This window comes from Pan troglodytes, chromosome 4 (assembly GCF_028858775.2).
Source record: "Pan troglodytes isolate AG18354 chromosome 4, NHGRI_mPanTro3-v2.0_pri, whole genome shotgun sequence".
Lineage (NCBI taxonomy): Eukaryota > Metazoa > Chordata > Mammalia > Primates > Hominidae > Pan > Pan troglodytes.
The window spans coordinates 87,351,340-87,423,428 of NC_072402.2; the positions used below are offsets into that span (position 1 = coordinate 87,351,340).

Consider the following 72,089-nt stretch of genomic DNA (forward strand, 5'->3'; position numbering starts at 1 on the left):
CTGTGTCTTTTGCTGTCTTTCTGCAAAACGGTTTCCTTTGCGTGCCTCCTTGAAAAGGAAAGGTGACATCTTAAACTATGAGACTGAGGCTACAGAAAGAAGAGCACAGATGAAAGGACCTAGCACCCTGGCATCTAACAACAGGAACTCGCCACTAGCCCTATACTGCCTCCACCAAATTCACCTGTGAGAGGAAGGGGAACAAATATATACATTGTCCACATCGTCTACATGTATAAATGCCATTTACATGTATAAATGCCATTTTTACGTTTGTCTATCATTTTTATATAACCTTGATATTTATCAATACAACATTTCTTTCCTGAAAGTAGAATCCTGCCAATGCTAATGCTTAAACAGTGGCATTGACTTAGGAGGTGGTAAGAAGACGGATTTTTCAGTTGGAAAGCTATGATGTACTTATCCCTTTAATGCAGTGATAACATACCCAGTGAGACTGTCATCTGTAATACCACACAAATCAGCCTATATTGCAACTGAGGCCCAAGCATTAGGAAAACCTATAGAGACAAGTGGAGGATGGTTGTGTATTAACAATTTCTTCTTAGAAAGCATATATGAAAGAGAGGAGTTGAAAGTAGAGCCTCCATCTATGAATAGAGACATAATATTCACTCACTGGGTTCACTCCACTTTGGAGCTTTGGAGAGTAGAAAAGCAAAATGTTTTTTTCCCTCAAATTTAACCAATTATAACACCGTCCTCGTACAAGTTGTAAATCTGTTTTCAGATATAAGGAGCAGCACCAGCTGACATCTAGCAAAGAATAAAGAATTCCATGACCCCAAGGGAATAGACTCCTCCAACAACTTTAATGAGCTTAGGCGCAGATTCATCCCAGGGTCTCATGAAAAGATTCTAGCAAACCAACTCCTCGATGTCTAATATGTGAAACTCGAAATAGAACATTCAACAGAGACAACCCATATTTACGACTTCTAGAACTGTGAGATAATAAATGTGTGTTGTTTCAAGCCAATAATTTTGTGGTGATTTGTTACAACAGCAATAGAAAACTAATACAGATTACTCCAAGGTGGCTAGCTTTATATGATGTCAAGAGCTCAAAATGAGAGAAGCACAGAAATGAGTCAGTAAAAGATCAGAAATTCAGACTAAACCACTATATCTATAAATACCTATTTTCAAGGCAGCATAACCAGACCAGTCTAGTTCTGACCAAAGAACTCAAGTTCTAGGGTAGAGGTTTCATAATTGTTATTAGTAACTGTTTCTGCATTAATTCCCCACTCTACTCCCTTCTCCAAGTGTGACTTTTACAGTATTCATCATGTTTCTACTGCAGTACACATATTGAATTTTGGATGTTTGGTCCAGGATTATATGATTTTTTATAAAAGCTTCTTTTGTTTTAAAGTACTTGAAATAAACATTTAATATGTTTAGGCATCAAATTTAATAATTAATTTATTTAGTAAACATCAATTCAGCAACTACTGTATTTCAGGTATTTTGTCGGGTAAGAGATATTCAGATTAATAAGATGCTGCTCTCTGACAATGTATAGTTTAGTAGAAGATCTTGTAGATATCTTATGTGTAAGAGAAATTCAGACATTTTGACCAATAGGGTGATGGCTACTCATGGAGTAAGTGTGACACCGAGAGAAGAAAGAGTAGGAATTTAAAACTTGATTCTAAATGATAATTCTGTATTAGCTAGATGTGAGTTCCTCAGAAAATTATTTCATTTCTCTATGCCTCAGTTTTTAGTCTTTAAAATGAGAATATGACATCTCTCTGAGTTAATGAAATATTTGCTTTAATAAAGATAAAGAGCACACTGCTGACTGCATTGTGATGAATTTGTAAAGAATATCTCTACCAGAATGATTTAGTAATAGTAATAACAGATATTTTGCATCTTTAGTTTTTAGGTTACATGGCCATGAGATGCCACATTCAGAACTTTGAACCGTATTGGAAATCACTCAGAGGTCCTGGATTTGGGGTGGATTCATGAGCTGAATGAACTTTTCCAGTTTTCTCCCTTGGAGGATGGTGGCAAGAGCCCTGTGCTTGTGAATGGAAAGGTAAACACATTAGATGGCTAAAGAGAAAGACTTTTGCAGACCACTGGCTGTATCCTAATTATAATGGTTTAGTTAGGCATATGACTGCCCAAAATAAAGTCTACCTTTCCATCTTAATACCTAGAAAATAGGTGATAGTACCTATCTTCTGTGTGTATGATATTGAGGTCATACTTATCGAGGACACTACATTAAAAACTGCATCCCTAATACATGGAACATCTTATCACATACTGCACTTCCCCAGCTAGATTTTAATTTTAAAGAACAACAAAGTTTTATTTTGTTGAAACCATTATCATTCTAGGATAACTGTCATAGGATAACATACCTTTATATATGTTATTTAGGGATTTATTTCAGATTGTTTAGATTAGAATCAAAAACAGCAGCAGTAATAAGTGATTCCCTACATGAAACAAAACCAGGTAAGAAGAAAATTGCCACAAGAGGTTTGTTTTTCATTTAAATATCTTCAATAAAAATGTGATGACTAATTTTTTTGTGTGTATATAATTAGCTATGTGTTTATATATACAATTTAGTATTAAAATTAACAAAATAAAAAACATGCTAGAAAAAAAGAAGTAGGAATAATTAGGGCTTACACATACTGGAGATCATATCTTAATAGTGTTATTTAGGGAGTTTTTCAGTTTCTTTAGATTAGAATAAAAAAGAGAAACAGTTATAAGTGATTCCCTCTGTGAAACAAAAACAAGTCAGAGAAAAATTGCAACAAGAGGCTTGTTTTTCATTTTAAGATCTTCAGTAAAAATGTGATGCCTAAAAATTTACATATATGTGTGTGTGTATGTGTGTGTATAATTAGCTACATGTTTGTCTGTATCTACAATTTAGTATTAAAATTAACAAAATTAAGAATATGCTAGAAAAAAGAAATAGGAATAATTAGGGCTCACACATACTGGAGATTACTGATATCTGGAGAACAATAGAAGGAAAAAAGGGCTACAGTAGTTAAGTAGAAGCATTTTTTTTCCTAAAGTTTAATGTAGAGGTGTAGATGTGGATGTAGAGCAGCCAATAAAAGGGCCACGTAATGGACATTTTATATTTTGGCTCACCCAGCATCATGAATTCCTTCCCACTTGGGGTGATATTCTCATGGTGCATTGATTGCTGTACAATAGGCCCCCACCTGTGTCTATGGAAAACTGTAGGGGAGACATAGACATTTGCTTTCCTTTTCTTCCTGGCAACTATATTATGACAGGATCAAGTTGAGCATTCAGACTTGTTTCTTTGAGCTTTGAAAGAGTGATGTGAGAAGGCAGAGTCCAGGTAGTGGTGACGCAGATGTAGAGACAATGAAGCCAGTTGTGACCTCCTTCTCAGGCTGATGAAGTAGCACATTAATGGCTGTGTTGGAAGCTGTAGCCTGAATTTTTCTTGTCAATTCTCTGAAATTCCAATATCCTTCCATTACATTCACTGTCTGCATAATTTAGTCAGAGACAATTTCTGCTTTTGTATCATAAATTTTGTGTGGTACTCTACCTCTCTAATTAAATTTCACAGTGCTCCCTCCTTCTTCACTAACATTCAGCATCACAGGCCTATTTTCTGATTCTTGAACACAGCACGCTTCTTTCAGTCACAGAATCCTGGAGAATGCTTTTATTCTGCCAAAGTATCTCTTCCCACAGAGCTTTGCATGATCGCTTATATCCAGATCTCCTCTCAAAGGCAAAAATTCCCCGCCCTCTTTTATAGTGCTTGAAATCATATGAAAATTATTTTAGTATATATTTAGGCAAGTATTTGTATTTGAAATTATTTATTAGTTGTCATTTTAAATTTGTTTCTTCTCCCTCCCATTAAAATATACTCTAAGAGCTGGGACCTAGCATGTCTTAACCACAGCTCTATTCCATCAAACCTAGAATCACTCTTAGATTTTTTTTAATATTAAAATTGTAAGTAAAACAAAGAAGTAAAGTTTTTGAATAAAAAGTTATACCAGAAAAATCTGTATAACTGCTGAAAATTAATAACGTATTCAACTCTGAGTTTTTTGCATATTGCTTATCTTAACAGATTGCTTTTGTTATGTATTTTATTTTTTGCCCTATTTCTGTATATGTATTGCCATTTTATAAACTGGTTTAATGAATAGCTTCATTCTATAAAGATTTATTTGAGGCAATATGGAAAGAGATGCTGGGATGAGACTAGATTAGATCAAAGGAACTTGAGAGTGAGAGCTAAGAGGGAGTCAAAAAGATCTAGTTAAAAGACAAGGTTCATAATAACCCAAAACCTTGAATCTGTTCTGAGAGTAGCTGAAAAAAATTAGAGTGCTCTAAGCATGGAAAGAAAGGCTGATTGAAGCTTGAACTGAAACTGTAAGTGGGAAAATTGGTTCCCTTATAACATGCTGTTAAAATATTTTCCTTCTCTTCAGTCACTGGGCTAAACTTTAACACTTGTAGTCAACCAGAGGAGGTGTTGAGCAATTTACTAGGACAGTATTCACCCCAACTTTATGAAGTCATTTCTTCAATTCAAACTATGACACTGACACCTTTAATGACACTGTCCAATTTCTGTTCAGAAGGTTTACCTGGAAAGATCCTACGTGGATCAGAATAGTTCATTTGGAAATCAAACTCAAGGATAGTCTGTATCGAAGGCTGAATTTTCACACCTTATTCTACTCCCTTTTCTAAATTATGCTTAACCACTATGTTGAAAATAATGCATGGGCTTCTTCTATGAGAATAAATAATAGCATTAAAATAAAATTTGGAAGTGCCCCAAAATCTCAAAAATACTCCCTCTTGAAATTTAAAGTTCAAAGATATTAAAGTTTAGATAAGTTCAATTTTTTAAAGTTGGTTTTTTTTTTTTTGAATACTAGAAGTTTAATTTGTAAAATTCCGAAGTTGAATGAAAGCACAAATAACAAACATCAAAATGCCATTCTGTGAGTTTGTGGACAAGAGTAGATCAAAGCATAGCCCTTCCAGGCCTCCTTCCCCAGTCTTGAATATAGAATAGAACATAGAACGGTGGGTTAATGCTGCCTATTTAATGTGGCACTGATCATGTAAAGGTAGAAACTCTCCAATATTTTGTATCTCATGGGAATTCAGTTTAAAGGCATCACATGCTTTTTTTGGCAAACTATGCAATGCTTAAAAGCCTTAGAAAGATTATTTCCCCCATATCCAAGTTTGCCTCTGAACCTACTAGTCCTGCAGTTTGTAGCTGTGAGACTTCCTGTGGTACCTGCTACCCTCTCTCTTTAATTCTTGCCTTAGCTGAAAATGCTCATTAGGCCTCTAGCCCATGAATTCTCAGACATTTGTGCTCTTTCTCTGACGCCTGTCAGAGACACTGTACTTCCACCCTGCGCTACCTGTACAGAAACTGCCACATGTCTGGAGTCTCCACCATATGTTTGATACCCAATAAAATGTTCGCCTCTTCCTCACCAGGATTCTGAAGAATTTAAGAAATAAAATAAGGGCAAGTCTATTGATGAACCAAAATACCCCCTTTTTTTGTTTTGAGACGGGGTCTCCTTCTGTCACCCAGGCTGGAGTGCAGTGGCTCTATATCTGCTCACTGCAACCTCCGCTTCTCAGGTTCAAGCAATTCTCCTGCCTCAGCCTCCTGAGTAGCCGGGATTACAGGCACGCCCACCACGCCCGGCTAATTGTTTTTGTTTTTAGTAGAGACGGGGTTTCAGCATGTTGGTCAGGCTGGTCTTGAACTCCTGACCTCGTGATCCGCCTGCCTCGGCCTCCCAAAGTGCTGGGATTACAGGCATGAGCCACCGCGCCCGGCCCCCAAATCACTCTTATTGCTGAGAAAGAGAAGTAGAGTTGCTGGTAGCAAGCCCTAACCCTGTCAAAAGCCTTAAAGAAACTGTCCATAAACAGGATTTCTGCAGCAATGTGACATGCTCGTGATGGCGATCACGCACACTGCTAGAAGTTGTTGGTTTACTGAAGCAGGGCTAGGAAAACCTGGTCCGCCTGGAGCGGAAAACTACTCAAACTACAAACAGTAGCAGGAGCAGCCTGTGCCCTAACAACATGCTTTTGCTGCAGAAAATCAGCCAGGGCCTGTTTCTCTGCTCCTTGCTAAGAATGCTTTGTTTCCCATAAGGAATGCTTTTAGCTAATCTATAACTATAGAAACTATGCTTATCACTGGCTTTCTGTCAATAAATGTGTGGGTCAGACTGTTCGTGGCTCTCAGCTCTGAAGGCTGTCAGCCACCTGATTCCCCCTTTATACTCTATTCCTGTGTCTTTGTCTTAATTCCTCTAGGGCTGCTGGATTAGGGTCTCCACGACCAAGCTGGGCTCGGCAGGAGTATTATCCCAGAATTAGAAATGCTATCCTTGCACACTTCATGCTCAAACAGCGCTGCTTCAAATAGGCCTCCTTGCATAGGAAAAGCCTAGAGTTGAAAGCAGTTAAGGTTTAAGAAGAGCAAAAGCAAACAGAGTTGAACATGCCCAGTGACTCAATCCCAAATTTGCAAAACAACTGTCACTTTACTTCTCCATGCATATTTAAAGTAAGGAAACAGAGAGGAACTGAAGCATGCCTAGGGAAACAGTTTTAGCATGTAAACTGGGAAATGGGGAGAGTTTTCCTTTTTAAAAATACATGCTGTTCCAATTAAGTGCTGGGTGCTGAGGAACCCTCTCTAATACCCCTAGATGGCTTTGCCACAAGCTCCAAATCACAATATATAAAAAATGTTTAAAAATATAAGGTAGCATTCACCTGGAGTTCAATGAAGAATGGCATATAAACATACATATGATTTATTTATCACGTTAACATTAGCTATGCCAAGTGTTTCCAAAAACATACATAAATCTCAGGAATGAATTTAAATATGCAAAATGTAAATATGTTGAGTAGTACAGTATATATTCAAAATGTTATTAAATATATATACACAGAAAGATATACACAAATGTGTACACATAAGTACATAAATATATATGTATAATATCTTAATGTGTACTGTGTATTAATATACATCTTTATTGTGTTTCATTCCCTTCCTGTGAATTATCTATTACATCCACCTTAAAAAAAAGTTTCACAAAAAAGCTCTAACTGTAAACTGATCAATAGAATCGGATCATTTCTATTTTCTTTTTTCCATTTTATTGTTTTTAATTATGATGTTAAATTTATGAGCCTTGATAGCTTGCATGCATTGCTGAAAGTCTCTGGTGAATAAGAATATATACATAGAAAACCTCAATACGAATATAGATAGACAAGTGCTATCTTAAAATTAACATGTAAATTTTAAGTGGAAATTCTTTTTTTGATATTTCAGCTTCTTTGCCTTTTTTAATTTTTAAAAAACCTAAATATGTATACTATTCAAGCAATAATGGTTTCATATTAAAATTTTACTTCCTCCACTCAGTAATTACTGATATTCTTCATAATGTTGATACAAAGTAAACATCTATGTTTTAATGTATAATTTAGTTTTAAATTGAAACGTAAGTGGCTTACCACAACATCAATACATATGTAGTAAGATCTTCATCACTTATTCTTATGGTATTCCTTTCAATGTGCACCAAAAATGCAAGTCTTATTGTCTAGAGAAAAAACCTTGTGTTGATGATAGTGGCTAAACAAAATATTATTATAGAAGAACATTAGTTGCTATTTTATTTACACAAATGAAGTTTTAAAATTAGAGTTAATTATATTTTGCTTATTGTTAAAATAATTTCTTAATTTTGCCTGATACTTCTTTTATTTTATAAATAGCTAGAAATATAAGGTTAAAAACAAAATAAGGAATAAAATAGCATATGAGTCTAATTCTCAACAAGTATCCCCTAATAAAATTGGATGTTATCTATAGATAACAAATAAATTACTGTAAAAAAACTCTATTAAAATTATTTGATAGAGAGCATAACATTCTGCTCTCTTGAGAATTGAGAGATGTAAAAGTGAAAACAAAATTTAGATTAAAAAATAAATAACCAAAAAATGTGATTTGTTTATTACCATGAATATAATTTTTAACAGTTTGACAAGTGCAATTGTGATAAATACATAGAGAAGGATTGAAAATATTTGGCATAGATCCTCTACAGAAATTGCACTAGTGAGCATATATTTTTTGTTTGAGATAGCTTAATTTAAGAAGACAGGCTTGTTTCTTTGAATTTAAAAGCTATCCTTTTACAAATGGACTGATGGTTCAAGTTAATTTATAATCTTTTTTTAAATGATGTTATCGCAGTGATATCTAAACTACAAAGTAAGTTCTCTGAAATTGAATCTGTACTGAAAGGATTGATAGAAATGATTTAAGTTTTCAATTTCTACATTTAAGTGAATGTGGTTGCACAGAAAATCTATATTGATCTTCAGCCTTTCATTATTTCTCTAAACCTCAGTTTCATCATTTGTCAAAAGGGTTTATAATTGATTGAACTAATGCCTTTTAATGTAATAATTGCCAAGTTATTTTAAAATATACTTAAAAATACACAAAAGTTAATTATGGTTTACAAAAATAACTGAGCAAGGTAATGTCAGGCCTCTGAGCCCAAGCTAAGCCATCATATCCCCTGTGACCTGCATGTACACATCCAGATGGCCGGTTCCTGCCTTAACTGATGACATTCCACCACAAAAGAAGTGAAAATGGCCTGTTCCTGCCTTAACTGATGACATTGTCTTGTGAAATTCCTTCTCCTGGCTCATCCTGGCTCAAAAGCTCCCCCACTGAGTACCTTGTGACCCCCACTCCTGCCCGCCAGAGAACAACCCCCCTTTTTCCTTTACCTACCCAAATCCTATAAAACAGCCCCACCCCTATCTCCCTTCGCTGACTCTCTTTTCGGACTCAGCCCGCCTGCACCCAGGTGATTAAAAGCTTTATTGCTCACACAAAGCCTGTTTGGTGGTCTCTTCACATGGACGCGCATGAAAGGTAATGTTTTTCATATATTTTAAAAAATACACAAAAGTTAATTGTGGTTTACAAAAATAACTAAGTAAGGTAACGTTTTTCATTCTACATATTCTAAACTGTTCATACTGTATTGAATGTATTAGCCCTGGGGTCTACTCACGGTCTCCTTTGAAAAAACTGAAACATGCCTTTACAGTGAGGTATGGCAGTGTTCAGGGGAATGAAGGAATGGAGGGTCAAAAGGAAGTAAGGCGAGTCCCACATACAATTTTCCATGATCTCAAAAAGAGCAGAAATCTCTTGCCAGGGTGGGTGGAAGATGATTGAACAGCTGGATATAAGAATAATTGGCTTTAGAGAGAAGCTACAGAAGAAGTGATTCAGGAGAAGATTCAAGTAAATATTTCTGTCTACAAAAATAGTAAATTCTGGGAGATGATGTTAGAATGGTAGGTAGCTCCTTGCTTTAGTTACCCAAAAATGACTAAGGCAGAAAACGGAGGAAATCTTTGTTTTTCTTGAATGAAGCCATTCATATACAACTTTTTTGAACAACAAAATGTTTTTATGATGAGTTACAATTGATATCAAATTGGACTTAGATTGTATATCAGTTTTAGAAGTGTACATTGTTTTGATAGAATTTAAAAAAATAGTTTAACAAATGTATTTTGTTTGACCAAGGTACTGGATTGTTTTAATTGTTCTAAGTTTATCTTTAGACTCGTGTTAGGTACACATGTTCCCTTTTTTCTTATGATAGCACATTTCAAATATATGGCCAAATACAACACTAAAATATTTTCTAAAATTCCACTTGCTCACAACAAAACCGCCACTGAAGGAAAGGAGTGAATTCTAGAATGGAGAGATTTAGTCAGGGAGAATCTAAACTTTGCTATGAATACTGCTTACGTCGCCGGCTGATTCCAGCATGTATTCTAAGAGGCCAAATTTCAACTACTAAATTTCAAGAACTAAATTCATATTTCAGTGCTACACACTATAGGGGAGGCAGAATTTAATTTCTGAAATGTTAGCTACCTATTAAAAAACCATTACTCTTTGGATGAATGTAGCAGAATCTAGAGTGCTTCTAACACATCACTCACAATATGTAGAATGTAATAAAATTTACTCGTTAGAGGAAAAGAAAATTACCTGTTCTCAAGAGAAAATGCAACCAATATGATCTTTAGAATCAGTGGGCAATGATTTTAAAATGTCCATTATGACTATGCTTAAAGAGGTAAAATAAATTGTGGAGGTAGTAAAAAAAATACAGGAAATCTCAGCATAAAAGTAGAATTAATAAAAAATAACTAAAAAGGAAATTTTAGAAACAGAAAAATAAAATAGCTGAAATGGAAAAATAAATACTCTATGAGATTAACTACAGAAAGAAGATGAAATAAGAATCAGTAAGCTATAGAAAATCAAAAGAAGTTATGCATTTCAAAGAGAGTAAAAAACAGATACAAAACAAAATTAAACAGAGTCATGGGATAATCTTAGATGGTCCAACATGCTTGAAATTCAAGTTGCAGAAGGAGAAGAGAGAAAAATGAAATAAAAATATTGAAAAAATAATACTTGACCTTTTATTCAATTTGGTTAAATGCATTAATTCATGGGTTTAAAAGCTAGAACACCCTGGATAAACACACACACACACACACACACACACACACCCCGAATATCATTTTCATATTTCAATTACATATTTAAAATCTAAAAATAACATCCAAAATATATAGGGAGAGGTAAAAACCATTATGTATAGAGTGACAACAATTTCTAAAACACTATTGACTTGTCAGAAATTATACATCCAGACACAACATCTTAAAGTGCTAAATGTAAAGAAAGGCAAAATGTCAATCAAGAGTTCTACATGAGTGAACATATTTTTCAAAACTGAAGGGGAAATGAAAACATTCTCAATTAAAACATTATATATTTTTTATCAGAAGACCTTCACTATAAGGACAGTTACAGCATGATTTTCAATCTGAAGGAAAATGAAACCAGACTGAAACTCAGCTACATAAGATGGTTTTACACACACACAAACACACACAACTTTTCTGAATTTCATAATCTTGTATATAACTGTTTATATCAAAAATTTTATGAAATTTCATTGAATTTATACACATACACATTTTAGTAAAATTAAATTAATGAATATATGTTTTGTGTTGTGTTACAACCTTAACAATCATAAAAGTTTTATAAATAAGAATATACATGTAATGCCTGAAATTACCATTTAACTTAACTTGGTTGTAACTTAAACACCCATCTCCCCAAAACATACACACACACACATACATATAGATTTCATTAAAATTATTTTAAAAATAAATTAATACCAAAGAAGGCAGAAAAGGAGGATCACAGAAAGAGAAATAGAAAACAAATAATAAAACTCTAGACCTGCTATATATTATATGTTAATATTACTAAGTTGAGGAAACTTTCTCTATTCCTAACTTCATAAGATTTAAAAAATCATAAATGGGTGCTGAATTTTATCAAATTCTTATTTTGGTATAATTTGATGTAAGTATGTGATTTTTCTATTTTAGCATGTTTGGTCTCAAAGCCCTTAGCTGTCTGTTTTCTTCTTTCTATTCTTCAGAATTTTGTTATGTTTGTTTACATATAATGTCCAAAGGTTTTTATCTAACCTCAGTGGGAAAAATAGGAAAAATGAATCTACTCCAACTTCTTAGAAGTATTGTGCTTTTCAAAACATGGATCTTTCCCAATTGTGGAGTATTAGATCAACTTTGTTAATTGTGTTATTGAAATCGTACATATTTGATAATTTCCTGTTTTATTTATAGTTACTCAGAGGTATGGTAAGATTTAAGATGTAAATTTTTTCCTAGTAATGCTGTGATTTGTGACTTTTTTGCTTTTTACATATTTTAGACTAAGTTATTAAGCGTATACATTAGTAGTCATATAATTTTCTTTTTATTTTATTATTATTATACTTTAAGTTTTAGGGTACATGTGCACAACGTGCAGGTTAGTTACATATGTATACATATAATTTTCTAGTGAATTGTACCATACCTTATTTATAAAATAGTAACCTTATACCAGGATCTTCTTTATTCCCTAATAAAACATTTTTATTTATAGTATGTTATTGTAACAAAATGATAGTCTAAAGCAGTCTTCTTTTAGTATTCCTTTGGTATATTTCTTGTCTTTAGAATTATATTCCTTTGCAATTATGAAAGATGTCACATAAGATCATGTTGCTAAATTATAAATTTATGTCATAATGCAATCTAGCTATCCCTATTGTTTAATCTACTAGTTAGGCACATTTGCATTTTTTTGCCATTTTGTTAATTGTTTTCTGTGTGATTTGTACTTCCTTTTTTCCTGTCTTGCTGTCTTCCTTTGTGATTTGTTGATTGTTTTTGTAGTGGTATTTGATTTATTCCTCATTATATTTTATAAATTTACTACAGTTTTTTTTTAGGGTTACCATGAAAACATGTTATAATTGTAACAGTCTATTTTAAGTTTAAGCTTATAAAAACTTCAATTGCATCCAAAATATCTGCCCTTTTACTTAATCTCAAACCCCCATTTTATATTATTGATGTCACACTTTACATCTTTTGTCTTAAACAAAAGACATTTCTTTTTGATGCTACTGGAGCTTCCTAGTGAAGGCCCTTTTCCTAGTGTGAAGATGGCTGCCTTCTCACCGTGTCTTCACATAGCCTTTCCTTGCTGCAAGAGCATGGACGGAGAAAGAGGGAGAGAAATCCCTTTTCCTTTTTCTCTTGTAAAGCCACTAATGCCATCGTGAGGGCTCCATCCTCATTATCTAATCTCACCTTAAAAGAAATCCCTTTTCCTTTTTCTCTTGTAAAGCCACTAATGCCATCGTGAGGGCTCCATCCTCATTATCTAATTTCACCTTAAGTACCTCCCAGAGGCCCTATGTCCAAATACCAACACATTGAGGGTGAGGGCTTCGGCATGAGACTTTTGATGGAACACAAACGTACAGTCCACGACACCTTGTCTTTTCCATGCTTCTTTATTTTCTCTGTGTGTCTTCTATTTAAATGAAGATAAAATATATTCACTATCTCTATACTCCTTTTTCTAAATAAAAGCCATAAAAGTAGGTCTGGATTAGCTGGAATATCAACTTTTGTCACAAATGAAAAATCTTTAATCCTCCACTTGGGAGATACCACTTCTCCAATTCCTCTCCCACCTTCAAACTCAGAGTCAACTATTTAAAAATCTTAAGACTTTTAAACAGTTTACCACCTTATTCTATATTAATATATAAGACATGACAAAAGTTAACATCTGAAATTTATTATTCGCAAGATGTCTTGCATCTCTGAGTCTTTGATGATCTCATATAGAGTAGGAGCAATTGAAAAATGAAACCCTTGGATGACAGAAAAACCTCCTATCACTGAATAAAGGACTGAAATCATAGAACGTTAAGGTTGCATAAATCTGACAGATTTCACAGTTGTATGCCTACTTGGACCCCAGTCCCTAATGAGACCAAAGAAAGGGCTGGTGAAACTCATCACCTCATTCTTAATGATAAGGGGATGGACAGACTATGGGCAACTTTTCTCCATGAAGCAGAGGTAATTTAAAACTCTCAACTACAAAAATTCTAAGTATCATAGTCCTAAATCTCTTATCAAAATGATGAGGTTCAATTTTGCTAAGTCCCTGTTCACAACCCAAAGTTATGATGAGGAATAAAGAAACGAGATCACTTCTATTCTTTCTTTCTCTAGACATTTTATCTATAAATGCTGTTCCATGGCTCTTACATGCTGTTGAGTCTTTTACGTTTATTTACTCAACAATGCAAAATTAAAGCACATTGTGAATAGTCATAAGAAATAGGGTATTTTATTCTGCCATGTATCAAGTTCTACTGAAAGCTGTAAAAATAACTTCGTAGCATAAAAGCAGATCAAACACAACAGTTGAAATTATGCAGAATTAGACACACAAATAAATACCCTTCATAAGGAAAAGGGTATTTTATTCTGGCATATATCAAGTTCTACTGAAAGCTGTAAAAATAACTTTGAAGCATAAAAGAAGATCAAACACAGCAGATGAAATGATGCAGAATTAAACACACAAATAAATAGTGATAAAGCGTCTGAGAAAGGAAACTTTCTAAATCAATGGCAAAATACAGACTTCTCAGTAAATTAGGCTGAGATAATTGGAGCAATTTAGAAAAAAATATTAACTAAGATAATTACTATATTGCACTACAACAAATAAATCATAAAATACATATGTAATATTGAAAATGCATAAAATATATGTTTATTATCTTGAGATAAGAAATGGCAATTCATTCATTATTTTTTAAAAGCCACAAGAAAATATTGACAATCTTATGGGACTCAGAATCAGTTTTCTATGATATCCTACAGATACTTTAAAAAATTATGTAGTTTTCAGTGTCCTAACATGGAAATATTTTGAGAACACATATTTAATAAGCAAATTAAATGGTAATTGAATATAACATTTAATAAAATTCTCAAGTAACATTTCTTATTTTATATATAAATATTTATATATGCAAACACCTCCAACATGATCTGCAAATAGATATATGAATATGAAAATAATTATCTTTAGAGAACAAACTGGTTTGGCTGTAGTATAACTTAACTATGTTAAATTTGTATATAATAATTAAAAATTTAAATATCAACAATATATGTTTGTATTATTGTTGTGAACACAATTAACACACATTTAAATTTATAGTTATAGCAATTTCTAAATTACTCAAAGCCTGATGTAAATAGCATATGATATAGTATTCTGCTGGAAAATGGAGGCTTGCCCTTTTCTCAGCAACAAAAGAAAACTTATCATGACATTCAAAAAAAAATTGTTAAATATAGTAAATAATTAGCTGTTATAGATATATTTGAAATTTAATTTAAGGAGATGGCAAACATAATTAGAATAAACTACTAAATAAATCTACAATATTATAAAATAATTACTGTATTTAATCAATAACATAAAATTTCACTTTTTAAAAAATAAAAATGTAAAATATATGTTTGTGCATGGAATATGCAATTATTTTATATGTATAGATATGTATTTTATTCCTTTCTTTGCTGTTGCTTTCCTATATTTGTTGTAGCCATAGCTTTCATGCTAGAATCCATTGAATTACAATTGAACTTGCTATGCCCTTCCTCTGGTGAACATGAAATATGAAGGAACTTCCAGTAAAATAAATGTCTACAAAACCATGGCCTGGCCTATTATGTCAAGATAATGCCACGTAAAATAGCTACTCTGACTATTTAATATGGCTATAGTCATTTAATGAATGGCTGTCAATGGATGTTTAATATCCAAGTTAAATAATGCAATGTATTTGTTAGCATATATTATTGCATCTGTTTCTGGGCGAGGAAGGAGATAACCACTTCTCAGGCAGAGCGAATAAAGACATGCCCAATTGCTTTGTGGGGAAACATTCCCAGTATTCATGGGATCTCTGGAAAATCAAGAAATACATTTATAGACTATAGAGAATTGAGATGTTTTAAATTGTCGGTTCACAACCAGGGTAGGTTTCCAATGTCTCCAAAAACACTCAGTCATTGCAGCTGGGTGTAGGGTGTAACCAGCATCTATCTGGTAGATGACAACAGTGAGGCCAGTCATCCTCCCACACACAGGGCAGCTTCCCACAACAAAGAAAGATTGGACCCGCAATGTTAAAAGAGCTGAGGTTGAAGAACCCTGATTATTTTCAACAAATAATGCTTTTTTCATAAACATTATTCTAACAATATAAGAATGCTTCAGATGTACATTGTGTTGATAAATTTCTTAACAATAGAAAAAAATTAAATAAGGCAAGCTTATATTTCCAATTAAAAATCTCTTGTATAACTCTGTTAGTCTTCTTAATATGCCCACAGAAATATAGGAGAGGATAAAAAATGTCCAACATCATTAAAACCAGGAGGAATGAGGCTATCATAGGAATCTAAGTGGAATGTGTGTTTTACAAAGCTGAGAGAAATGGCCTAAAAGAATAAGAACTCTGAACCAGCATTATGCAGAGAATGACATATATAGCCTTTTCAATAAAATGTAGGTGGAAAAACAATTTAGCACTTTTTCACTGTTTGCCATTTTTCATATATGCAAATCATGAGTTGGAGCAGTATTTGCATATTTAAAGTTTAATAAAACTAAAGGAATATTTCTTATATTATCTCCCATGAAGTTTTATCATTTTAGAACTAATGGGAGGCTGGGCATGGTGGCTCACGCCTGTAATCTCAGTACTTTGGGAGGTAGAGGTGGGTGGATCACCGGAGGTCAGGAGTTCGATACCAGCCTGATCAACATGGTGAAACCTCATCTCTACTAAAGATACAAAAATTAGCTAGGCATGGTTGTGCACACCTGTAATCCCAGCTACTCAGGAGGCTGAAGCAGGAGAGCCGCTTGAACCTGGGAGGCGGAGTTTCCAGTGAGCCGAGACCGCACCATTGTACTCCAGCCTAGGCAACAAGCAACAAGAGTGAAACTCTGTCTCTCAAAAAAAACCAAAAACAAACAAACAAAGAAACAAAAACTATTAAGAGCATCTCTCTTGAATACATGAACACAGTAAGATTGAAAGTTGTGGACAGAGTTAAGAGCAGAGTGTTCAACTAGACTAACAATATTGCCTCGTGGCTTTGAAAGAATGTGGTCCAGAATCATTAACCTCTGTTGACAGGAACACAGGTTAGAGGAGTTCAAAGTCATGAATATCCAAAACTATCGTAGTAGGGCTGGGAAAATACATAATCTCTACCACTAAAATTATACTAGATGATATTCTGCAAGAGAGTTAGTCTGCAGACATCAACAGTTGGCCATTATAGATCATTATAGATAGCTGATGAGTGCTTATGTGGAAGAGATTGCCAACTCACGAGTTCTAAGGTTGGGATAAAGTGAGATATAGAGATGGAGAGAGAGTATGTGTTTAAAAATCTAAATTTTAAAATATCCATTTGAGTCATAAATGTTAAACTGGGCATAGTATAAATATCTATATGTCTATGGGAAATTTATAGAGTAAGTTGAAAATCCTAGTATTATGTAATATGTTCCTTTATCTTGAGGTTTATGAAATGTTCTATGAATTAATCTAGTAGCCAATAACTTGAGATACAGATTAATAATTCATAAAAATTGAATGGTTAATACACTGACACAGCCTACTACATATTAGAATAAAACTATTTCTGCCTGGTTAATGAGATTTAATGTATTTATAAAGGTTAAGAGTAGTATTTGGCATTATAGTATGTCGTTCGCCCTACTGTGGAGGAAAGAGATTCCAGTTTTACAGTTTCATCAAATGCGAGGTCACTATACTACATCTCTAAGGTAAATCACATATATGGTTGTTCAGAAAAGATATACAAAAATAGGCTCCCAATAGATTTAGAAAGAGGAAACAGAAAGCTGAATACTCCTGGGAATCTGCTCTAAAATTTATTAAAATATAGTCAGAGAGAAACTCACATTATCGCTAATTATAAAATAACGTGATATGTGGTCTCTTATTTTGGATAAAAGCAACATAATTCAGCATAGTTACCATTCTTTACTCATCTTTCTGTTATTATTATTGTATTATACATTTATATCTACTGAGTTTTACATTTTAAAATAGTATTCATCAAGCAATAGATTATGATAAGAGTCCTGGTAGAATCAAGAGAGTCCTAAACTGGAGAATGCAAGAACAGGAAAAATAAGAATTTTGATTACTTGCTAGAAATTTCAATCAATATATTTTTTCAAGGTTCATATTTATGCCAGGAGAGAGGTTAAAAAGAAACCCTAAAGTTACCACTTCAAGTGTCCTAGCAAGTGATATTTTTTATCTGAGAGAAAAAATGAAAGGATAATTGCGCAATGTAGTTAATAAATAGGGTATTATTATACTGTATATGACATTGTTTTTATTACTTTTGTGCACTATATTGGCTAATAAGTTATTTTCAACTGGACCATATTTTAAAATTTATTTTGATGATCTTTTTTGAGAGCAGTCTTAGGTTTACAGCAAAATTAACAGAAGACACAGAGATTTCCCATATATCCCCTGCCCTCACACACACACAACCTCCCTTATTATCAACATCCGGAAGACACAGAGATTTCCCATATATCCCCTGCCCTCACACACACACAACCTCCCTTATTATCAACATCCCCCACCAGAGTGTTACATTTTTTACAACTGATGAACCTACATTGACACACCATAATCACCCAAAGGCCATAGTTTGCATAAGGGTACACTCTTGCTGTTGTACATTCTACAGTTTTGAAAACATGTATAATGAAATAGGTGGTAAATACAGTATTATACAGTGTGTTCTCACTGCCTTAAAATTCCTATGTGCTCTGCCTATATATATCCTCATCTCATCTTCTGGCAACCATTATTTTTTTCTTTTTTTTACAGTCTCTATAGTTTGGCTTCTTCCAGAATTTTTTTATGGGTGAAATCATACATATACATAGGTTATCACTGGCTTCTTTCACTTCATAATATGCATTTAAGTTTCCCCCATGCCTTTTGATGATTTGATTACTCATTTCTTTTTAGTGCTGAATAATTTTCCCTTATTTGGATATATTAAAGAGTGTTTATCCACTCACCTGCTGCTTCCCAGTTTTGAAAATTATCAACAAAGCTGCTGTTGACATCTGTGTACAGGTTTTTATGTGGACATAAATTTTCAACATCTTTAGGTAAAGACCAAATAATGTGATTACCGGACTGTATGGCAAGAGTACGTTTAGTTTCATAAGGACTGCCAAGCTATTAAACAAAGTGCACTCCCCCCACCAGCTATGAATGAGAGTTTCTGTTTTTTCCCATCCTCACCAGCAGTTGTTGTCAGTTATCGGAATTTTGGCCATTCTAATTGGTGTATTGTGTCATTTTGTTGTTTTTGTTTTTTCTTAACTTGCATTTCCCCCCATTCTATACATTGTGGAGCATCTTATCACATGCTTTCTATCATTTGTATGTCTTCTTTGGTGCGGTGTCTGTTAAGATCTTTGACCCATTTTGTAATCTGGCTGTTTGTTTTCTTGTTGTTGAGTTTTAAGAGTTATTTGTTTTCTCATTGTTGAGTGTTAAGAATTATTTGTATATTTTAATGACAGTCCTTTCAGATATGTTTGAAAATTTTTTTTCCGAGTTTGTAGTTTGTTTTCTCATTCTTTTGACATTATATTTTGCAAAGAAGAAGTTTAAAATTTAAATGAAATCTGGCTTATCAATTCTTTCTTTTATAAATCATGCCTTTGGTGTTATGTTTAAAAACACATTGCCATATCCATAAGTTTTTTCCTGTTATCTTCTATGAGTTATATAATTTTGCATTTTATATTTAGGTTTATGATACGTTTTGAGTTAATTTTTGGGAAGGGTATAATAAGGTCTGCGTATAGATTCTTTTTTTTTTTTTTTTTGCCAGTGAATATCCAGTTATTTCAATACCACTTTGGGGAAAGATTATCTTTTCTGCACTGATTACCTCTGCTTTTTAAAAAAATATTGGATGATTATATTCATGTGGGTCTACTTCTTATTTTTTAATGTTGTTTCATTAATCTATTCGCCCATTCTTTTACCAGGGTTACACAGTCTTGATTACCATAGCTTTATGGTAAGTTTTGAAGTCTGATAGTGGGTCAGTCTGCTGGCTTTGTTCTTTAGTATTGTGTTGGCTATTCTGGGTCTTTTGCCTCTCCTTATAAACTTTAGAATCGGTTTGTTGATATTGACAAAATAACTTGCTGAGATTTTTGGGACGATTAAATTGAATCTATAGATCAAGTTGGGAAGAACTGACATCTTGATACCATCAACTCTTCCTGTTCATGAATTTAAAATATCTCTCCATTATTTAGTTTGATTTCCTTCATCAGAGTTTTGTATAATAGTTTTCCTCATATAGATCTTCTATGTATTTCATTATATTTATACCAAACCATTTCATCTTGGGGGTTGCTAATGTAAATGGTACTGGGTTTTTAATTTCAAATTCTACTTGTTCATTGCTGGTATATAAGAGATGTATTGACTTTTGAATATTAACCTTGTATCCTACAACCTTGCCATAATCACTTATTAATTCTCGCTTTTTAAAATTATTCCTTCAGTTTTACTACATAGATGATTATGTCCTCTACAAACCAGGAAAATTTTGTTTCTTCCTTTCCAAAATATATACCTTTTATTTCCTTTTTTGTCTTATCCCCATTAGCTGAAACTTACTTTTTTTAGTTACGTGGTCTCTAATTATGTTATTTATATTTTTATAAATCTGCTTTGAAAATATCAATTTTATTAGGTTTAATCATATAAAATTACCATGTTTATAAAAGATATTGAGAATTTTTACAGATTAACTTAATAATTAACTTTTATGAATCTGTTATATGATGGTTATAGGCACTACTGTTTTTAACTATGGGTTGTCCAAGTTTTCTTCTCTAAGTATTTATTTGGGTAAAAGTCAATCATAAATTATCTAATAAAATTATAACATTCTAAAAGTCTTGCATTTTACTAAAGAGTTAAAATATTATGTATTCACTAATTAATTAAATACATTTTTTAGTGTTAAATGTTAATGTTTTCATTTTAACCAATAGAATTATGGTGACAGAGTGTGCATTCTCCTCCACCACCAAATAGGTTAAAAGAAAACTGAAATGGGAAGGAAAATCAGCCAAACATAAACAAAAAAGAAGACAAGAGAAAAGTGGAACAAATCAGAGTTAAAAAAAAGAATTACAGGCCCAGCGCGCTGGCTCACGCCTGTAATCCCAGCACTTCGGAAGGCCGAGGTGGGCGGATTACGAGGTCAGGAGATGGAGACCATCCTGGCTAACAAGGTGAAACCCCGTCTCTACTAAAAATACAAAAAAATTAGCCGGGCGTGGTGGCGAGCGCCTGTAGTTCCAGCTACTCGGGAGGCTGAGACAAGAGAATGGCGTGAACGCGGGACGCAGAGGTTGCAGTGAGCCGAGATAGCGCCACTGCACTCCAGCCTGGGCGACAGGGTGAGACTCCGTCTCAAAAAAAAAAAAAAGAAAAAAAGAAAAAAAAATTATAGAAAGGACTCCAAGTATATAAGTATTCACAATACATTAAAATAAACTAAATTCTACAAATAATCAGATTGGATATGAAGTAACACTTAGAAGAGTTTTCCTGAAGCTTAAGATTAAAGTTTTAAAAACAATGCGTAACAGACAAACACAAACCAGAAGAAAATATGTGCAGTTATATTAAAAACATGTAAGTAAATTTTACTATTGCTAAATTAACACAGACATATATGTAGGTCACTACGCATTATAATTGTTCTAAATAGCTAATGTAACAATCCTTGGCCCCTAGGAATTAATAATATATTTTTAAAAACATAAGATTAATAAAGTAAAATTTGAGATGAAATGGACAAGTCCTTATAATAGTAGATTTATAAGAAAATTTTCTCAGTGGCAATAAACTAATAAATACATTTGTGAGCACAGAAACTGTAAAGAGGTTATACTGTTTAAGATTATTAGGTATGAATTAAGCAGTCCTTTGATAGTACAAATAGTCTTTATAGAAACATTTTTTCATCAGTATATTACCTAAAATCAATTCATGTGGTGGGGTATCTATTAAAATTAACTGCTACTAAATAAAAATAGTTATTTTATTAATATTTATATGCATTGATTAAATTAATGTGTTAGATTATTATCTTGAAAAGGGAATTTAATTAAAATTAAATTTACTATTTTATTAAAATCTGCATATACTATTAGATTTAAAATTGTGTATTCACCTCTCTACCTATCTATATTGCATCTTCTTCTCTGTGTTATGCAATTAGATAATTATTTTAAAAATCTGCTTGAAGACACTGGAGAGTTAATAAAACCTGGAAGAACCACCAGGTTAGGTTCTGGCGGAGGTTGGAAGGACCAGGGAATTGAGCCAGTATTTATATGCACTAGAATTTCTGGATTGAGAAACCATGGGTCTTAGTAACGCTTTTGGCAGCCTTTTGTAACCCAGAGAAATGAGAAGATTAAAGTCTGAGGCCTGCTAAAAATGCTATTAATAATGATAAATTTATTTCAGAAATTCAGTTTTGATTTAACATTGAATAAAACATTCAAAATAATTCACCACTTTCATAGAATAAGGAGAAAAATCATGACCACTTCAATAGATGCAGAAGGAGCTTTGGATAAGTTCACAATTCATCTATGATTTAAAAGTAAAAGAAAATCATATTCAGTCAAGGAATAGAAGTCAAATTGCTTAATCCAATAGAGAAAACTACTAAAATATATAATGATTAAAAAGCAGCAAACATTTAGAAAAAAATAATGTTTCATAAAATAAACCACTTAGGATATAACTGAAAAATCAGAAAAGTAGGAAAAAAAACATAGGGAGTGATATATGAGACCTTCTCAGAGAAAATAAAAGTGAGATAAATTAAAGCTCTATATAAATTAATCAGCATATAGATTAGAAGACAATATTTCAAAGACTTCAGTCCTTTCCAGATCTATCACTAGGGAACTCTTTTAAAAATGGAAAATAACAAGATGATTCTGTTGTATATAGGAATTCAACTTGGAAATTAAAATATTACTATATTAACTTAAAAATTGGGTCAAATCACAATGATTAATCAGTGTTAAAATTTGGCATGGCTTAGAAAGTTCTGGCATTACTATTTCAGTTGATTAACAACTTATAAAACAATAAATTCACCAACTTGCATTTCATCTCCAAAAATTAGCATTAAATATGAATGAATGGAACTGGCATGGTGTCTCACACCTGTAATCCCAGCACTTTGAGAGGCCAAGGTGGGCAGATCACCTGAAGTCAGGAGTTCGAGACCAGTCTGGCCAACATGGTGAAACCCCATCTCTACTAAAAATACAAAAATTAGCCAGGCATGGTGGTGGGCACCTGTAATCCCAGCTACTTGGGAGGCTGAAGCAGGAGAATCGCTAGAACCTGGAAAGTGGAGGTTGCAGTGAGCGGAGATTGCACCACTGCACTCCAGCCTGGGCAACAGAGCGAGACTCTGTCTCAAAAAAAAAAAAAGAAAAGGTGAATGCTCAGTGGCCTCCTTGATCTGCAGAAGTGAGGCCACTGCCTCAGGATTTTAGGATTTGAGGGCTGCCATGCTGGTCATTTTTAATTTCTGGGTGACAATACTCTGAAATGCAGAACTTCATTTTGTGATGACTGTTTGCCCTCCATATTCGTGGGTTCCATATTCATGGATTCAAATAAGCCCAGAACAATAATACTTTTAAAAAGTTTTTAAAAGATGGTTGCATCTGTACTGAACATGTACAGACATTTTTATTTCCTTGTCATTATTCCCTAAACAATATAGTATAACAACTATTTATAAATCATTTGCATCATATTAGGTATTATTAGTAATGTAGAGGCCATTTAAGGTATATGGGAAGATATGTGTAGGCTATATGCAAATACTACACCGTTTACCTAAAGGACTTGAGCATCTGTGGATTTTGGTATCTGTAGATGGTGGTGACCTTGAACTAACCTCTCAGGAATAGAGAGCGATGATTGTATTTTTCCTCCATGCCGATTTTATTTCACCATAAAAAGCTTATAAGCCTCTGTCAGGTGATAACTTTTTAAAGGAGAATTTTTAGTAAAATTCTGAATCTGAAATTCTCATTTCTTGATGTATATTTTTAAAGAATGTCTTGTGATTTGAACATTACTTGAAAATATAAGTAACCTCAGCCATTTTAGAAGAAACGATTAGAGAGATTACTTATACATTATAAGACTGCTTATCTTATAACAGTAAATATTTCTTAGAAATGTATGTTAGGTAATTTGTTTTTATCCTATTAAATGACAACAGATCTAATATATACTCAAGAAAATATAAAATAAGCATTTATTTTAGTTTGCTATTTATCATTTTACTCATATCCTTAATATTACTAATTTTCTGTATTTCTGAAAAAATTATTCTGCATACTTTTATATTTAATGGTTAATAATAGTGCATTTTATTTTATAACTATTTTATGAACCTAAATCTAGAATTTTATCGTTTTGACTTGCAAATTTGATGAATTTTTAATATTGAATTAAGATAGCTTTAAGAGTAATTTTGACTCACAGTTGAGAGAAGTCTGCACTTAAGATGTGCACAGGCATGTATTTACAGAGTGCAAATTCTGTTATTTCTCCTACTTTCCAGCTTAATTACTATATACAGTTTAAGGGATTTTTATTTCCAATTTTTACTACATCATCATCATAAAGAAAAACATTAATATTTCTACTGTGATAACAAACAGGGGTTAGGCATTTGTGATACGTAGTTTAAGCAGCCCAAGACCTGAAATTACAAAAAATTTAAAATGCCTCAACCAAAAGCAATGACGGTGAATTTTTACATAGCATCTCAATCTCAATTACATTTTTTTCTTTCTATTTTTATAGAGAAAATATTTTTCCTGTAAGGAAAATGATTTCAAAATTATCATCCAAATGACTTATGGTCAATAAATATAAATACACATGTCATTTCTTCTTTTATGTGTGTAAGCTACATTTTTATTTTAAACCATTTTCAAATTTGAAAAGTTTAATAAACTGGACGATTTTCTTATCCTTACATTATTTCAAGAAGCAGATTACAAAGAATAATGCATCATTTTGGTTAAGTTAGAATACTATCAAATATGATTTAAAATGTGAGGGTATAAGAAGTAATTAAAGTATCACAGCTGCTCTGTGTGTGTGTGTGTGTGTATGTGTGTGCATACAAGTGTGCTTTCATTCAACACACTCTGAATGTTCTTCCTTTTTTGGACTCTGAATAAGTTAATACCCCTGCTTTATATAAGTCCCATATTCAATCTGTATAGTTTATTACAAAAGATAGGCAATAATCACATTTCCTGAGTTCGAAGAGTGCATGGGCATTATGATACATGGGCAGAGCTCAGGCTTCATCTGCATTACTGAAAAACCAGAGAACTACGCCTAATAACCATGAGGTATTCTCTTTTATTTCCTCAGACCTGGATTTCGGGATTAAGGCTGATGCCTCTATATAATGGTAAGGCACAGCCACAAATTCTCTTTGATATGTATCTGCTAGAAACTCAATACCTATGAGTTTAGTATTCTAGGAGGAATTTAGACTTTTCAAGCATCTATGGCCTAAATTCTTGTGAGGTACTTCTTTTTTCAACTTATAAAATAGAATATACAAACTTTAAAAATTTCAGCTGATTGCAGGGATTTGATTGTAAAGCCGGAAGAGACAATATCAAATTTTCTCAAAGAGTTAACAGCTCTATTTTTGTCACATATTCATCATAAAAGGATTTGGGAAATCTACCTCATTATCTTTTATTTTATTTAACTTCTTAGAGACTCAGAGTATAGGAGGAATATATATTTTATCACAGATTTTTGAACTGTCAGGAAAATTGTAAGATTCAATACAAGTGCTCCTTTTAAGTAATGTTTTATGACGATAATTGTAGAATGAATCATAATGAAATATTTGAAATGATATTTATATTTATTAAATATCCATCTTTAAAAATATTGTTCATTATTTTAATAAGAAAATGTATTTTTTATGATATGGTCCCTTCCTGAGAAAAATAAGAAAGGCACAAAATGAATAATTTTATCAGGTCTGTTTTCTGTGAGAAGATGAATATATGTAGTTTTTGTTCAAGGAACTCAATTGCTTAAAGATTTATGAGTCACAAAGTAATCGTAAGAGGGTCTCTGAAGACCCACTAATAATAATACATACATAAATCTAGATTTTGACATCCTAGTGGATCTTTTTTATTTAAAACTTTCAGGTAAGAAGTCAGAAAATGTAATAGCACTAACCCCATCTTTAAACAATTTGAAATCCACAATAATTCTTCATTCTTATGGATTGTTTTATCACAACAATAGTATAAACATAAATCTGGACAATATACACTGTGGGAAATATATAAGGCATTTTTAAAGCTCACTTCTATCTTTCTCAGAAATCTCCTTTTAAATCAGCACACTGACTATCCTGAATTCATTTGTTTTAAAAAAAGAAAATTCTCAGAGACTTGAATTTTCAATAAACCAATGGCTTCTTTTAAGACCTCAAAGGCAATTAATCAATTTAATGAACTTCCTGAGCAATCTGTAGTGAAAAGATTCTTGAACTCTTGAGTCAAATGAAGATTTTACTTCTCTACTTACATGCTCAGAGATAGTTGACAAAATTTGAAAGAAAATATGATTGTTTAAGGTATCTGTATTTTCTATATTCATATATTTTCACATTAATTATGATGTATTCCATAACGAAACTTCAAAACCTATCTTCTAAAAAGTAATAAATTAGGACAATACAACCAGTTTTATGCCTACTTTATTTTTCCTGGTGACAGCTACCTGTTCTTCCCACTACCACTGCTACCAATATATCAACTACTCTTCTGATAGTAGCTCAACAACATGTATCTTCATATGACTCTTTAGAATACTTAAAACAATATTTTCACAGAATTCTATTTGGTGTGCACAACTTCTATGTCAGATGATTGTAATTTCCATCTTTTTTTTCAGTTTGTATAGGAAACAAACTGAAAACTTAATGACTCTCTCAAAACTATGTATTTCATTGTTTATCTGAAACTTCTATGTAAAATTTCACATCTCATATCCTGTGCATGTGTGTGCCTGGACACAGAAGTACTGGTCTAGAGTCTTAGGAGTTAAACCATTGTCTAACTTCATGATAGAATGTAGCGTATTGGAAATGTGATCTGCCCTATAGCTTAGAAATATAAGACAGGCTGCTTTGTTTAATTATCAAAGATTGTTCCCATTTCCTCATCTGTCATGATATTCAACAACAGATGAGATTAAAGTCATTTTAGTGAAGTAAGTGTATTAAGTTTAGATATTGAATATTTCAGAATTGCATGCAGTCAATGGAAGCATTTAGAACAAGCCATTAATTTAATAGTACACTACCCTGTTGCTAAAATAAGAGTTAATGTATTTTGAATAAATTGTATAAAAGCTGTCTGTCATATCTGATAGAATCCATTTAGAAAATTTATTTGAATGTCTGATAACGTGTCTCCATTTATGTTATTTTAAGTCTTCAATTTTTTTCAGAAAATATTAAAATAACTTGAAAACCACTGAGGTAAACTCATTTTATTTTTTCGGAGAGAAAAAAATGATTTCTTGCATAGCATATATTTTCTCTATATTTAGATATAAACATATCTCTTCATGCTGGCATATAAACATCAAAAAACTAATAAACAGATTCTTCAAGTACTTATGATTCATCCTGGGAAAACACTGAAAAATGCCTTTCCATATTCATTGCTAGGTCACTACATACCATTTAGAAAATTGCTGCTATAGTGTGCTAAAATAGTCACGTAAAGGAACTCTACAAGTTAGAGATTGAATCATTTTAAATTACTTTTGTCAATTTTCCTCTTTGTTAATCTCATGGTGGAAAATGTCTATATACTAATATGTTAATATGGTATTTTGTATCCTTCATTGTCATTTAACGTGTTTCGTCGATTCTGATACTTCTTTTTCATATGAAATGCGTCTGAATTTCTGAATTTGAAATATATAATCAATAATAAGGCATATTAAACCTTGATTTTTAGCCTTTTCTTATCCTTAATGGTGCATAAAATAATGTTATGTGTTTCAAATTATCCTATACAAGGTATAATGATAAATGTTTTAGAAAGTATTTATACATAATTCTGTGCTTGGAAATCAAATAGGATTCATCTATAAATGCTGCTTTAGGATATATTGGTGTATATTGGCAAGCAAGAAAATACAATGTGCTATCATATCTATGCCTATAGAATAAAGGAATAGAATTGTATAGAAAATAACCGGTGTGGGTGGTGCATGCCTGTAATCCCAGCTACTCGGGAGGCTGAGGCAGGAGAATCACTTGAACCTGGGAGACAGAGATTGCGGTGAGCCGAGATCACCCCACCGCACTCCAGCCTGGTCAACAAGAGCGAAACTCCATCTCAAAAAATAAAAAAAAATTGTATAGAAGAATAGGAAATTATCTGTCAGATATTCACATCGATACATAAAATACAAATGAGCAGATGTGTACAAAAACAATGTGTATTTATTATTAGCCCTTAAAAACTTCAAAGATATGCTAGATATTTTCTCACTAATTTAAAGTTTAGTTACATGAGGTAATTCAAACCAATGAAAATATAAAATGTAATAATATCGTGATTTAATTAAGATCTTTTAGATAAGACTTTTTTTAGAGTTTTTGAGATGTTTTTAATTCTTTCATGCAATATTCTAATGCACTTCAACTCTTGCCAATATTATGGGGAGAATTGCTTTAGTGTCTTTCTGAACTACTTTTTATATTATTTAATTTGTCTCCCAAATTCTATTCTCTTGTCATATGATTTCATTTATTAAATCATTTTAGCAAAAATTTAAGTTATGTTAGCATAAGACCTACTTTGATATTATTTTTATCATAATTATCCTAGTTGTTGATTTTTATTCTCATTAAAGAAATGTTTATCAATCTTACTGCATATTAGAATTACATGGGTGGAGATTTAAAAACCCTGATATTCAAACTCCAATTAAATTATTGTAATATATTTTAGGTGTGACTATCAGTAATTTCGAACTTTTTTTACTGTGCAAGCAAGGCTGAGATTCCTTGCTTTAACCACTTTTGGCATCTTTTATGATTAAATTAAACCATAAACCATTTTTTTTGTTAAATTAAAACAAATTTTTACCATTTAATTTTATTTTTATTGCTTTAAAATTATAGATTATTTGAAGATGAATAATCACCTTAAACATATCTTTGAGTTTAATAAAATATTTTACATCAGTAATATTTTTACTGTTTTTTGGCATAATTGTTATAAAAAGCCAAAATGGACAGATATACTGGAATCTCAATTATGTTCTAGTCACTTAATTGAAATAGCCATTATCTCCAAATTGCCAAATACAATAAACCTAGGATTGACAAACCATTTCTTAAAGGGGCAGTATAGCAAATACATTAAGGTCATTTGCTGTGTAGTCTCTGCTAGAGCTATTCAACTGTTTTGTTGTAGCTTAAAAACAGCCATAGACCATACAGAAACAAATACATGTGTATGTGTTCCAATAAAATTTTATTTACAAAAATACATGTCAATTCTATGTACCACGAGATCCCAACTTCTGAAAAAGCAATTATTGCTGACTTATTTGACCAGATGATTTACTAAAAATCGAACAATGCTTTGACTATCCCTTTCTTTGTAAAACCCATCTATTTTATCATCATTACCATTTACCTTCTCTTTGAATAAAATATTCTTGATTGTTTTTAAAAGATAAGCTTTCTTTGTCTATTTATTGAAAGATACTTATGAAGTCTAAAATTATAGCTACATAATTCTGGTTGTATTTTTTAAACTTGCGACCATAAAATCTATTACTCTTGCTAAAATTTGATTCCTGAATTCTAACATCAAATATTATTTAACTAGCGTATACAATCCTATAGCAACCTTACATTTCACAGTATCCAAACTTAACTCACCAATCATTTTACTCTAGGCTTCTCCAAATTATAACTTAAGGCATGACATCTCCATTTATCTTTTGCTCAAATTAGAAACACAGAACTCTTGTTAGATCCTCTCCTCTATTTGATCTATTGCACTAAAACAAAAAGACTTTCTAATTCTATTTCCTAAATATACAGACCCTCCTTTCTGTATTCAAACTTTCCTTCTGGTTAGTCAACTTATCATCTCTTTACTGAATTCTTACAATCATTCTTCACTCTAGCATCCTCTCCCTCAGAATTATTCATTGCACTGCTATCCATACACACTTGGTCAGATCACTCATTTTAATATTCTCCATTTACTTCCATAGCTTACATGAAGAACAAATTGCTCAGCTTTGTACACAATGCCCTTAATAGCCTAAGAGGGCTTTGTTTAACTCGTTTTTTTCTTTCTGTCTCTTTGCATTTCACATTCTCTTCCATTTTCCTTCTAGCAATACTGAAAATAATGGTCATTTAATGAATATGTCATGCTTTCTCATTATTCTGAGAAATATGCTAATTTGCATATGCTAATTTGCTAATTCTACCTCAAATATCTTTCTCTCGATATCCACATAAACAACTTTCTTCATTCCATGACTTGATTGAAGTTTTAAATATTCTAAGTCTTTCTTACCATTTCTTTTTATCCATTTATACACTTGTATGTTTTATTCATTGTATTATTCTATAATACTCTGTTAACATATTGAAAACGAGACACTATCTTGCATTAACAAATTATTGGTATGTAATAAAATTTTAGAAATGTAATTGACAAATAGGAAGTATTTTAGTAGTTAAATTAATTGAAGGGTAAATTAAAGGTAATATTGAGCAAATAAATGAATAAAGTATAAATTAGAATCCTTTATCATATTAAAATGAGAAGATTCTACATATTTTCTTGCATTTATGTTTATTCAAAATCAAACTTTTACCTATTTAAGAGTCTGCCCCTTATTCTACATTTCTTATTTTAGGAAAGATGGTTGTACTAACTTCTTAGTAGAGTACATGCAATGAAACTTTATTTCTAATTTTCCATGGAAGGAAAAGCAATTTAATTAAACAAACTTTTATTTATCTAACAAATATGATTCAAATATCCTTAATGTGGAAAAAAATTAGCTTACATTTCAAGGTGGTAATTGCTATTCAACATTTATTAGATACCTTCATAGTAATTTTGAATATTTTCTGAGTGGAAATATTCCATCTTAATATTTAATGTATGACATATGCATAAGCTAAATTCTATTAATGCTTGTGTAAACACAAGTATTTAAATAAAATTTTGGTCTTTTTTAATTCACTTGATTATATATTTTAGAATATCCTGAAACATAAATTATATACGTACAAACTATGTGATATGATATATATTATATACATATGAATGATGTGGTTACTATAACTAGACAATCTTGCAGACCAGAAAATTAACCTTCAAACTGGTTTTGGATGTATATTTATAGCCATGAACATTTTTGTTCAAATAGAATCTTACTTGAGAGACCAATATAGAACTATCCAATAAAAAAAAAAATGACATGCTTAGAATCTTACTTGAGAGACCAATATAGAACTATCCAAAAAAAAAAAAAAAAATTGGCATGCTCTGTTTGAAATGAGGGTCAGAGGCTTAGAGCTACATCCACTGAGAACACATTTCTTAATTCACTGGTTAGCAAATAAGGAAAAATACAAGCGCTGTTAATATATCTACATTTTTAATATATTTGGAGACCCACACTTAGGTTGAGTCTCCAGTGCATACCTTGTTTTTGTTTCATGTTGTTTGAGGTTTATTACCCACGGTAGAGTAAATTGTTTGAAGAATATATTTCTGAGTGTTTTAGGATGCTGAGAGTTGGTTTAGTGGTATTGAAAGAATTATATCAGTAATAACTACAGCCTAACAATTACTTTAAAATATTGTACTCAATAAAAATTTACATTACATATCACTGTTTCTTTGAGTACTATATTAATTATTCTATGATAAATAATTGGTTTTTCTATATTTGTAATAATTATAGAAGACATCTTTCATTACAAATCTTATCATAAAAAATAAAACAACTGCAGCCTTCATTGCTATAAAATATGTAATATTTTGGTTAAAAGATAAATATAATACACATATAAATACTGTAAACTTTTCAGTGTCTTTATTTTTCTAAGAAATGGATATTTGATGGTTTCAAGAAAGATGACATTCAAATAATTCTCCTAAAAACAATTCAGAATTCATTTTATATCTGTTCCTTAAGGACTTAATCTCTTTAAAAATATTGCAGAAGGTAGATAATTCCAACATTTGTGTTTTTTAGAAATTACTTTTTTTCAAGAACAAGTTCATGTCCTTTGCAGGGACATGGATGAAGCTGGAAGGCACCATTCTCAGCAAACTAACACAGGAACAAAAAACCAAACATTGCATGTTTTCACTCATAAATGTGAGTTGAACAATGAGAACACATGGTCACAGGGAGGGGAACATCACACAGGGGGGCCTGTTGGGGGGTGGGGGGATTAAAGGAGGGAGAGCATTAGGACAAATACCTAATGCATGTGGGACTTAAAACCTAGATGACAGGTAGGTAGGGGCAGCAAACCCCCTATCTATACACATGTATACCTGTGTATACACATAGGTATACACGTGTATACACATAGGTATACACGTGTATACCTATGGAAAAACCTTCATGTTCTGCACAAGTATCCCAGAACTTAAAGTAAAATTTAAAAAAAAGAAAAACTCTCAAAAAAAGAAATTACTTTTTTCATAACAAAAAACTTTAATTTCATATTTTAAAGGGAATTTTGATAGTTTGTAATTTAGAAAATTATATTTAGGAAAAAATTTACTGATTTAATTGCTTCCACATTTAATTGCAAATTATGAATTGGTCTGTAGTTTAAAATTATATATTATGGGGTATATTATATTTGCATTTATACATACACATGTAACTACAGAGTGTTTTAACTCACACTTTTCAATATAAAGTGATTCAAATAGCATATGTCATATCTATCTTTACCTACAAGTAGCTTAAGCAATAAATGTATATGTGAAATATACATAAAATTAATTTAAAATGTGGCAGATAAACCATTATAAAAAATAGAACTCAAGTAGCACAGAGGCAGCCAGAGTTATTACTGCTAATTGTACTGGATGGAGGTAACAATATCTCAAATTTTTATTATTTTTCTTGATTTTTCTGCTATATGCAGTCATGCAGAACTTACTGATGAGAATAGATTCTGTTAATTGTATCATTAGTCACTCTAATAATTGTGTTAACATCGTAGAAAGTATATACACAAGCCTAGAAGGTAATAGCTTATTACATACCTAGCCTATACAGCATAGCCTAGTGCCCCTAGGTTACAAATGTGTACAGAATGTTACTGTACTGAGGCTGGGCACGGTGGCTCACGCCTGTAATCCCAGCACTTTGGGAGGCTGAGGCGGGCGGATCACGAGGTCAGGAGATCGAGACCATCCTGGCTAACACAGTGAAACCCCGTCTCTACTGAAAAAAATACAAAAAAAAAAATTAGCCGGGCGTATTGGCGGACGCCTGTAGTCTCTGCTACTTGGGAGACTGAGGCAGGAGAATGGCGTGAACCCTGGAGGAGGAGCTTGCAGCGAGCCAAGATTGCACCACTGCAGCCTGGCGGACAGAGCGAGACTCCGTCTCAAAAAAAAAAAAGTTACTGTACTGAATACTGTAAATAATTGTAACACAATGGTAACTATTTGTGTATCTAAACATAGAAAAGGTAGAGTAAAAAACATGGTATAACAGATAAGAAATAATGCATCTGTATAGAGTACTTACCATGAATGGAGCTTGCAGAACGGGAAGGTGCTCTGGGTGAGTGAGTGAGGGAGAGGTGAGTGATTGCAAAGGCCTAGGACATTACTGTACACAACTGTAGGCTTTATAAATACAGTACACTTAGGGGACACTGAATTTATTTTTAAAAATTCTTTCTTCAATCATAAATTAACCTTACTTTACTGTAACTCTTACACTTTATAAACTTTTATTTTTTTTTTTACTTTTTGGCTCTTGGGTAATAACATTAGCTTAAAACATGAACACATTTTACAGCTATACAAAAATACTTTCTTTTTTATATATCCTTATTTCATAAGCTTTTTCTTTTTTCAATTTTTCAATTTTATTTAATTTTTACTTTTTAAACTTGTTGGTTAAAACTAAGACACAAAAGCATTCATTAGACTAGGCCTACACAGGGTCAGTATCATCAGTATCACTGTCTTCCACCTCCACATCTTGTCCCATTGAAAATTCTTTAGGAACAATAACACAATAGTGCTGTCATCTCCAATGATAGCAATGCCTTTTTGAGGAATGCCTCCTGAAAGACCTGCCTGAGGCTGCTTTACAGTTAACTTTAAGAAAAATAAGTAGAAGAAATACACTCTAAAAGAACCATAAAAAGTATAGTATTGTAAATACATAAACCTGTGCAATAGTCGTTTCTTATCATTATGTACACATAATTATATGTGATAGACTTTTATACAACTCACAGTGTAGTATGTCTGTTTATACCGGCATTACCACAAACATATGGGTAATGTGTTTTGCTATGATGTTATGATAGCTATGATGTCACTAGGTGATAGAAATGTTTTAGCTCCATTATCATCTTTTGTGACCACTGTCATGTATGCAGTGCATCACACTGTAGGCAATGCATGTTATGTGGCACATGATGGCATATATAAATATATATATTTTACAACTTTTACATAACTTGTACATGTGTTTCATAAGGTATAATGTTTGATTTTACTCATTTTCACACTTTATAAGAGTCCATATTCATATATTATTTTCTATTTTTTATTTTTCTGTTTTTATTCATTACAACATTTAGAAGATTAATGTGGATCCTTTTAATTCAAGATAATTTAACCTTGCTTCTGTAAAGTATTCAAATTTAGTTTTATTCAAATTGATTTATTACAGAATAAATCAATTCTATAAATGTGTTTTCTTTACCCTATATTTAGCCTTTTTTGAAACAGGAAAGTGTTTTTCTTCATTGTTTATTTAGTGATTCCACTGCACAATCATATTGTTAGAATTAACTGAAAAAATACATAGAAAGCTGCATAACCCAGAATAGTTTAGGCTTTGTTGCTGTAACGAACAACCTTACCCTCTCAGTGGTCACATGCCTACTTACTGTGGGTTAGCATAGCACTCTGCTCCAAATTTCTGATACTGACGAAGATTCCCATATTGGCATATGCTTTCAATATTGCAGAAGCAAGGGAAACCATGGACTAGCTCTGAAACTTCCTGACAAATGAGGAAGGTCACTTCCAATGACATTATTATCTAGGAATTTATGAGCTACATTTGATTGTGGAGACTATATATTAAGATTTGGTATTATTTATGCTGTATATTGTTAGTATGCAATGCTATATATTGAAGGGTACTGTGTTTAGAAAATTTTGGAAGATAAAGTAAATACATGAAATACACATAAAATCATATGAAGCTTTGAGCAAAGGGCATAGACTTTTATTTCATCTTATGACTGCATTAATCCTATTAATCTGTCTCTTTACCAAGAGATAAATCATGCGTATCTACTCTTTGTATATTGTTAAAATGTGCTTATTTCTAATGCATACTGAATGCATTTGTCTACTCTCTTATTAAGGATTCAAAACTAAAAGTTAGCTTATGTTACAAGTGAGTTAGCATGATAAATGATTTTTAATTCATGAATTTATGAATACTGATAATAAGTATAACACAGTAATTACTTTGAAAATTCCAAATAAAGACTTTAAACACTATATTGCTGTGGAGAAAATGGTCTACTCCTAAAAAACATGTAAAAGACTGAGGTTTATTGATAAGATAATATAAATGGGATGCGAACCTTGAAAATACATTTTCTGGGGTACTGTCTTTACATGCACTGTGTTAAACAGGAAGCAATTTCTAACACTCACGTCAATTTTTAACATCTGCACTGCTGTGGTAACATAGTGATAGCATAAGACATGGCAGAACAGAAGTAGGAGTAGGGCAAGAGGAAAACGCTAGTTAAAATATGAACATTTCCACTAGAATAACTATAACTACACCACTACTTTCCAACCTAGCTTATTATTCGGTCTGAGTTTCTATAAAAGTATCTAAATCAATTTTTCATACTATAAACTGGTGGTTTACAAGCAGCAGAAATTTATTTATTTTTTCTAACATTTCTGGAGGCTGTGAAGTTGAAGATCAAGGTAGGGTCCACTTTCTAACAGATAACACCTTCTCACTGTGTTGTCAGAGAGCTGAAGAAGTAACAAGCTCCCTCTGGCCTCTTTTATAAGGACACCAATCCCATTCATAAAAGTAGAACTTAATCACCTCCAAAGATCCCCACCTACTGATACCATCACATTCGGGGTTAGCAACTTAATTTATGAAATTTGGGGGAACATAAACATCCACACTATAGCAAGAGCATCACATGGCATTTGATAGGATTTGGATCTGCACCCAACTCTCATGTCGAATTGTAATCCCCAATGTTGGAGATTGGGGCCTGGTAGGAGGTGACTGGATCATGGGGGCAGATTTCCCCAGTGTGGCTGTTCTCATGTTAGTGAGCTTTCATGAGATTTGGTTGCTTGAAAGTGGGTAGCACCTCCTCCCTCCCCTTCCTCCTGCTCCAGTCATGTGAAGATGTCTGTTGTGGCTTTGCCTGGCATCATGAGTAAATGCTCCCTGAGGCCTCCCCAGCATGCTTCCTGTATAACCTGGAGAACCATGAGTCAATTAAAACTCTTTTCTTAATAATTACCCAGTCCTAAGCATTTCTTTAGAGCAATATGAGAATGGACTAATACAGCCTTCTCTGTAATTAAATAAGTAAAATAATAAACCAGTAAGGCAATGTACAGTAGTTATTATATATGCAATCCTTGGAACAGTAAATCACTTGAAAACATACCTACAACAAACTTGGAAGACACCTTTGAAGCAGCTCCATGCTACTATTGCACTACTTATCCTATAGATGTTGGCTAGACTGGATCCTTGAAATTATAATACACACTTACCTAAAGTCTCAGTCAAATGCAAGCATCATAAAAAAAATTTCAAAAAATCAGATATAGAATCCTCCAATATAGAACTTACGAAGTGAGATTGCTTATGTTTCAGCTCCCTTAATTTTGGCCTCTGTGCAGCTTCGAGTCAGCAGCTTATCTGTACTTACTTAATGCTTTCATTGTCAAAGTAACTTAGTAAATACGACATATAGTAAATGTGAAAACACAACAACTCCAATGAATCCAGTGGTCTAGTATTATAAGATCAAAACCTAAAAGCAGTCATCTAGGTTCTTTATAAAAAGGTAGCTTCCAGGCTTTATTTTGGGGGTTTATGTGTCCAACGTAAGTCCACAGTTATGATCAGTCTACTGTAATTACTATAAAGAAAATCAGATAATATTACCAAAATTTTCAACAAATATTATGAAGGAATTCATTTTAGACAAACAGTTGGTCTTTAGGAATTGTCATTCATGTGAGGAAAGGGCTGTACCCATCTTGAGAAAGTAATTAAAGAGCCCAAACTCCTCTGTTGAAGATATTATTCTAATCTGTGGAATTAAAATTCTTACTTTAAATATTGATAATTTGCCTTTAAATTGCTTATTAAAATGTGCTTAGGTCTGTAGAAAAAATATTTGCTAACAACAGTAAATATGAAAGAAAAAATTAATTAGGATTCTCCAGAGTAACAGAACAATATAATGTGTGTGAGTGTGTGCATGTGTATGTGTGTGCGAGAGAGAGAGAGAGATTTGTTGTAAGGAATTTGCTCACACAAACCAATCAAGTTCTGAGATCTGCAGTTGACAAGCTAGAGACCCCGGAAACCAATGGTGTAGTTCCAGTCTGAGTCGAGAAGCCTGAGATTCAGGAAAACTAATGCCTAGTTCCAGTTTGAATGTCAGCATAATTGAGACCCAGGAATAGCCAATATTTTAGTTTGAATCAGAAAGCAGGAAAAAATGGATGTTTCATTTCAAAGTAGTCAAGAAGAAGTTCCCTTTTACTCACGGTGGGGACAGTCATTTTGTTCTATTCAGATCGTCTGCTGATTGGATGAGGCCCACCCCCTTTAGAGGATGATCTAATTTACTCAGTCTACAGATTCAAAGGTTGATGGCATGTAGAAACACTCTAAGACACATCTGGAGTAATGTTTGTCCAAATATCATGACACCCTATGGCCCAGTCAAATTGACACATAAAAATAACCATCACAATTATGCAGTAATAAAGTTAAAGTGTGTATATTAGCATAAGTGTTTAATTTCTTTCTGATTACAGATAGTCAATGAACCTCTTAAAATATGGAAAATGTGGGTGGGGCGCAGTGGCTCATGCCTGTAATCCCAGGACTTTGGAGGCTGAGGCGGGCAGATCACGAGGTCAAGAGATGGAGACAATCCTAGCCAACATGGTGAAACCCCGTCTCTACTAAAAATAAAAAAAATTAGCTGGGTGTGGTGGTGCGCACCTGTAATCCCAGCTACCCAGGAGGCTGAGGAAGGAGAATCAATTGAACTTGGGAGGCAGAGGTTGCAGTGAGCCGAGATTGCTCACTGCACTCCAGCCTGGCGACAAAGTGAGACTCTGTCTCAATCAATCAATCAATAAGAAAAATGTGGAAATAGCAAAGAATAAATTCTACATAAAAAAGTTAAGGACCTCGAATACATGTAAAATATATATATACTATGACTAACTTCAGGAGTCATAGGAATGTCTTGAAAGGATACCTGGGTTTGATAAGAGTTTAAGGCAAAATTGAACAAGCATTCCTAAGGAAAGGCAGGCACTGAGACAAATCCAATATCGATACCAAGAAGCAGTGGCCACGGATGTAGCTTCTGGTTTATATCGTGTTATGGCCATAGTATGGAGACTAGACTGCCCCCAAATTTAGTTCAGATCTTGAGATAGATGACACCACACGCAAACCGAGAGGATACGAGAAGTTCTGTAACTCACTAGTGAGACTTCTGAGTCTGATTATAGCAAAATAAACCTAAGCTGGTCTGAAAATGGCACGAGAATGCATGGATAGAAGACTGGCATAGGTTTTTATGATGTTAAGGTGATGGAACTGGGTAGCGGCTTCCTATGCCATGACAGCAGCATGTGTGGTTTGAAATTATAACTTGTGTCAAAGAAGCACTCAGACTTTCTTACCAGCTTGCCCAGAATGAGGGATAAAAGGGTAGTGGGAGAGTTGACACTTAAAAGCTATCAGCAGCCAAATATCAAAAATTGAGGTCCTATATGATACACTGAATCTGATTAAAATGCAGGTGCCCGCATTTGGTACAATGTTCGTCAAAGAGGATGAGGTTACCGGGATTGTCACTGTGTTTAAATGACTGCGCCAGCCTCCAGACAATAAGATCTGTATTCATTGATTCATTTAACCAATATTCAGGTGACTACCACATGCAATACCACATTCTTATCTAGGCAACTTGAGTCACTGAGCTCAGTCCAGAATCTTGATGACTGAATGGAAACACCAAGGAGGTGGGTGGCTCAAGAGCACGAGAGCTCTTGTTCCGTTTTCTTGCAGTTTCTTTGTAAGCATGGAATCTTTTAATGTGTCCTGTGGTGTTTAGATTGCTCATAAACCCTAACATTAGAGTTAATTGTTGTTCAGTTTTGGTAGATTTTAGTTCCATTGGAGACTAATGAGAACACTGAAAACAAAGCAAAAATAGAAGAATAGTTATTCTATTGGCAGAAATGGCAAACCTAGTTATAAGTTATCAAAATTAGAATGTAATTAAAGTTATTCTGATAGTGACACTGAAGCTATTTATTCTCATAGTACTGTTTTATTCATGAATTTGAGCTATTGTTATTATGCAAAGCTAATATTTACACGTTTTTGTTTTGTTCTGTTTTACTTTTTCCATTATTTTTCTAGGCAAGGAATATCAAGTAATAATCATCTAGGCAATGGCATCTATTTTTTTTTCCATAGGTCTCATAGTGTTAAGATTTCCTTTATGGTCTTACTCTTATCTCTCTGTTTTGTCTCTGTGTGTGTGTGTGTGTGTGTGCGTATGTGTGTGTCTCTCTGTGTGTGTGTGTGTGTGTGTGAGAGAGAGAGAGAACTGTCTTTAAATTAGCCACACTATGACTCAATGTAACATGTTTCTCCTGTGACCCAGTGAACATAACAATAAACGTGGAGTTATCAGACAGAGGCATGACTTTTGCTCTGTACTTGCTAGCTGTTTATAGTAAGATAAATCAGTTAATAAAAAATCTAAAAAGTAGTATCTTTTTTTTTTCTGACACCACTTGCCTTTTATTTCTGGGCTACAGCATCTTCACGCGTATGAAGGATTTAGCTTAGTTGACCTTTCAGGCAACATCCAGAAGTATAGCTTAAAATACTATAAATCACTTAGACAACATGCTGGTGGGACATAAGATTTATTTAAGATAGGAAATCATTGATTTCTTCTTTCTTCTTTGCTTTTTGCTAGTGGGTCAAGCAATCACTAACCAGAATTAGAGTTTAGAAATAATATATAACACAAATTTATTATTTGGACAATAATTTATTGTTCTTGAATAAACAATATTGATTTCAAATGTATTAGATATATCAACTGTAATTAAAAACTAAAGTATTGGGTATCTGTTGATATTGAGAGAAACAGTCTGGCATAGTAAAATGTGCTTTAAAAATTAGACTAAAGAAAAACAACATATTTTCAACAGATATAAACTTGATTTTCAATCCTTGAAAGTATAAAAAATTATAACAGTGTTAATAAACTGTATTTGATTGCTTTTTAGTTGTAAAATATGCTCTATTAGAAAAAGCCTATTAAAATTATAATCCAACAAAAGTAACAACAAAAGTAATTTTTTCTAATTAATCTTTGAATTATCTTCACTGCATATTGCACTATAATTTATAGAGTATTATTTTGTATGTATGTATGTCATATTATTATGTATATATCTCTTTTGTGAGGGTTGATCCTACAACTTAACACAGGTTTCTGAAGTGAATTGTATTAGTAAATTATATATATATATATATAGAGAGAGAGAGAGAGAGAGACTATAAAGCATGAAATCAAAGTGAACTTCAGCTACTCAGTTATGTAGAAAGACAAAAAACATTATCATATAAGGATATGTTATTCATCTATCTTAGCATCAACAAAAATCCATACTTGGGGGTAGTATCACATAAAAATAAATTTAAATTTATTTTTTAAAGTTTACAAACTTATAATAATTACTATTTTATTCTTCAAGAATACATGAAGCCGGGCACGGTGGCTCACACCTGTAATCCCAGCACTTTGGAAGGCCGAGGCGGGCGGATCACCTGAGGTCAGGAGTTCAAGACCAGCCTGGGCAACATGGAGAAACCCCGTCTCTACTAAAAATACAAAAATTAGCTGGGTGTGATGGCACGAGCCTGTAATCCCAGCTACCTGGGAGGCTGAGGCATGAAAATCTCTTGAACCTGGGAGGGGAGATCGCGCCACTGCCCTCCAACTTGGGTGACAGAGCGAGGCTCCATCTCAAAAAGAAGAGTACATGAAAAGTTCTCAAATCATAAATAAAAAAAAAATTGTTTGAAAGTTTATTTACAACTAACATCTCATTTCCCCGTAAGTCTCCATTTCTCCTCATATGCACTGCAGATAACAAAACCATTGTAAACTCTATTTTTCTCCCCTTCTCACTGTGATGTTTCATAAGTAAAACCTAGATTTTCCCAGTGCAGACCTCCATTTTACTCTTGAAGACATAGGTCTGGTAACTTGTGGCTAGGAAAATGAGGAATAGAAAAATAAACATTTTGACACCTGATTGTTTGATATTTTAAACAATTGATTTTGAGAGTATTAATATTTTTAAGAAGATAGTAAAAAAATGGAATTTATGTGTGCCAAATCATTTTTGTAATCAGGCCTTCTTACACACACAGTAATATACACACATGCACTTATATACACAGTTCTAGTTTTTGTTACTGTGTTGTTTACTATGGCATTAAGATATAATCAAAATAAATGATTTGAATGTCCATGAAGAGAGATGATTGACTAAGTCACTAGTCACGGGATGCATTTTCATTACCTATTAAAAGATTTATGTTATATAAAAATAATTTATTAAAAAACCAGTAGGGACTCATTGGGGGAAAAAGTATCACCTGTATGCATAATTTGTAGATATTTGTGAGAGACTGTACCAAATTTTTACTTGAGATTTAAAATTAAGTTCATACACTTTTTAATATTTCACTTACTGTAGTTGCATGTGTTACACTGACATTTAAATTTAAACTTCCAGTAAAAAGAAAAATAAGAAAGTAAGTTAATAAATGAGTGTATGTGTTGGAAGGGAAAGGAATTTTGAGAGTAGTCTGAGCTCTCTGTTGATCTCTTGGTCTAACACAATGGAATGGGATGTGCACCCGTGGAGTAAATCTTTGGACCTACCTCACCTAGCACATATAACACATTAGGAATTAATCACAACAGTTCTGGTCCAGATAATATATCATGATCCATATTTGAATACAAAATCTTTCTTCCCATATTAGTAGGGTGTAGAATATGAGAATTGCACCAATGCCTTGAGGTTTTAGCAAATATTAATAACAAGAGGTCTGGGATTTTGGTACTTGGCACCCTAGGCTGACCTCAGCATTATCAAGGTGAGTATTTGTGCCAGTAACTCAAGTGGTTTTGAGAGCAGCAGATAAAAAACATAGTGGATATATGTAATAGCTAACAAGACTTTCGTGTGAACACATGAGGGATCTTCAAGAGGTACTGCAAAATAATTGTGTGTGTGTGTGTGTATTGCTGTGTGCTTGTTGGTGTGTGCATCACTGTTTCAGTGGAAATGAACATTTCACAATACTATGTGAGGACAAGTGTCAGTGAAATTAAGAACTATGAAGTTAATCAACACAAACCAATTTCGAACTCTCAGTGAGTAGGCCTAGGAAACATTGTTCACAAATGTAAAATTGATTTGATTGAGTTTTTACTTGAAAAAGAAATGTTGCTTTTATTATAAAATGATTCTGTTCAATATAAAAGAGAAAGGAAGTGAATTCCTTTACACATTGAAAAATTTTAGTTATTACTATTTACCTGGCACTTAATTCCTTAATCTCTAAGTTATTACTACATTGATTTAAAAATTATTATACAATTGTGTAGATTTTAGAAATTCTTCAACTTTGAAATATAGGAAATTCATCAATGGAAAAGCCCAGAGCTGATAGAAATTTTCATTAGAATCAACCTTATTTAATTTCTATTTGAGTTTCTACTATTTGCTTTGCACTGAGTTGGGAGCTCATTATCCACTAGAATGCACCAGACAGGGTAGGCTGTTATACAAACTGGAAAACAGCACCATCAGCGTTCACGGGGAGATCCCAGCAAAGTGTGTGAGGTCAGGAAAGACTACTTTCAGGAATGGCCTTTGAGATGAGGCATGAGTGATGGGCAATTGTGGAGGAAGAGTGCTCCAGGTAAATGAACTATCATTTGAGAAACACAAAGGAATAAAAAATGTGTGAGGCACAGGGAGAGGCAAGGATAAAAACAAGGAACAAGGAAGAAGAACCTTGGGTCATGGAGGCCATACTGAAGTCACTGTTCTCCTTCATAAAAGCAAAATACAGACCCTGAAGAGAGGGAGAGAGAGAGAGAAACTGTGTATGTGTATATGTGTGTGTGTGTGTGTGTGTGACAGAGAGAGAGAAAGAGAGCGTGTGTATGACATAGAGAGAGAGAGAGAGAGACAGAGAGACAGAGAAATTGAAATATAATACATAGTGTATTATAGGTTTTCGACTGTAATTTTCCCAAGCATCTCTTCGAGCTGCTGGGGAAATACGTACAAAAGTTTGTCCCAAGAGAGAGAAAAAAAAGTTTCTGTGTGAGGAAAAAGAATTTAAAAACCACACAAACACCATACACAGGGTAAGTGATACAAGAATGATGATTCTTTTAATGACCAACATAAGTAAAGATAAAGAGATTATACGAAATACAGGAAAGTATCTAGTATTGTAGTCAGAGAGAAAACTGCATGAAATATGTATTTCATAGTTCTATTGTTTAAATACATCTTATCTATGTGATTTAGAAATAAGCATTTAAACTACAGTGTAACAACTTGCGAGTTATTTTGGTCTTGAGGGTGCATGTGTCTTAAGAAGTTGCCAGTGTTATGCATTCCATTTTACTGCTTGTGAGGCTTAGAGCAAATTATCACATTTGCTTAGAGCAAATTGATTTTTTCATTCATATTAATAGTATCTATTTAATAAATTTTATTTAATGATTAGACATATTTTAAGAAAAATGCACATTACATAGGAGGCACTTGGTGTATGTCAGGTGCTACTAATGCTTTATTAATTAAAAAAATATTTTTCCTAGTACTGTCTTGATCTGAGTGGTATAATTACTTCTTATGCATAAACATACAGAATGAAAATTTTGCAGAGATATTATCATTTTATCCCACTACTTTTCCTTACATGTTTTATAAAACTGTATAAAATATTTATTTTATCACTCTACTGTTTAAATACATCTTATCTATGTGAATTATGAATATGCATTTAAACTAAACACTGTAACAACTTGTAAATCATTTTGGTCTTCAGGGCACATGTGTCTTAAGAAGTTGCCAAAAAAATGCATAAGGCTTTTCTGGCATCTCAGGTGAAATTAGGAATATTTAATTACATGTCATTGAACATTAACAAAATAATGTAAAGATACGCCATGCAAAATGCACTTAAATTGTATTCTTGCTTTATATAGAACACAATATCCAAATAGGGAAAACTGCTTACATTAACCAAGTAACTAGCATTCATGTATCATAACATTTATTTTTCCTATTTATTGTTTGGAATTAGAAGTTTTCTCATAGTATAAAAATGTTAAATCATAGTCACTTTGCTTTTGCATGTGGAAACATAATCAGAATCTCTAACTACCAACAAAGATCAAAAGTGCCATTTTCTCTCAAGCCTACATATGTTTGTAAGGAAGGAATTTTCGTGAAGACATGAATTTTACTTTTATGATTATCACTTGCTGTATAAGAAACTATTCATATATTTGTTGTCTGCATAAATGTCTTCTTTTGAGAAGTGTCTGTTCATATCTTTTGCCCACTTTTTGATAGGGTTGTTTTTTTCTTGTAAATTTGCTTAAGTTCTTTATAGAGTCTGGATATTAGCCCTTTGTCAGATGGATAGACTGCAAAAATTTTCTCCCATTCTGTAGATTACCTGTTCACTTTGATGACAGTTGGGTTTTTTTTGTTTTTTGTTTTGTTTTTGTTTTTTTTTTTTTTTGGCTGTGCAGAAGCTCTTTAGTTTAATTAGATCCCATTTGTCCATTTTGCTTTTGTTGCCATTGCTTTTGGTGTTTTAGTCATGAAGTCTTTGCCCATGCCTATGTCCTGAATGGTATTGCCTAGGTTTTCTTCTAGGGTTTTTATGGTTTTAGGTCTTACGTTTAAGTCTTGAATCCATCTTGAGTTAATTTTTGTATAAGGTGTAAGGAAGGGATCAAGTTTAAGCTTTCTGCATATGACTAGCCAGTTCCCAACCATTTATTAAATAGGGAATCCTTTCCCCATTGCTTGTTTTTGTCAGTTTTGTCAAAGGTTAGATGGTTGTAGATGTGTGGTGTTATTTCTGAGGTCTCTTTTCTGTTCCATTGGTCTGTATATCTGTTTTGTTACTAGCACTATGCTGTTTTGATTACTGTAGCCCTGTAGTATAGTTTGAAGTCAGGTAGTGTAATGCCTCCAGCTTTGTTCTTTTTGCTTAGGATTGTCTTGGCTGTGTGGGCTCTTTTCTAGTTCCATATGAAACTTAAAGTAGTTTTTTCCCAATTCTGTGAAGAACATTAATGGTAGTTTGATGGGGATAGCAATGAATTTTCACAATATTTATTCTTCTTAACCATAAGCATGGAATGTTTTTTTCATTTGTTTGTGTCCTCTCTTATTTCTTTGAGCAGTGGTTTGTAATTGTCCTTGAAGAGGTCCTTCAGATCCCTTGTAAGTTGTATTTCTAGCTATTTTATTCTCTTTGTAGAAATTTTGAATGGGAGTTCACTCATGATGTGGCTGGTCATTACAGAAATGCAAATCAAAACAATAATGAGATACCATCTCATGCCAGTTGGAATGATGATCTTAAAAAGTCAGGAAACAACAGATGCTGGAGAAGATGTGGAGAAATAGGAATGCTTTTACCCTGTTGGTGGGAGTGTAAATTAGTTCAACCATTGTGGAAGACAGTGTGGTGATTCCTCAAGGATCTAGAACCAGAAATACCATTTGACCCAGCAATCCCATTAATGGGTATATACCCAAAGGATTATAAATCATTCTACTATAAAGACACATGCACACATATGTTTATTGCAGCACTGTTCACAATAGCAAAGACTTGAAACCAACCCAAATGTCCATCACTGATAGACTGGATTAAGAAAATGTGGCACAGATACACCATGGAATACTATGCAGCCATAAAAAAGGATGAGTTCATGTCCTTTGCAGGGACATGGATGAAGCTGGAAACTATCATTCCCAGCAAACTAACACAAGAATAGAAAACCAAACACCCCATGTTCTCACTCATTGGTGGGAGCTGAACAATGAGAACACATGGACACAGGGAGAGGATCATTACACTCCAGGGCCTGTGGGCGCTAGGGGGTTAAGGGAGGGATAACATTAGGAAAAATACCTAATGTAGGTGGCAGGTTGATGGTGGCAGCAAACCACCATGGCACATATATACCTCTGTAACAAACCTGCACGTTCTGCACATGTAACCCATAACTTAAAGTAGAAAAAAAAAAAAAGTCAAAAAATAAAAGATGCTGGAGAGGTTGTGGAGAAAAGAGAACACTTATACAGTCTTGGCAGGTGTGTAAATAAGTTCAACCATTGTGGGAAGAAATGTGGTGCTTCTTCAAAGAGCTAAAAACAGAAATTTGACACAACAATCCTATTATTGGGTCTACACTCAAAACAATATAAATCATTCTACTATAAAGACATACACATGAATATTCATTGCAGCACTCTTTACACTAGCAATGACAAGGAATCAACCCAAATGCTCATCAATGACAGACTGGATAAAGAAAATGTGTACATATACACCATGGAATAATGTACACTATGTAGCCATAAAAAGGAATAAGAGGCCAGGTGCAATGGCTCACGCCTGTAATCCCAGCACTTTGGGAGGCCGAGGTGGGTGGATCACGAGGTCAGGGGTTCGAGACCAGCCTGACCAACATGGTGAAGCCCCATCTCTACTAAAAACACAAAAATTAGCCGGGCGTGTTGGCAGGTGGCTGTAATCCCAGCTACTCAGGAGGCTGAGACAAGAGAATCCCTTGAACCCAGGAGGCGGAGGTTGCAGTGAGCCAAGATCATGCCATTGCACTCCAGCCTGGGCCATAGAGCAAGACTCCGTCTCCAAAAAAAAAAAAAAAAGAAGGAATAAGAACAAGAGTATGTCTTTTATTGAAACATGGATGGAACTGGAGGCTATTATCCTTAGCAAGCTAACACAGGAACAGAAAAACAAATACTGCATATCTTCACTTAGAAGTGGGAGCTAAATGATAAGAACACATGGACACAAAGAAGGGAATGACAGACACTGGCGCCTACTGGAGGTTGGAGGGTGACAAGAGGGAGAGGAACAGAAAAGGATAACTATTGGGTACTAGACTTAGTGCCTGGGTGACAAAATAATCTGGGCAACAAACCCCCAAGGCATGAGTTTGCCTATATAGCAAAACTGCATTTGTTTAAAGATTAAAAAAATACTTTTTTTCTGTAATTTGTAGCATGTGTTAGCTTATATAGTGGATAATTTTCAAAAAAATTCTCTACCAAAAAAAAAAAAAAGAAGCTACTTTATTACTTAGTCGCCTCAAATAGATATTTCACTGTACTCTTTCTTTTGTGGGCCATTGATTAAGCTCTGCTGGGCACCTTATACTGTTCCGTGGATTCTCAACAAGGAAGGTCTACTGGTCCCTGAGGATCTACATTCAAGTTGACTACGGCTGGCAACTGTTTGCTGGATTGACTCTTCCAGTTGGCAGGGGGGAGGTTCCTCTCCATAGGGGTTTCTCTATAGGCTGCTTGTGCTTTCTCACAGCATGATGGCTGGACTCCAGGAGACAGAACTGGGCCTGGAAACTAGCACAGAGTCACTTCTGCCATAAAATTCTCACAGCAGTCCAAAACTCTGATCAGATTCAAGAGGAGGTAAGTAGACCTCACCTCAATAGGTTAACAGTGCCAAAAAGATAAGTGCCTATCTTTAATCCACCACAAGTAATAAATACCATCACTGTGAAAATACCCTCATGTGAAAGTTCATGGCAATTCACAGTTATTTGAAATAACTTGCGTGATAAATATAGATCTAAAAATAAATTACTTTGAGGAAAGCAAAATAGATTTTTCTTACTGACAATGTAATGATAAAATGGAACTCAAGTCTATAGTTAATGTTTGGATTCAAACAGTCAAGATATTTACCTGTCTTACTAATGCCATACTCTTTGCATTTTGAGATTCAGGCTCAGGAAGTAATTATATCCTCACCATTGGAATTGCCCTGAAAGGTCTAGACTTTGTCTTAGATAACAGTAATATTGCAAGTCAGAATATTGGTAGAGGGTGTGTCTATGATTGAATTTCCCAGAAGCAAAGATCTGTGTGAAATGTGTCTGTTACAAAGGTGGGATATATAATGCTTTGGGAGCGAAGGTGATATGAGAAGAGACAGAAAAATAATGGCTAATGTAAGTGACTTTGTGAAAACAGCTACCACTGTGGGTGATTGAAGCTTAACTTTGTTGAGAAAATTCTTTAAGTCAGTTTAGAATATACATCTCAGAATTACTCCCTGCCACAAGGGAGAGCTACTGGGGTATGTATACAACTATTATCATCAGTCATTGGTTGAAAGTTGCTTCCTGGTTTCCCTGGAAACCAGGGAGTATTGCCCTGCTAAGAAGCATTGCCCTGCTACTTCCAGTCTAATTTGAATGACCAAGCGTGCTACTGAAACCAGATAAATCTTAAGTCAAAGAGACCACATGTTTGCTGCCATAAGTTACTGCAGTATGCACTGAAGTACTACATTAAAGAAATACCTGCTACAAAGCAATGTATAAAGAGAGAAAGGTACATCTATGTTTAAAAGATGTATCATTACAATCCTTATTTCATGTTACAGCTGTCATTATAAAGAATTAGTATGTGATAGTTTTAAGCTATATATGAAAAAATTTAATGGTCTACAATTGTTTAAAGTAAAAAGCAATCTTTAGTATTAGATATTCATTTACTTATAATTTAATTTTACTTTTTATATGAATTCTCTGAACTTTGTATAGATTTTGGGTAGCTTAATTGGAAATAATTAAATATTTTACAAAAACGTGCCAATTTTCAAAAACACTTATGTTTTTTGCCTTCCTTTTCTCTCTATATATGGTTAAGTAATAAAAGCTGCTTGATTGACATCTTGGATATAAGCAGTATAATTAGCTTTCATGCTCAATACACATATATCCTCAAAAACTAAGGGCATACTCTAAAGCAAAATTTTAATATGATGCTTTAATATATTCCTAAAAGTAATCAAACATTTGTGGGTTCACATCACGCTATGTTCATATTTTTAGGGTTTGCCTTCAAAGTTTTTAATCTAAAACACAGAAATTTTTATAGTTTAAAGTATGTTGGTTATTTTAATATTAAAAAATGGCTGGGAAAAAATGGACCCTGTAATTTGGAATGGAGATGTGTGGGAGGACCCCAATGAATGGAGGACCCCAAAGTATGTTGGTTATTTTAATATTAAACTCAGCTTTAATTTTATTTTAAATAAAATATACAGATCAGCATGCAATTCCAAATTATTTAAAATGTTTTATCTGTTACTGTTTGACTTAATACATTTATTTTATAGGTTAGGGAAAACATCCTGAATGCCACTGTGAACACTCTTGTTGACTTCTCTCAGATTTTCTCATTGTTACATAAAGGGATGTATTGTTACATGAAGTTCTTTCAGCCTTCGTTAAAATTCTCTAGAAGCATTCTGTATTAGGACTACAATCAGCAGTCATGGTTTGTATGCTTAATAATCATTTCACTGGGTTTACTTTTTAATATCCCTAGGGTATTAATCTTTTGAAAACTCACTTGCAGTGGAGATGATTCCATTGTAAAATGTTTCTTCATTCCCAATAGCACAATATAGTAAGTAGTAGGTCTATTTTCATGCTGTATCAACTAATTTGCAATCATAGCAGATCTTAAGATTTCTTCTTCCAAGATGTCTTAACCTGCCAGGGGTTATATTCATTCAATTAATGTTTGCTGTGTGAATTAATTCCATTGTGGTTTTGCTCACTCCTATTTTACTAAAAGTCTCCTTGAACCAGAGTGTCATGTTGTTTGTTTCTTGACATCTAATGAGAGGTCAGAGGAAATGATTTCTGAGATATCTTCTTAACCTTTCAAAGTCCAACATATTTTATGCTACTGTCTCAAACTAATTTTTTTAACCAAGGCATTAAATTGAAAATACCACAGAGGGTTATTATGAAAATATTTACTTTTCTCAAAACATGTGAAAATATGATGTTTTAAACTTTGTGGGAAAGGTGTTGTTTACAGCAGGATTGAGAGGAAAGCAATTAGATTTTTAATCCTGCTCTCTCACTCCCTTTATGAAACTGGAAAATTTATTTAAAAATTTTGTGCCTCAGTTTCTTCATCAGCAAAACTGTTAACACATACAACTATGTGTATGTACATGTATGTTTATAATCAGTCACACTAAATAATGCACCTATGAATGCAGGATTTATTTATTAATTATTTCACAGTTTACAAGAATATGTAATTCATTCAAAATTATTACAAATGAAAAATAATTCATATAGACACAGGATCATATAGTCTGACATAAATTGACAACAGATGTGAAGATATTGTTGATGCTTGGTTCTGACAATGGACAAAGCAAAGCTAAAGTTAAATCTAATCTTAGATTATTTCATGTTGCTGTGCTTTCAAAGGCAAAGCAGGGGAAGTCATGCCACATGGCAAGAGCTAAAGCAAGACAGAGAAAGGGAAGGTCCAGACTCCTTAAACCACCAGATTTCACATGAGCTAACTGAGCAAGGACTCACTCCTTATCTTCGGGATAGGACTAAGGCATTCATGAGGGACCAGTTGTCATGACCCAAACACCTCCCACTAAGCCCACTGCCAAATTGGAGGTCACATTGCAATGTAAAATTTGAAAGGGACAAAACATCCAAACCCATCTCATTAATATCCATACCCATTCTGTTCTTCAGACATCTGCTGATGTAAATTAGAAAATTCAAGCAGTTCTTTTGGAGCATAGACCTGCTCGTGGGTAGCGCTCTTAGCCACACTTCCAGGGGCCTGCTGGGACTTGAGTCTAGTTACAGGTCTAGAAGCAAAGAAGGATGATGGGGGTGGTCCCTGAGGAGAATCAGCATTGACTTGTCTGGCAACTGTCTCAGCAGAAGCTATTACTATTTCCTCAGGCAATGCAGGGTTAATATCCTCAGAAAAAGGTGGAAAAGCTGATACCATTCTGGGTCAGGGAGGGGATGTTGCCATCATGGAATGTAGAGAGGTCTCTTCCTCTGGCAAAATTAGCTCATCAGAATTTAGGAGCTCTGTGTCCCCAGCTTCATCAGGGTCCTCCCATATATCTCCATTCCAAATTACAGGGTCCATTTTTTTTCCCAGCCAATGCTCTCACTTTAACAGTAAACACTCAGCAAGGCTGAGAGTTCACCAATTGTTGTTAGCCAGCCACTCACAGATAAGAGCTTGTGTTTGATTTTTCAGAAATTTAAACCCTTTGTCTACAGAAGAGAAGATTCTCACTGGGCACCCTTAGAAACTTTTAGGCTAGGTATGTGCCTCTGCAGCAAGGAGTTAGAATCCCTTAGTTCATCTTTTTCTTTCTTCACTTTGTCCAGTGAACTTAGGACCAACCAACTTCATTATTTCTTGGTTTTCCACAAATGTTCAAAAGTATCACGTATAGAGTCACTAAATTCCTTTTTTCTCAGTAGTAGTGAACCAAAAGTATCACATGCATTTATTTTGCATAACTCTAAAAACAGCTCAAGCTAGGGACTGTCAATGTTCTCTGTACTATTAGAAGCAGAGTCCTTAGAGTTTTTAGGTTTAGTCAAATTAGAGAGCCAACTTCTAAAACCCAAAACCAACTAAGGAAATTCATCCTTAAACTTCTATTTCCCTAGAACCTCTATAAGCCAGTTCCTCATATCAAAATCTGTATTAGTCACAGTTCTCCAGAGAGGCAGACACAATAGGATGTACACACACACACACACACATATATATATGTTTATTAGGTAATAGATTTATTATATAAGTTAAAGGTCTACAGGCAAAGAGGTGTGGTGAGGTTGAATCCTGAGGAGAAGCAGCATTATCTTGCCTGGCAACTGCCTCAGGAGAGGCTATTGCTATTTTCTCAGGCAAACATTTATATATATATATATAAGTTTATTAGAATTGGCTCACAGAATTACAAGATAATGTTCCAAAATAGGCAATCTGTAAGCTGGGGAAAGAGAGAAGCCAGTAGCCTGGCTCAGTCCAAGTCCCAAGTCTGAAAGCCTTAAAACCAGGGAAATTGACTGTGCAGCCATCAGTCTGAGGTGGAATGCCCAAGAGTCATGCACCCGAGATGGGTGCACTTCTCAGCATCTGAAGGTCAAACAACCTGGAGTCTGATGCCCAAGGGCAGGAGGAGAGGAAGCAAACCATCTGGCACAGTGGGGAAAGAGAGAGAGCAAGCAGACCCAGCAAGCAAGCTACTTATCACCTTCTTCTACCTGCTTTATTCTACATGCACTGGGAGCCAATTCAATGGTGCCCACCCACATTGAGGGCTGGTCTTCCTTTCCCAGTCCACTAACTCAAATATCAATCTCCTCCAGCAAATACCCTCACATACACACCCAGGAACAGTGCTTCATCAGCCATCTAGGCTCCCTCAGTTCAGTCAAGTTGATGCCTGTTATTAACAACTACAGTCTTCTTTGTCCAAAATTGCTCACAATTGCTTTATAATAAAAATTGAGTCAACTTTCAACAGGATTTTGTAATTGAGTTCTATTCACTAAATCATCTACAGAAACAGTGGAAATGTAAATAATTAGGCAATGCTTAGATAAATAATTGCTCCTCTGAGCAATTGTCTTTTATAAACCCATCAAAAGCAATGTTTTATAAAGTACATAATGCCATAAATTACATGAAGATGATAACTTATGAAAAAGCAAGAAATATGTCATCTGAAAAGGTTTTAAATGTATACAGAGCCAGGCACAGTAATAGAAATTTCACGTCTTCTTACTTATGGGGGTCTGACTCACAGACCCTGACCCAACAACGGAGGAATAAAGTACACTGACACACCGATATTCTGCTTTGCCAGTCCAACTGAGTGTCCGGGCCCCTTAACAGATTCCAAGCAGAGTGCTGTAAACAGTTGCAACCACAGCCCTGACCAGCCAGTGAGACTCACATTTATTTAGTAAGGATTAATTGACAAAGGCTTGAGTCAACCCCACTAGAGGGTAATTGATATTGCAGACTTCCGGAGTAGAAAGCAATTAAGCACCCGTGGTAGATCAAAGGTTAGTCTTAGGACCACATGAGTAAACAAGCTAGTTAGATAAACTCCCCACATTCCTTTGTTTCTACTCTAATTTATTTAATTAAAGGGACAAGGCTGCCTTCAGCCAAGTACTATATGTAAAAACTCCCAGGCCTTCCTAAAGGGTTTGTGTATATTCTCTGTAGCTAAAATTTTTCCCACCATCATGACTGAACCCCCACAATCACTTATTTGTTGGAGCTAAAAATTAAAACAATTGAACCCCTGGTGATAGAGAGTGGAATGATGGTTAGGGATGGTCAATGGGTACACAATATAATTAGGAAGAATGAATAAGATCTAATATTTGATAACACAACAGAGTGACTGCAGTCAACAATAACTTACTGTACATTTAAAAATAACTAAAAGAGTATAATAGGATTGCATGTAACACAAAGAATGGACAAATTCTTGAGGTAATGGATACTCTATTTACCCAGATGTGATTATTGTGCATTGTATGCCTGTATAAAAATATCTCATGTACCCCATAAATATGTACACCTACTATACCCACCAAAATTAAAAATAAATATATAAAATAAAATATATGCTGCGAGATACTGCAGTATTTATTTTATGTGACTTTAATTTACTCTCTTTGCTTATCCATGTGTTAAACAATATTCATTTTTAATAAGCAAATGAAATGATTTATTATAAAAAGACATTATTTCATGAAATAATTTTTGATATCCAAATTATCAACATAAAAATAATAAATATTTAATGTCAATAATTTGTATGATTGTCAACATCCTGAAAATTAAAACAAACATCGATTTAGCATTTGTAGTGGACTGAAATATATCTCCTCCAAATTCATATGTTGAAGCCTTAACCCTCAATGTGATGGAATTTAGAAGTGGGGTCTTTGGTAAGTAATTAGGTTTAGATGAGGTCATAGAGGTGAGGCTTGCATGGTGAGATTAGTGTTCTTATAATCAAAGGAAGACACCAGAGCTCTCTCTGTCTTTCTACCATGTGAGGATAAAGCAAGAAGGCAGCCATCAGCAAGGCAGGAAGTGAGACTTCACCAGGAACCAAACCTGTTGACACTTTGATTTTGGACTTACCAACATCCAAAACTGTGAGAAATAAATGTCTGTTGTTTAAGCCACCCACTGTATGGTATTTTGTTATAGTAACCTTAGCTGATTAAGAGCATTCATTGAAAATCCATGTTATTTCTTTGAATGTGAAAATGTGCTTAAAGGAGCCCTTACGCAATAATGTCCTTTCAAAGCTTTTGCAAGTTTGTTTTTTTTTTTTGCTTCTATATAAATGATTTTCAGAGCATGCAAGTTATAAGGCACACTTGCTTTCCTTTGCAAAAAGAAATCAATGCTGGTGGAGTGCATAGGCCAGTGGATAGGAGTAATTTTCCTATTTGACTTTTGATTTTGAAAAGAAATTATATAAAATGACATTCAGGAGAGTGTAAAATCATTCACAAAGCTTCACCTGTTTTGACCCCTAGAGCAGATATTTTGCAAAACTGTTCTAGGGTACAACTTTCTTTTTATATGGAAAAAGAAACCATATTATTATTTTTTGAGTGAAAACATAAGTAAAAAGAAAATGTGAATAAGAAATGTAAAAATTCTGTTTCACTTTTCATAAGTAGGTAGTAATATTTTTTGTGATGCTTAAGCAAGAGAAGGTCATTTGAAGGCTATGATTTTAAGGCAATTATTTGTCTATGAGAGCATAGTGGATTTATAAAGATAAATGCTTTATATAAATGGCCCTTGAGAAGACTAACGAACGGTACATTGTATCATCTGCTATTACTTTATATGATATTCAACTAATTTAATACACAATAACTTATATTGTCTTTTAAAAATTATAAATTTTTTTGCACTCCCTTCTGATACCTGCTCAAGGAATATTATGATTACATTAGAAAATCAAGTTGGACATTTTTGGATTTGAAATGTGTCATAAGAGAATTCTTTTCCATTTAGCATTTGTAGTGGACTGAAATGTATCTCCCCCAGATTCATACATTGATGCCTTAACCACCAATGTGATGGAATTAAGAGGTAGGGCCTTTGGTAAGTAATTAGGTTTAGATGAAGTCATAGAGGTGAGAATTGTATTTTAAATACAATTCACATAAATGTTGAATTGTATTTAAAAAATAAAACTAAAGAGCGTGTTCTCCATTTAATTATCTTATGGAATAGATTTATGTTTATTCCATTATGCATTTTATAAAATACCCATTTGCCCTGTGATGTGGAAAAAACAATATTTAATAGATAATAAAATCCCTTTTTAGAAATATTTCTGAAGAATGCAATAAAAAATATATAGCATTTGAGGCAAGAGAGTTCAATTAGATGGAAAGACAAAGCTTAATTAAAAATAATGCCTTCCTTATATATATATACTAGAAACTACCAGTTAAAAAAGAAAAATAATTCACATTAGTAAAAATGACTATAGCAATACTACCAAGTGACTAAATGAATGTAACAAAATGTTCAAGATATTTAGCTGCATACATCAAAATGTAAAAGAACGCTTAAGAAAATTTGAGTAAATGAGAGAGAATTTGTATTTTGTGGTTCAGAAGACAATATTGTGTAATGTCAATACTCAATATTTATCTGTAAATTCAACCTAGCCTAATCAAAATAGCAACAAGATAATTTAAAGACCTTGGCAAGCCAATTCAAAAGTTAACATGGAAAAGTAAATGTTCAAAATAATATCTCAGAAAAAAATTTTAATAAATTTTACTCTTCTTCTGTAAGTAGAAAAAAATGGATATTTTAATTTTTGGTACATCATCCAACACATGAATTATTTACTTGGAAAAAGATTTACTTGGAAAAAGTAATGTTGGGAGAAATATTTATTTTTTTCTCACATCTTTTACACTATTTTATATTCTCAGTAACTATGCATCATATGTAAATGATATTGACATTAGAGGTAATAAATTATACATATATAATTTGTTATAATTTATATTAACTGGTCATATAAGACAAATTATACATATAAAATATATATTACACATGGAGAGCACACACACATATATAATTACAGTTTGGACATAGTCATTAAAATAAAATATTACCATAGAAATTAAGTGTATGCATATGTTTGTACCTAAGTCAAATTAAAATGAGCTGCTATATATAAATGATTAATTTTTTTACATCAGCCTTTACATTTTAAGAAGTGTTGAATTATAGTCTAATTTTAGTTGCTTGAAATTGACTTCACAAAGCTTTATTTTGAATCTCACAAATATGTCAATATTTTGTAGATACTATTTTATAAAATTTAATCTACTGTTTTACTTATAACTATAGCTTTTATGTTTTCATTTTATAGACAGTGATTACCTAGATCCCCTTAACAATTCAAAACTAATAGACTCCATATCTTGTTTCGGTATACATTATGGACAGATTTTAATTGAACAAATGACTTGCTTTTCTGTCTACCATGGTTTTACTCAGTCCGTGACTATTTCTACTAATTTAAATGATCATATTGACATAAAGTCAATTATCTTGAAGTGCTTCTGTATCTCTCATATGGCTTGGCTGTGTCCCTACCAAAATCTCACCTTGAATTGTAATAATTCCTATGTGTCAAGGGTGGAGCCAGGTGGAGATAAAAGAATCATGGTGATGATTTCTCCCATAATGTTCTCATGGTAGTGAGTAAGTCTCAGGTGGTCTCATTGGTTTCATAAATAGGAGTTCCCCTGCACAAGCTTTTTTTGCCTGCTGCCATGTAAGATGTGACTTTGCTTTTCCTTTGTCTTCTGCCATGATTGTGAGGCCTCCCCAGCCATGTGGAACTGTGAGTGCATTAAACTTCTTTTACCTTATAAATTACCCAGTCTCAGGTATGTCTGTATTAGCAGCATGAGAATGAACTAATAACAATCTAAAATATCCTATTGAAATTAGTAAATAGTTGCATTTCTCCTTTTTAATATATACACAGATTTGCACCTATTCTATAAAATAGTCATCTATGTATAATATTAAACCTCTTTGAAAATATAAAGTAGAAACTCATGTTGGTCAAATTCCACCAAAAGATTAGAACAAAGTCACCATGGTGACCCCGCCGTGTGATCCTGTCTCTGGCTCTGAATTCCTCTTTCACTTGAGGTTTCTCACTATTTACCACTGCCATTATCAGGCTGTTTCATAGACATAATCCATTCTAATAATGAAACACAATCTTTCCCTTCTATGCTGAAGAGAGGTGCACAAAGTTATGTTCAAACATATGTAATAATGCCACTGAGGGGTACTTGACTTCAAAGTCTCTTGAACCTTCAGTGAAGAAAGCCTGGAAAGGAAGTGGCAGAGTGCAGCAGAGCTCACCCTGTGTAGACTGCTTTTGTCTAATACATATGAGAGAACTTAAAAATGTTTGTGAAAAAACTGAATTATAAAAAAAAATTAACAATATAAACTTTCCTTCTCAACATAAGTTCCAGAAAGTTCAACACACCTTTGTATATGATGATACCAGCCATTAAGTCCAGGCCTAAAGAACTGAGGGTTCTAAGAATTTAACCATGTGAATGCAGTAGTTTTTTCATTATTAACTGTAAAAGGGGTGTGTTTTACAAACGTTTCAAGATTAGGAAACATAAATGAGTTAGAAAGAGACAAGTCAGTACTGTATAGGGGCTGCTTAACAATTTCCCATTGAAATTCTCACAAAATTATCCTTGCTTGATGAGAGGAATGAGCAGGACCATTATCATGGCAGAGAAGGACTCTTTGGTGAATGTTTCACAGGAATTTTTCTGTGAAAGCTTTGGCTGTCTCAAAACTCTTTTATAATAAACAAAGTTATCATTATTTGGCCCTCTGGAAAGTCAACAAGCAAAATGCCTTGAGTATCCATCCCAAAACACTGTTGTCATGTGACCTTTGCTCTTGACTGGCCTGTTTTTGTCTTGACTGGACCATTTCCATGTCTTGGTAGCCATTGTTTTGATTGTGCCACTACACCCTCAAGATCGTATTTGTAAAGCTATGTTACATCTCCTGTTAAATTATTCAAAGAAATGCTTCACAATTTTGAACCCACTTGTTTAAAATTTTCATTGAAAACTCTATTCTTGTCTGCAGCTGATCTGGGCATAACAGTTTTAGCATCCATTGAGTGGAGAGTTTGCTCAACTTTAATTTTTCAGTAAGAATTTATGTGAACTAAATAAATTGAGATGTTTATAGTGTTGGCTGCTGTTGCTGCAGTTATTCAGTGATCTTCTTCAATTAGGGCAAGAACAAGACATTTTTCTTGCACGTCAATATGGATGGTCTGCCACTGTGGACATTATGTTCAAGGTCTCATCCTTTCTTAAAACTAATTATTCATTTTAAACTGCTGATTTCCTTAGGGCATTGTCCCCATAAACTTTTTCTAAAACATTGATAATTTCACTATTCTTCCACACAAGCTTTATCATAAATTTAATATTCTTGTTGGTTCAATTTTAGCAGAATTCATGTTGCTCTGATGGGGGTTGTTTTCAAACTGATGTCTTATCCTTCTTAGTGACTCAAAACTAGATAACATTCAGACATGTTATTACAAGTTAATATAGTTTATTTTGGTGCCATTTTTAAATTCATGCAGAGCTTTTTTCATAATATGCAGTTTCCATGAGCCTTTTGAAGACCCCTTATAGTGTCATTTACAGTAAACCAGATTTCATGAAAAGGTCAACAAGATGATAATGTATTTTCATATCAATTGTTAAAACTTTCAACATTTTAAGTGTCATGAAACTAGCCACTTTCCTAGAAGTTACATAATATCTTACATTATGAAAAAGCAATAATTTGTTCAGTGAGCCTCCTTTAGAATCAACAACGTTAAGCTGTTAAACTGGATGTGCTTTACTGCTACCTTGGTGCAAGATATGATAGAAGGGCTGGGCGTGGTGGTTCACACCTGTAATCCCAGCACTTTAGGAGGCCGAGGCGGGTAGATCACGAGGTCAGGAGATCGAGACCATCTTAGCTAACATGGTGAAACCCCGTCTTTACTAAAAATACAAAAAATTAGCCAGGTGTGGCAGCGGGCACCTGTAGTCCCAGCTACTCGGGAGGCTGAGGCAGGAGAATGGTGTGAACTCGGGAGGCGGAGCTTGCAGTGAGCCAAGATCACGCCACTGCACTCCAGCCTGGGCGACAGCGCAAGACTCCGTCTCAAAAAAAAAAAAAAAAAAGATAGAAGATGCTTAATTAATTTCAAATTTTATATAAGCAACAAATAACTTCTTAGCATAATTAGTATAATAATTACAAGTATGTATCACTGCTGTTATAACCAATCATCAATATTTGAGATAGAATAGAAAAATACCCCTTGCTAATCTGAAATTAAGTATGTGAGGTGACAGGTTACTTAATTCAATTGAAGAAACCATTTTGCAAAGTAAATGTATAAATATCACATTATACTCTTTAACTATAAACAAGGTTTGTCAATCATACCACAACAAAAAATAATAAAATAAACATATTTAATTGGATGTCCTTTTTTATTTGCTAAATCTGACAGCTCTAATGCGAATGTAGCTACTACATCTAGTACTCCTACTGGCTAACTTGTATTGCTGCTTAACATATGCCATGTACTTCTTAAGTATTTTATGTGGATTATCACAATATTTACTGAAATCCTATAGAGTGAATACTATTATTATGTCTTTACCAATGATAAAACTAAAGCATAGAGAAGGCAAGTAACTTGCTAGAAGCCCACACACCAAGTAAGTAGTATGGCTAGTTTCAGAACTAGTTATTTTAAGTTCCAAGCCCACATTATTACAATCTAATGCTTACTGCTTATAATAATTTTTTCCACTTCAAATTATAGTAGAAAATTCCATCGTATAAAAGGTGCTTCAATCAATTGTGCTTAAATTTAGAATTATGAGTTAGACTCTGTGGGCCAGGCTATTTTAGCTGGCTGCCAGTATGGAGAAGACAGTTTGATAGAGGAAGGAAAGAGGATTCAGTAGCTGGGGTGATCTACAGCACAAAGAGAGTATTGTCTCATTTCCATTAGGAGAAGAAAGCCTACTTTCAAAAAGTTTTTGATCACATATTTTTTGTTGACCTATGCACATTTCTGACTCACAAAAGCAAGTATGTATCACCTCTGTTAGAATCAAGCAGACTTTGCAATCAAGACCACTGCCAGCTTATTTCAAGGGAGGAAGGTACTAACCAGATACATAGATTTCAAAATAGTCTTGTTGTGTATTTATACTATAATTTGCTGGATTTCCCATTTACTTTCCTATGAGAAATCTGATGATATTAATCTACAAGGTCAACTCTGTTGAGATTCTGAACAAATTCTGACAAATGTGAACTGTAAATCAGGTCATTTCTACCAGGTATTACTATAGGTGTGGTGACACATTGGCCTGGGCCATAACTCTAAGGAAGTAATTAACACAACCATATTGAATGAAAAGACATAAATACAGCAGTATATAATGTCTTCTCGAGTATTTTATGGAACATATGTGGGTGCTTCCTAATGCTACCCCCACAGATCCTTACTTACAACCTCATTACATTTTCTGCCTCCTTTTTCCCTACCTGCATTTACTATAGTGACAGCTGTTCCTTGTTTTGGCTTCTGCTTCTGGATTCACTCCTGGTACATGGTCACACATCCTTGGTTTTCAGGAGGTTTAATTCCTGCTTTCTGGCATAAGCCACTGCATTCATTCATATTCTGCCATAGGTTCCCAGCAGGGCTTTATTCTCCATCATTTCAAATCAGCTTACATCTATTCAGACAAGCCATTCCAGTCAATTACCCAGCTATAGCCATGGACTGTACCCCTGGTTGGCCCCATGGATTATAGCACATGCAAATCCTCTTCTAGTCAAAATCTATATTCACAGTTCTGTTTTCACACCAAAACTGGATCTTTGCCCTAGCAACAATCTGTATGACTGGAACCTTAACATTCTCACTAGTGCCTGGCAGTTCTGTAGAAGACAGTTAATATATTACAATGTCTCAAATCAACAGACTGGAACATCTGAACTATTTCTATCATAGCCAATGACATGGACTGAAATTATTTGGATATCAACAGAAACTCAAAAGAATCTTGTAATATAAAAACGTGACCCCCTGCTATCTCTTTTTACCTCTCATTCTCGTACCTTAAAAAGAAGAATGCAGTCAGATCAAGACCTTTAGTCTAAACTTACTTCCCAACTAATTAGTCTTCCATTCTATTAAAGCTTCAAGTAGCCCTATTAACATTTTCCTTCAGCAATTCTTCCACTTTGCTTTTTCTTTTCTCTCTCTCTTTTTCCTTCTTTCTACTTTTTATGTTTTCTTACAGTTTTTAAACTCTGGTGTAAATATTTAAGTAACAGTATCACCAAAACCAAAACATTTAGTCAAAATATACTTGTTTTTGCAGGGTTTTAAAATATCTTTTAGAGTAAAGAGACCACTATTTCAAGTAAAATGTCATTTTGTAAAAATTCCATTTTTTTTCTGAGGGGCAGGATATATCATTTTTATTTTTATTTTTATTTTAGCTTTGTTGCTTTTGGGATTTTACTTTCACTTGTAACTTTACTGATGATCTCTACACTACTTGTGGAATAACTCAATAACTTTGCTTCCTCAGTTGCTCCATTTTTTGCCATATAGACTACAAGATATTCCATATTTTTGGCCATCATTTCTATTAACTGCCTTTTTAAAAATACTGAGAGTTGCTGCTTTAGGCCTTAATTGTTTAAAGTGTTTCCATTCTTGTTCAAATAAGCATATTTTTTAACACTTCCAATCAAACACATTGTGAGGTTTATCTTCTAGAATCCCCAAAATGAGACATTTTCTGAAATATTGAGAATGACCTCTTCTTTGTATGGAGGTCCTGAATCACATAAACAAGATATTGCTGAAATCTGAGAGATGTGTAATTTCATTCTGCTCCCTTTGCTGTGAAATATAGAACCATTGGTGTCATGAAATCGAAGAAGGATAAAAATGAAGGTCTTTACTGATAGAAGCATGTGCAGTTTATATTAGATTAAGAGGGATGGAAACAGATCTGTAGTTTTTGAAGTACATGAAAAACTACAGTAGCACTGACGATACTGGCAGGTCAGGGCTGTAAATGGAAATAACTACTTTAGGGACAGACTGTTCAAGACCCATATTGAGAACCTGTGTGTCGCATATTTCCAGAAAATCAATTTATTTTCAGTAACTTGGGAGCGCTATGGTTTATGAAATATAGTTATAGTTCAACTGTCAGCACAAAGCAAAATTTCAAAGTGAGTTCACCAGTGTTGTTTTGCTCCTCTAGGAGAAAAACACACCAGACACTTTATTTCACTTTGCACTTTTCAGTTTTTCTGCCTAAATGCACCCACTTGATTTCTTAGTAAATGTGTTCATTCCTTTCAAATTAAAATAATTTCAGCCTTTGTGTGAACTTGTTCATATGACAGATATGAGATGTAAGTAAATTTGTCAAGCTGAATAAAATATTTTAACAAACTGTGATAAAAACAACTTGTTATTGGTCACAGACTAATAAGTTGAAGTAAGGCTCTGTCTACTGAAAAAAGGTACACCTGTGGATATCTTCAGATTGTACTAAATAAATCATTAAATTTCCACTTATAAGTTGATATCCCCTTTAAATACATTATAGTCAACATACAGATATCCTGAAATACCTATTTTAATATTGTATGGTGCATAGTAGTAATGGGAAACATTTGGCAAGCCCTATTAGTTGTGATATTTAAAAAAACAGCTCCAAGAATTATATACTGTATCCTTTCTAATTAATGACTAAACAAATGTCAGTGTGGTATTAAATTCAATTACCATTTATTAGTCATTTTCAATCTGGGAAAACACGTTTTTATACAGTCTCCTGAATGTGCATAGAATGTTATTATAACTTACGAAGTCTGTTTTAAGTAAAATCCTCTTTGTATTATTAATAATAGAGCCAGAGTTTAGTTTACCTGTTGGTATCTGAACAGTTTTTACTTTCCTCCTCCAATAGCACAAACAATATGGTCTTTTATTGACATCTCAAGATCTAAACACAGAGCTAATGGTCTTTGTTTTCTTTCAAGAGGAATATGTAACATACTTATTTAGTTTATGAAAATATTAATAGTTTTGGGTTTCATATGTTTTGAATAATTAAAAATTAAATAAAATATTTTATCACAATTTCGTGAAAAAATTTGTAATGTCATCTAGAATTTGAAGTTATAGCGATAACATCAAATGGTTCGATAATGGAATTTATGTAGCACTTTCAAACAACTCATCAGGAAGAATTAAAACTTTCATTGAACAAAAATATAAATAAAATTGGTTATTTATGAAACAAAACTATTCATAGATTATAGGTGAGAAAATTAGACTGGGTATTTTTACTATAATGATATCTAGTAAAGTGAATAAAAAAGACAATTTAGATGCATAATCTATGTAGAAAGTTTTTTATTTCTGGACTTTTTTTCCTAGAAAAATAAAAGAATAAAAAAGAAGGAACAATATAATTCTATACCTGTCATAAATTGTCAGCCAAGGAAGAAAACATGCACATTTAGTGCAGCGTGGTGCTAAATTTACCCCATTCTCTATAAGCCACATAGTTGACTTGTTAAAATAGTGAGAATTTTTAATAATAATAGTGAGTCTAGATCAAAGTTAAATGAGTAGATATTCTTTATTTTCCCTCCGCTGTATGGAAAGTAGAGCAAAAGGTATTAAAACAATCACTGCTGACTCTCACAGATGGCAAGGTTTCAGGACTCCACAATAAATTGGTGGAATTCACGAAAGTCTGACTTCATTCCCACTTGGGGATGTGTAGCAACTGTCACAACAATGTAGAATAAATGTACAGGATGAATAACAAAATTTCAGACAGGTAAGCAGATAATTGTTATGCTGATACAGATTAAACCAAGTTTTAGTTAAGTCTTCCCACTCACTTCCAACTTCCTAAAAGTCTAGCTTAGAGAACAAAGCCACACAGTGTCAACTAAACTGAGATGGGAGTCAAGAAAAAGTCACTAAAGCTGTGTCAGATGAAATAGTCATATGGTGAAACTGATTCATTTTAACATCAACTAAAATAAAAAGAAATTAACTCACAATCAATTTGAAATTTAAAAAATGAACTCAGCCTGCAAAAGATTATCAAAGGAACTATTTTGGGACAGATTGAAACATTGTATAAATGTTTCAGGTGTAAGAATTGCTGAGGTGGAATATGAAGTCAATTTAAAAAAAAGAAACCTCAATAATGTAATGTCATAATAATATAATTAGCCAAAAATAGATATTGGTGAGCCAAAGAGGGGAAATAAGTATTCAAACAATGCTTTTAGGCATTTACAAATGCATTAAAAATAGGAACAAATAGAAGAGACATCTGAAAAAACATAGAAAAAAACTTGAGAAAAGTACAGTAAACATAAAAGGAAAGGGAAAGAAATTAAAGCAATAAAGAGAAGACATTGGACATAAGGGATAGAAGTAGAAAATGTAAAAATGATATCCAGCAAATCAAACAGAGACAGTGTTTGAAGATAATAAAAGAAATTACTTTGAAATTAAGGAAGATCTGAAACTGCATATCAAAAACTGTTATCATAATTCAGGCAAACATCGAAACAATTTTACTAACACTCAAATATCTGTTGATTCAAGTGTTCAATTCAGAGTCAAAGAATTACTGGTTTCATAGATATATCAGTTAAGAATGAAAATCATAGATCACTTGACTGTACTCGCTTAACTAACTTATTTTCTTCCCCCATATATCAAGAATTCAATACTAATGCATCAATTTAGGCAAGTCACTAGTATCATACACAGGCTTCCTCTATCCTTTTCTTCTGCCATGTGACTGTCATCTAATGCATTGGTCCCCAAATGCCCAGTCCGCATAGCAGGAGGTGAGCAGCAGGTGAGCAGGCAAACCTGAGCTGAGTCTCCTATCAGATCGGTGGTGGCGTTAGATTCTCATAGGCGTGCAAATCCTGTTGTGAACTGTGCATGTGGGGGATGTAAGTTGCATGCTCCTTTTGAGGATCTAATGCCTGATTATTTGTCACTGACTTGCATCACCTTTAGATGGGACCGTCTAGTTGCAGGAAAACAAACTCAGGGCCCACTGATTCTGCATTATGGTGAGTATGTAATATAAATAAAGTGCGCAATACATGTAATGTGCTTAAATCATCCTGAAACCATATCCCCCACCCCATCCATGGAAAAATTAGCTTCCATGAAACTGATCTCTGGTGCCAAAAAGACCACTGGATGCAAGATATTGTTCTACTAATCCAGGTGTTGCTTCTTATGCTCAGGTATGAGGGGTGGGGTTGGATGAATTTTGGGCAAATATGGAGGAGGACAAAACCTTTTCTTTAGCGAGAATTTGTCTATTTTTAGAGAAGAGGAGACTATGGTTATGTAATGTGTCACTTTAGTAAAATATAACCAGATTTTATTCTTCAATATTTTCAATTTAGAATTAGCTATAAATAAAATGTGCAATTGAACTGCAGCAAGTTGAAAGGAAAATGATCACATAGCTAAAACTGTCTTCTTTAGGCACTAATTTAAAATTTTTGTGTCATTCAAAACAGCATCATTCTTACTAAATTACCTTATAATTATATAATTGTTACAAATTTGAACTTAAAAAATAAATAAATAAAAAATAAAATCTGCAAAAGATTTGATAGGAAAATATCTAGCAGCAACTGCCACATTAAGAAGGTCATAACTGGTTAGAGGGAGAAAGGAAGGTAGCTGTCAGATTGTACATTCTGTTCACCATTGAACATCTTATTCACCTTCCCATGTCTATAACTTCTGATCAGTTGCCATCCATGAAGATCAGTTGTGACCCCAAGCCCACCACTGGGAACATGCTTTGAATTCATACAGCCAGCAATCTCCCATGGGCATTACCAGCAGCCCCCTCTACAATTGTATTGTGGCTGCTGGAATAGCCTGGCTTTCTGCAAACTCCAGCTTGTTCATCTGCACCAAAATTGGCTAGTGACATTCTGCTGATTGTTTCTGAACTTTTACACTTAGACAATCTAGTTTCTGTAGAAAATTCTTTGTTGTTGAATATTCATTGAGTATTTGCTTTCCTGATTGAGAGGTAGTTCATTGGAAGGGCTATGTCATTTGAACATTCTTAAGTAGAAGAGAGTAGGCAATGTGAATAGTTTTAGCTAGGTACATTGCTACCTCTAACAGAATTAGACTGATTTTATTACAGAAGTAGTAGGATCGGTTATTAGGTAGGCAAATAACAGCGTATACAACACATCGTCTCTTTGGCTAACTACCATACATTCACATACACCTCTACAGTGATGACACTCAGCTGTTCTCCCAGGGAGAAGCCCCAGATCACATGCAATTACTGCACTGATCTTGTGGACCTAACTCTTTGGGTTTGTATTTCATTCTTCATTGGTCCCAAGGTAACTCCTCATGGCCTTGCCATTTAAAATCACTAAAACATATGTTATATGCTGCTAACAAAACCAAAATAACACTGACAGAGAAAGAATGAATAGCTGTGATTAAAGCCCCATCCTGACAAGGAGAGAATATAAAACCTATAGCAGTCACTGGTTGAGGACACATAACAAATTCTGCTGGTTGTTAATTGGAAAGACAACGCACTCCTGTAAGTAGAGGATATTACCTAGTTAGTCAATTATTCTGTCCCTAGTTCATTTTTCTAGGAGAATTTTCAAGCCCCATTTTACTTCATGTTTCATGGATCTGTCTTCTGGGAAAATTCATTCATTCTCATTATCCACACTTTAAACCAACCTCAGTGATTACTTTTCCGGGGACTGTGTAATGTTTGTGCTGGAGGATGTTATTGATGACCTATGCTCCTAATTTGTTCCTGTTTAGCCATCCATATCATGGTTTTTGTTTTGTTTTGCTGCAGTTTGTTTGTTTTTGTTGTTCTTGTTGTACCACATCCAAAGATTAAGACTGTGTTTCAAGTAGAAAGAAGAAAAAGGCCAAATGAGTCAAAGGGGATGTTTCTTTCTAATATTTTGCCTTTTCATTTGTGAAGTGTTGCCTTACACAGAGATTTTCATCAAAATTTTATTGGCCAGAATTCTGTTGCATGGACACCACTATCAGTGTGGGAATGTAGACAAATTTATATTTATCACTGCACATGTCCTAAAGAAAATTGGGGCCCTCTGAATGAGAAGTGGAGGGGGATTGATATCAGATAGATATCCACCAGAATCAACTACTCTTGTCAATATATTGAATAAAACATACTTTTTTAAAATCTATCTCTGAGAAAAATATAAAGTGTGGGAGAGAGAGAGAGATAGATCCTACACAAATTTTAAAAAGCAATCTCCACTTGACCAGAATTCACAATTATAAATGGTAGCTGATAATATGCAGCATTTGAACTGACAGGTCCAGATATAAACTATTCAATGTAACCAATAACAAGCTGTTAAAAACTGGGGTAAAGGCAAAATTACCCACACAAACATAATTCAAAAATACAGTGTTCATGAATTTTAAGCCCCAGTTGGGTATTTGTTAGGATAAAATCGTTAAACTGAACAATAAGCAGAGGAATTGATGAGAAAACTTATATTGCTTTGTAGCAATTGGAAGCAAACACAAAACATGTCCCCAGAAAATAGGCAGAAGTAAAAAAGGCAATCATAGGAGACATAATTTAACCTAGAATTAGGAGGTTTCAAAGCCAAATTGCCTCAAAGTTAAATAGGCAAAGAAGACTTTAGTTGAGACTGTGCAATAGGGGAGAGGCCAGAACTCAGTCTGACCTGAAATACTTTGAAACAAAAGACTGGAAATGTTTCAGGTGCTGGGGTAAGGAGATTAGAGGCCACTTGTGTATGCTAATTGCCCTTAACCAAAGGGAAGTAAACTTCCTCATATCTTCACTAGAGAAGTTAATTTTACAGAAGGTAAGTTTACAATGAACTCCAGTGAAATTAGACTCATATCCTTCTACAGAGAGACTGCCAAATAGAGGCATTATCTTTCTTGATGATTACATTTCAAAGGCATGAATTCCAGGTCCTAGAGAAAGGCATTCCTAGGTTGTAATACCAGCAAGAGACTTTGAAAAGGATTACATCTCTAAGAAGCAAAGAAGTAATTTACCAACAGAATAAATAGACGACCTACAGAAATGAGAAAAAATTGCGCTGCCTATGTATCTAGACAAAGGTCTAATATTGAGCATCTATAAGAAAGTTGAACAAATTTAAAAGAGAAAAATAAACACCCTTATTAGAAAGTGGGCAAATGACATGAACAGACAGTTTTCTAAAGAAGGCATGCATGTGAGCAAAATGCCTATAGAAAAAAGCTCAATATCACATATTATTAGAGAAATGGAAATCAAAACCACAGTGAGATACCATCTCACACCAGTCAGAATGGCTATTACTAAAAAGTCAAAAACTAACATGCTGGCAAGGTTGCAGACAAAAGAGAACACTTATACACTGTTAGTGGTAGGTGTAAATGAGTTTAATCATTGTGGAAAGCAGTATGGTGATTCCTCCAAGAGTTAAAAGCAGAACTACCATTTGATTCAACAATCCCATTACTGGGTATATATCCAGAGGAATATAGATATATGCTGTATTCTACCATATGACACATGCATGTGAATGTTCATTGCAGCATTATTCACAATAGCAAAGACATAGAATCAATCTAAATGCCCATCACTGGTAGACTGAATAAAGAAAATGTGGTACATATACACCATGGAATATTATGCAGCCATAAAAAAAGAAAAATATGCATTCTATGATAAAGACACGTGCATGTGAATGTTCATTGCAGCACTAGTCACAATAGCAAAGACATACAATCAACCTAAATGTCCATCATTGGTAGACTGCATAAAGAAAATGTGGTACATATACACCATGGAATATTATGGACCCATAAAAAAGAACAAGATCATGTCTTTTGAGGGAACATGGGTGGAGCTGGAGGCTATTATCCCCAGCAAACTAATGCAGAAATAGAAAACCAAATACTACATGTTTTTTTCTTATAAGTGGGAGCTAAATGATGAGAACTTGTAACACAAAGAAGGAAATAACAGACACTGGGATCCACTTGAGGGTAGAGGGTGGGAGGAGGAGAGGAGCAGAAAAGATAACTATAGGGTACTGGACTTAATACATGGGTGATGAAATAATCTGTACAACAAACCCCGATGACATAAGTTTACCTATGTAACAAACCTGCACGTGTACCCCTGAACCTAAAATACTAGTTTAAAAAAATTACATCTCTAAGAAGCAAAAAAAGAATTTGCAATTACAAATTTTATAAAATAAAAGCTCTCAGATAAAGGAGCTCTAGAATCAGGAAGGGGCTTGTCTGAAGTTTAGTCAAGTTGAGGAGAACATTAAGGCCATAGCAGTCAGAGGCACACAAGAAAGTTGAACATGGTTGCATGTTCTCAATGGATTCCAGAAGTAGAGGAGTTCATATTCAAGGAAAGGGAATAAAGAAAAGAGCAAATACAAAAGACTTCAAAATAAACACATTTGAAATACCCTAGAAATTGGGAGAGGATAATATTGATCGAAAATAAAACAAGTAGGGAGAAAAAGAGATAATTTAGACATCATGAAAATAAAAACATACCTGGGAGGAGCCAAGATGGCTGAATAGGAACAGCTCTGGTCTACAGCTCCCAGCGTGAGCGACGCAGAAGACGGTGATTTCTGCATTTCCATCTGAGGTTCCGGGTTCATCTCTCTAGGGAGCGCCAGACAGTGGGCGCAGGTCAGTGGGTGCGCGCACCGTGCACCAGCCGAAGCAGGGCAAGGCATTGCCTCACTTGGGAAGCGCAAGGGGTCAGGGAGTTCCCTTTCCGAGTCAAAGAAAGGGGTGATGGACGGCACCTGGAAAATCCGGTCACTCCCACCCGAATACTGTGCTTTTCCGATGGGCTTAAAAAACGGCGCACCACAAGATTATATCCCTCCCCTGGCTCGGAGGGTCCTATGCCCACCGAGTCTTGCTGACTGCTAGCACAGCAGTCTGAGATCAAACTGCAAGGCGGCAGCGAGGCTGGGGGAGGGGCGCCCGCCATTGCCCAGGCTTGCTTAGGTAAACAAAGCAGCCGGGAAGCTCGAACTGGGCGGAGCCCACCACAGCTGAAGGAGGCCTGCCTGCCTCTGTAGGCTCCACCTCTGGGGGCAGGGCACAGACAAACAAAAAGACAGCAGTAACCTCTGCAGACTTAAATGTCCCTGTCTGACAGCTTTGAAGAGAGCAGTGGTTCTCACAGAACGCAGCTGGAGATCTGAGAACCGGCAGACTGCCTCCTCAAGTGGGTCCCTGACCCCTGACCCCTGACCCCTGAGCAGCCTAACTGGGAGGCACCCCCCAGCAGGGGCACACTGACACCTCACACGGCAGGGTATTCCAACAGACCTGCAGCTGAGGGTCCTGTCTGTTACAAGGAAAACTAACAAACAGAAAGGACATCCACACCAAAAAACCCATCTGTACATCACCATCATCAAAGACCAAAAGTAGATAAAACCACAAAGATGGGGAAAAAACAGAACAGAAAAACTGGAAACTCTAAAAAGCAGAGCGCCTCTCCTCCTCCAAAGGAACGCAGTTCCTCACCAGCAACGGAACAAAGCTGGATGGAGAATGACTTTGACGAGCTGAGAGAAGAAGGCTTCAGACGATCAAATTACTCTGAGCTACGGGAGGACATTCAAACCAAAGGCAAAGAAGTTGAAAACTTTGAAAAAAATTTAGAAGAATGTATGACTAGAATAACCAATACCGAGAAGTGCTTAAAGGAGCTGATGGAGCTGAAAACCAAGGCTCGAGAACTACGTGAAGAATGCAGAAGCCTCAGGAGCCGATGCGATCAACTGGAAGAAAGGGTATCAGCGATGGAAGATGAAATGAATGAAATGAAGCGAGAAGGGAAGTTTAGAGAAAAGAGAATAGAAAGAAATGAGCAAAGCCTCCAAGAAATATGGGACTATGTGAAAAGACCAAATCTACGTCTGATTGGTGTACCTGAAAGTGATGGGGAGAATGGAACCAAGTTGGAAAACACTCTGCAGGATATTATCCAGGAGAACTTCCCCAATCTAGCAAGGCAGGCCAACGTTCAGATTCAGGAAATACAGAGAACACCACAAAGATACTCCTCGA

At 34.0% G+C, this 72,089-nt stretch overlaps 1 long non-coding RNA gene across 1 annotated transcript; it reads left to right on the forward strand.

The window, feature by feature from the left end:
- The first annotated feature begins 8,649 nt into the window (after window positions 1-8,649).
- LOC129141706 (uncharacterized) lies at window positions 8,650-41,576 on the forward strand. Its single transcript, XR_008544816.1, has 2 exons — window positions 8,650-9,046; window positions 41,240-41,576. It is a non-coding gene; the product is annotated as an uncharacterized LOC129141706 (long non-coding RNA).
- The last annotated feature ends 30,513 nt before the right edge of the window (window positions 41,577-72,089 follow it).